The sequence below is a fragment of the Balaenoptera borealis genome (assembly GCF_965194805.1).
Source record: "Balaenoptera borealis genome assembly, chromosome: 1".
Classification (NCBI taxonomy): domain Eukaryota; kingdom Metazoa; phylum Chordata; class Mammalia; order Artiodactyla; family Balaenopteridae; genus Balaenoptera; species Balaenoptera borealis.
Window position 1 is genome coordinate 186,981,510 of NC_138860.1, and position 70,669 is coordinate 187,052,178.

Below are 70,669 nucleotides of genomic sequence, written 5' to 3' on the forward strand. Positions count from 1 at the left end.
TGGGTGCTGGGCCCGAAAGAGGCCCTCTGCTTCGTGTGGTGCTTTAATTATCCCCAGCTCAACCCTGGATGGTGGGCTTGTTACTTCACAGCGTCAAAATGAAGCCCATGAAAATGCAGACTCTGCAGTCACCAGGCAGCCTGGGCCCAGAACTTGTGCTGGGACGCTTAGGACGCCAGCCCGCTGGTTGGGACGGGATCTCGCAAAGAGACGGCTAAGTCCCTGCTCACGCTGTTTGCCCAGAACACCCCCCCCCCCCCCAACCCCCGTCTCTGCTCAGGAGAATCCGGTTCACCCTCCCGCCACCCAGGCCCGTCCAGGCAGATAACGTCCTGTTCAAATCCTTCAGTCTTTCTGGGGACACTGCCACTCGGCACCCATCACCCCGGGCTCTGTATCCAAGAAACAAGCGAGTGAAATCACTTCCACGGCAGCCCGGGCTCCCCCGCCGCCGCCCCGGCCCCCAGTCCAAGGCCTGGGCTGCCCAAGCAAAGAGAATAAAGACGAGACAGACTGAGGTATAGTTCAAAGGTTGGTATCTTTTTTGGTTTCCTTTTTTTTTGCTTTTATAAAGAAAAATAAGGTTGTATTTTTTGTTTGAAAGAAAACATAAGTCAGCCCCCTCCCCTGCCCCTGGGGGGCGCTAGGACCACCGGCCCTGGGCAGGAGGGGCCAGGCTGGCCCAGGCGCGAGAGGAGGGGGCTGGGCACTCGGTCAGGGCTTCCTCAGAGCCAGAGAGGAAGGGCATTCGGGAATGGAATTTGGCTTGGTTAGGCAAAAAGTAAAATTAAAAAACTCGACACACATGCCCACGGTACGAGTGGGGGCCAAGAGGCACCACCTCCGAGTTGGAACCATCTCTGGCAGCTGGAGTCTGGGACGTGGCGTGGCCCCTGGCCCCCAATCCCCCTCGTTCTGGGGTGAGGGGCAGGGCAGGAAACAGTAGCTCTCAGGAGTGGGGGGATGTCAGAGCAACCTCCTCCCCCACATGGTAAAAAAAAAATTACTAAAAAAGCACCCAAAGCTTAATAAAACTAAACCTCCCCGGCAGGGAGAATGGGGGCATCCTGCTTACCAGCAGAATGCCTTACCTGGCAAAAATGTGTAGAAAAATAAAATTAAACTTTATCCCTGAATGACAGAGTGAAGACCCTTCCCCTGCCCTCATGACCCTCCCCCCAATGAGTCTCAGAATTCACAGAGGCTGCCGCTTCCCCCTGAAGTGGCACGAACGCGTGCACTGACACGCGCACGAGTGTGCACGCACACACGCACACACACACACAGCCCCACACCTGTGTCCAGGGCCCAGGGCAGCGGGACGGGGATTCTGACACCCACAGGCAGTCTCTCCTTCCTCGCGGCATCGTGAGGGTCCCTGTGCCAGACTGAGACCCATCCTTCCTCTTCTTGGGGGCAGGATGGGACCCCAGCACAAGGGCAGGCGTAGGGGGCAGACCGGAAGGGCAGTGGCAGGACCAAGGGGCATGGGGTAGGAAGCAGGCTAGCCACAGTGGCCTGGAGACAGAGGTCACGCTGAGCCCACCGTGACAGCAGAATGCTGAGGGTGGGCGTGAGGGCCCAGTCTCATCAGAGACCTGCAGGCTGAGGGGTCAAACAAGGCCCCTGTGGACAGCGCATGAGGGAGGCGGCTGGAAACGGGGCAGGGCAGGCCCTGGGTAGTGCTCTCATGGTTGGCAGGGCTGCTGCCTGGGAAGGTCACCAGAGGTAATAAAATGGGGGCGCAAGCAGGGAGAAATGAGTCTGGGGGGTGGTGCTTACACTAGTCCGGCTGGGCCCCTGAGACCCAGGAACTCTGAGGAGCCCTGGGCAGGAAACTCACCTGCCCACCCAGGAGAGCCAGAGGGAAGGCCTAGCCTACAGCCCACAGGAAGGGGCAGGACAACGGCAAAGGATGCCGGTCCTCAACGGGGCCTGCCAGGGGAGGTTTACCCTCCACCCGACTGGAGACCACCCCTCCCTCCTCCCCCAGGGAGCCTGAGGCGGCCCACGGGACAGAGGAGTACAGTACGAAGATGTAATCACAGCCCGCGGGTGCGGGGTCAGGGCCAGCTCCTGATCCCGTCACAGTAGTCGTGGCATTCCTGCCAGGCAGGGCTGGATGGTGGGGAGGGACCCCAGGGTCACGCAGCCCCTCGGGGACCCCTGGCTTCAGGATCAGAGTGTCAGCACCAAACACACAACTGATGTCAGCCAAGGAGGTGGGCGGGGAGGGCTGTGATCCCCAAGACCATGCCCAGCCCCGCAGTCTGTTAGGTGGGGAGAAGGCTTCCGGGAACAGGACTCCCTCTGGCGAGGTCAAGGGTCCTGGAGAAAAGGGCGGAGGCGGCAGCCCCTCGAGGAGGGCTGAGGCCGGCAGTGGTGGAAGCGGCATGCACCTGGGCGCACCCTCCGAGACTCTCTGGGTGCCGGGAGGCTGCGGACCGCGGGTCAGCGCAGGCTCTGGTACAGGTAGGCCGAGGTGAAGAGGGCGTTGACAGTCAAGCTCACGGCCAGGAGGCCCCGGATCAGGGAGGGGCCTAAACGACCTTCCAGAGAGAAAACGAGAGACCTGTGAGCGCTGTGGGGCTGAGGCCCCGCCCCCAGGGAGGCTCTCCTGGGCTGAGACCCCGCCCCCAGGGAGGCTTGCCTGGGCTGAGACCCCACCCCCAGGGGAGGTGCTCCTGGGCTGAGGCCCCGCCCCAGTTCTTTCCGGGCACCCAGAGGCCTCCCCATCTGAAAAGACACGGGGGAACGTGGGGTCACTTGGTTAAATTCTGACTCCTTTCTTTTTTCGGCTGTGCCCTGCAGCTTGTGGGATCTTACTTCTCTGACCAGGTATCGAACCCGGGCCCTCAGCAGTGAAAGCGGAGTGCTAACCACTGGACCACCGGCGAATTCCCAAGTCCTGACTCCTTGGAGATGCCTCTCTTCCTGACCCTGTGCCACCAGGCAGGTACGGGCCAGGGCGGTACACACCTGCACCTTGCCATGGGGTACGCCAGCTTTACAGACACGACAGGATGAGTACCCTGCCCAGGCCTCAAAGGCGATAAGCTGCTGACTGGGGTCCCCCACCCCAAGTTGATGCTGCTGGGTCACATCCCAGACCCCACCTGATGTGGGAGCAGCACCCATTTCCAGTCAGCTCAAGATGATCATTCCAGGAGAATCCTCTGTCAACATACATGTCTCCCACACGTCTGGCGGCAGTACCAGGAGCTGACTGCTGGGCTTCACACTGAACTGGGATTTGACCTCACAGCCCGCCCCCAGCCCGCAAGCAGAGGAGCCAGGATTTGAACCCAGGCCACTCAGTGCCCTGCGCAGCCTGCAGCCTCTGCACTGGCCCCCAGGGCGCCCACGCTGACGCCCTCCTGGGGAACTTTCTCCAAAGGTGAAAGTGTTCTGTATCTGTTCTGTCCAATCAAGCGGCCACAGGCCACACGCGGCAATGGAGCACCTGCAACGTGGCTGGTGCAGCTAAGCAAGTAGATTTTTATTGTTATTACATTTTAATTGTTAAACGTAAAGAGCCACCTGTGGCCAGAGGCTCCTGTAAGAGCGCAGATGCAGACCCTAATCTGAGCGGGGATGCTGTCGCAGACGGGGTCCAGGAGGCCTCGGGTGGGCCACCTCACCCTCTCCTGTCACCCAAGAGCCCTCGAGGGGCTGTTCTCGGACAGCTCTCAGGAGGTGGCTGCGGACCCGCAGACCCCGCGCCACCCTGCCCTCCCCCCGCGCATCGCACGGGGTGCAGACCTCGCCAGGTGGTGGCCTCCTCCGCGCACCCTCTGGTGGTGGTGTCCACCACACAGGAGGATGACTGCGACGAGTCGTCCTCTTTCTTGATGGAGCGGCTGCTGCAGGTGCTGCCCCTTTCCGGCGCTGACTTCACGTCTGCAGGGAGAAGGGGCGTTTCAGCGGGAGCTCACGGCTCACCCCAGGGACAGACGCGGGGCAGCTCCCCCTCCAATCCCAGGATGGTCCTCGGACGTGGCCGGCCAGCCAGCCCTGCCGGTCCCAACTCGCTCGGCCCGCCCCGGGCAGTGGGCAGTGGGCAGTGGGCAGTGGGAGGCCAGGTCCTCATTCAGGTCCTGTCTGCGTAGCTGCCGTGAAGGGAGCTGGTTTTAGATCAGGAGCAGCAAACTCAAACACCGCCAGGCGGTGGAAGACGACGGCCACAAGCGAGGCTGCAGAGGGGGCAGGTCGGTGGGGCAGGGAGTGGCAGAGGCTGGGCCGTGGGACCTCAGCCTGCCCTTCCACCTGTCTGGCCCAGCGTGGCCAGATCTTCTGATATGATACGAGACACAGGAAATCCACACATTCATGTGAAAGTTCTAGATTTTAAAGGTTGAGGCCTAATTTAAAAAATTCTAAAATGCTTTGCAGAAAAACTTCATTTGAGCAAAACAAAAACATCTGCAACCAGATGCAGCCTGATGCATTTTTGATCCATCCCAAGGAACAGAGGATCCTCAAAGTCAATTGCAAAAGAAGAAAATAAAATCAGCCAACAAAGGGCAACGTCCTGGAGGGTTCAAGGTCACCAGAAGCCAGGCCAGGGATGTCTGGACTTGGAAGAGTGGCCACACAGTCAGATAAGAGCCAGGACAGGCCCCGTGTGACCTCTTGACGGTGTTCCCACCGCTGCACACTGACCAGAGGCCTCCCACGGCCCGCTGGGCTCTCCTGCCTCCGAGAGGGCGGTCAGAGGGCCGTACCCACGGTGTGCTTCGTGTCCCGCGCCGGCTGCCTCTGTGGGATGGGGGGCGGCTCGACGGTGAAGAGGCTGCCATTGCGGGGCGAGTGTTCGTCGGAGCTGCTGGGGGTGTTAGGGGCCTCCCCAGGGGGCGACGGGAACAGCAGCAGCTTCTGCCCCTTCAGGTTGAGCCGGGCAGGGCTGATGAGGGGCCTGCGGTGGCGCAGAGAGCCAGAGCTGGAGGCCACTGAGCCGGCCACGGAGGGCGCTGGGGAAGGGACCGGGGAGGAGGGGCAGCTCCCCGACAGCAGAGAGAAGTAATCTGGAGGGCGGGAGGATGACAGAAACAAAGACGACAATATCGTGTCAATGTCTGCTCTGGTTAGAGGAGCGGCTTTGATCCTGGTGCTTTTTCCTGTATTGACCCAGGGAGAAAGGCAAGGCTGGGCCTAGACTGGGGGGCAGAGGGGAGCCCTGCTGGGAACTGAGGGAGGAGGGGCCTGTACTCCACCAGGCACCCGAGAGAGGGGAGAGGATCACGGAGCCTCAGCCATGCCTCCTCTGCCCCCTTCCCCCCGACTTCTATCCAAAGCCCCTGGTTCCTCCCTCAGCTGAGAGCAAGGCCCGGGGAGAAATAAACCCTGGAGACCTGAGGTCAGCGACCCTGAGCCCTGCTGACGCCAGCACCCCAAGTGCCGCCTCCATCCGTCACCACTGTAAGGACGACAGCATTGTAGCTGATCCTAGAAACTCTCACGCCCATTTCACAGAAGAGGAAACTGAGGCACAAGGGCGTGAAGCACTTGCCCAGGGCTGCACAGCTGGGAGGCACAGGGCTGGGGTTTGAACACGATCCCCTCTGGGGGCCTGTCTGACCCCAAAGCTCACGCTTAATGCGGCTGCTGTCCCGCCCTGCACACGCTCTGGAAACGCCCGGCCCACACGCTGCCCCACCTGAGGCGTCTTCCCGGTCACTCCCCTTGGCATTCTGCCCTCCTCACCTGAAACCGGAACCTCTCTGGATCGGGACACCTGAGACGGTGGGCGGCTCCCACTGAACAGATACCCTGAGTCTGGAGAGGAAAGAGAAAGGCAACACAGGTCCCTGCGGAGACAGGGCCCCGGCTCCAGCCCCCTCCCCGCCTCGCACGGCTGCTCTGCCAAGACCCTGCCAAGACCGTCACCCAAGACCGTCACCCGTGTGGAGCTTTCACGAGGGCACGTTCCCACCTCGCAGATGAGGAGACCGAAACCCACAGCAGGCCGCACGGGAGGTCGCGTCCCGGTACCTGACCTGTGCCTTCTTCGCTTCAGCCGTTTGGAGCCCTGCCCTGCTCCACTAACCTGTCGCCTGACCACCTGCGCTGGGCCTTGGTGCACAGAGCCCGCTGCCCCTTCCTCAGCCAAGTGCACCCCAAGGGCAGGGGCTCCATCTCATGAGCCCCTTGGTCCCCCAAGTGCCCCGCTGACAGCCGAGCGTGGAAAGATCCGGCGGCCTCCACGTGCCCGCATGGGGGCTGCTACTCCACTGCCCGAAGGGCTCCGAGGGGTCCGTCGGCCACAGAGCCCCGCCTGCCCCTGCCACCCACCGGTCCGGGGACACAGACCCAGGTCAACCCCCAAGTGACTGTGTGAGAATGGCCACGTGGCCCAAGCACAGCCGGAGTCCTGTCAAGAACTGGGGAGGGGCCTTCTTGCTGGGTGTGAGCTGGAGGGACGCAGGGGTGAGGCCTGCAGCGAGAGGTGCAGAGACAAGTAGAGCAGAGAGAGAGAGAGACGGGAAGATGGACCCTGGCACTGCACCTGCGCCCCGGACCACCAGGGCCTCCTGACACCTGAGCCGAGGACCCGCCCCAGCAATGGAGACTCTGGGATCCCACTCTGAGACCAGAACTGCTCTGCCACCCTCGGGGCAGGGGGCCTCCTGAGCCCTCGCCTCGGGCCTCCCAGGGCAACCGGGAGGCTGCCTGCTGACACAGTGTGCAGGGCCCACACCCACGCTGTCCTGCAGAGGCTCGGGAGCTTGGGCCCCTGCCCCACCCTGGAGGCCTGCAAGCGTGGCGGGCTCCTGGGGGGGCTCCAGAGAACACTCTTCTGGGGAAGGGCCCAGCTTCTGGGCCCCCCAGGTCCCTGGGCCCAGGGCATTCCATGTCCACCCTGCTCCCCTGCCCCGCTCCAGCTGCTGCTCACGGAGGGCCCGCAGAGGCCCTGTCTATCAGCCTCGGGGCCTGAGCTCAGGAGCTCTGCTGAAAAGCCATTTCCAGAGGAGGGCAGGCAGCAGCTACCCTCCGCCAGCAACGTGGCTCACGTTTGGTGACACAGAAGTCCCTGGAGTCCAGGTCTCCGTACCACTCGGGGCTCTCACCCCTTCAATCCCAGCCTGAAGGCCTCAAACACTACCCACCGCTCAGCTCACGCGCTGCGTCCAGCGAGCCGTGTCTCCTGCAGTGTGGCCCACCCCCTACCTACGGGGACGCTGGACTCGAGTCCCGGAGGGAAACAGGTCCAGAGGGGTGTCGGCCTGGAGGGGGAGCCCCTGCTTGGGGGAGCTGCTCAGGGGCTTGAGACACTGCACGTCAGCAAGCCCGGCTTAACCAAGATGCCGCCCACCTTCCTAGAGGCTGGATCCTGCCGCCCAGCCCCGCAGCCCAGGCCGCACCCCGAGGGTGAAGCAAACCCCGTGGGCACCGGGTGGCTTCCCAAAGTGAGGAGGGTCGTCACGGAAGCCCCCGCAGGGCTCCTGGGAAGACCCTGCTGGGGAAGGGGAGGGATGAGACGAAGCCTCCCGTGACAGGGGCCAGGTGCTGGTCACACCGGGGCTCCCTAAACGCAGCGGACCTGCACCGAATCCCTGCCCTCTGGACCACACAGAAAGGCCGGGGGCAAATTTTGCAGCCCCCAGTGTCTCAGAACAACGGCAGTTAATAATAACGGTGAGAACGGTGATAAAAGACAAAACCCCATGGGCGGGGACGTGGACCCACCGGATGCCTAAGCGCTTTAAATACACCACCCGGTTTAACCCTCACGACCACCCACAGGGTGGGTTCCACTACTGGCCTCAATTTTTTTTGAGGGCAACTGAGGCTCAGCATGGTTAAGCCCCTTGGCTAAGGCAGCCAGCGAGTGGACACAGCAGGGTCTGAACCCAGTTCCGCCCGTCTCTACAGCAGAAGCACCACAACCCACCTCGGGCTCAGCCAGAGTCTCCGAGCCCAGCTGCCCCCAGCCCCGCGCTGCCCACCGCTGCCCGAGCGCCACTTACCTGCTCGCGTCAGAGAGGGGATGGTTCCCAGCGAGAGGGCCCGGCTGAGGCGGCCGGGCAGCGAGGAGGGCGAGGCCCGGCGGGGAGACCGGAACAGCTGCTGGTTGGCAAGTGGCAGGAAGCCGGGCGGGGCAGGGATGAACAGAGCCGGCGAGGGGCCTGCGATGCTTGGGCAGGGGACGGCCAGGCTGGGGCCGGCAGGGAAGAGGCCGGCAGAGTCTCCCGGGAAGTACCTGCGAGAGAGAGCCCGGCGGGCATGGGAGAGGGGAGTGGGTCAGCCCCGGGGGCCCTGGAGCGGCCTCCGCACGGCGGGCCCCCTCCCCTCCCACGGTGCGAGGTGGGGCACGAGTCGGGGTCCCAGAGGAGGCGTGTGTTAGTTGCAGCAGAAAAGCAGTCCGACCACATTCACGCCATTAGGAGCGGGTGGCTGGGAGGTGCCAGCGTGACCCACCCCTCCCGGCATGCCCCCTCCGATCCCCCTCAGCCTCACAGCAAACTAGGTCCACTACGAGTCTCGGTATTAAAGTGACACTGTCGCCCTCACCAGCCTCACACCAACCCTTCACCTCGAAGCAAAAACGCCCAGCCCTGCGCTGGCCGCTCAATCGGGCCGACGGCCTTGGGCTCCTCCGCGCCGCTTCCTGCTCAGTGCCCAGAGCCCCCTGGCAGCGGCCGAGCTCGAGGGGCCCCTGCTCCCCAGGGCCCGACCCTGGGAGTCCTGCCGCTGCCCTCTGGTCTCAGACACTCCTCAAAAGCCCCTGGAAGAGCGGGGCGGAAGGCAGCCAAGCTTGGGAATCTCCGGGAAGAGGCTCTGGCCGGACACCAACTTGAACTTAGAAAGACCCGTAACGATCGCAAGGCTGCCCGAAAGACGGAAGGTGACAGTGTCTCTTTAACTCGAGAATGGTACAGATCACACAACAGGACCCGGTGGCCCCAAGCCAGAATGTCAACCATGCTTCTGATTAAGGCAACCGATTACAGAGGGGGAGGGACAGAGGCAGTTAATACATGATTAGTCCGCCGTCTGGACGGAGCTGCGGGAGGTCCAGCCTTACCTCGGTCCCCAAGGGACAACTGAGCCCATGGATAATGTGCCGATGGACGGGCAGGCTGGCTCAGTCCCTGCAGCAGAGCCGGGGGGCTGCCTAAGGTACCCACCCCGTGCCCACCACGACCCTGAGCTCAGGGCACCGCTGGCCAAGCTCCACTCCACTGATTTCCCTATCTTTCATCCCTGACCCTCTCTTTAAACAAGTTTTATGAGGAAAGTGTGGGGTCAGCTGATGCCCTCCTGGAGAATCGCGTGACCTCTTTAAAGCCTTCCAAAGCACCAGGAAGCCACCTGGACTTCAGAACCAAAGCTGGGGCCCAGTGTTTGGGGGACACGGGGAAATCAAGGCAGGAGCTCATCAAGCAAATCTACGGCGGAGTCTGGGCAACCTGGCTGGCCCCAGGCTGGACGCGCCTGCATTCCACCCGCTGACCCATCCTGCCTAAGCCCGTCTGACCCCTGCCTCCTTTCCCCCAAAACACCTGCGGAAGGTTCTGCCTCTAAATACAAGATATGATTTTGTGCTGTCATTTTAGAATGACATACCGTTTGGCAGGACAGACAACCTTGAGGAGTGGCCCAAGGTGGGGGGACACTCGGCACTCCAGTGAAGGGCAGTGAAGGTGCGCTGGGACCTTTGGCCAACTTGCTCCAATTATGCACGAAGCCCCGCCCCCTGCTGGGGCCTGCACCTCCCAGAGGACCCCATCTGCCCTGTGCAGCAGCAGCCTGATGAGGGCAGGGCACGTGGGCCATGGGGACGGGCACGCCCGGGCCCTTCCAGCGGGTGGCAGCGCGACTCTGCCCGCACTGGGCTTCCTGTGCCGCCCCACCGGGCAGCCCACAGGCCAGGCCAGGCCGGGAGTCGGCCGAGGGCCACCTGCAGTAATCGGCAAGTAAGAGGAGAGGGTCCAAGTCGGGCTGCAGGTTTCAGAGGTGGCCAGCTGGGCCCAGAAGCTGGGTTTTGTCAGCTCTTTCCTACTCTTCCCAGATTCTGCTCACACCTGGGGCTGCCCCAGAGCTTATAACCTGAGTCTCTCATCCACCTGGCACAGGTGCTTTCCCAATCTCTGATGCTACTACAAATGGTGGCACCGAGGGGGAGACGGTTCTGTGGTCTGACCCTCTCGCTGGGACATGCAGTGGCATCACTCAACTAGCAGATCCTTGTGAAGCACCAAGCGTGACCCCTTGTCCTGGCTCCGCAGAAGACAGGCCCCAGGAGGCCCCCGTCTAAGGAGCCCCATCTCTGCCAGGCTCCCGAGTGCTGCACACGGACTGACACTTCCTCTGGCGACGCCCCCCCAGGCTGCCTGTGCCTTCAAATCCCATCTCAGAGAGGCCCCAGCCTGGATCCAAGTCTGTGTGTCAGCCGGGACACAGGGGCTCCGGGGAGGGGGCGGGCGGCTGGCTGCACTGCCTCCCATCTGACACCGAGGGGGACCTTTGATTTTCCAAGCCAATCCCAGGCCAAGCCGGGAACAACAGGAGAGAGAGGACTACATTTTAAGCAGCAGTTTATGGAGACGAGGAAAAGTATGAGCCAGCAGGGCACCCAAGGATGGTGGGCCCTGAGCCGTTTGGTGCCCACGCTGCCAGCTCCCAAACCTGACTCTGGTGGGCACCCCCGTCCCCCGAAGCCCCCGCCCCCGGCACAGAAGCCTCTGAAGGAACGTGAAAGAAAAAAACCAGAAAAGACGTGGTGCCTGACGCCCACCGGTCAAAGCAGGGCCCCGGAGGCATTTATTGAAAATACAGCATCAAAAACACTACATCTATGGCCGGGGGTTGCGGTTACAGTAATGAGAGGATCACTAGACAATCATCCACGTCTACACAAGAGAGGATGGGACACTCGGTGACAGCTGCAGGCAGAAGGGACACGGGCCCCTCCCGGCGGGCTCCTGGGCAAGCGTTACGAGCGAGCCTGCTCGGCCTGGGGCGGGGACCCCAGAGCCGGAGGGAGAAGACGGCCCCTTGATCCCAGATGGTCTGACTGTCGTCCCCAGCGGAGGGGAGAGAGGCCCCCAGCAGGGCCGACACATTCCCAGGTAATAAGCCACGATCCCAGTGGTGCCCGCACTTCCTCAGCTGTCGCCAGTAATGTCGGAAGGTGCTGGAATATGCTCTATGTAATGAAACTTTAAGGGACAGGTGGGTGATTTTCAAACATCACACCAAACACTAAAGAGGCCAGGAAGCCTTCCTCGATGAGCTCCATCTCGTGACATGAAGGTGTCCTTCCGTCCCCACTAGGGGGCAGGAGCGACATCTGCTCAGCAGGCTCCGGGCCAGCAAGAGAGCTGGTTAGGGTTGTTATAAATAATTTAACTTAAATACACACGTACACACAGATGTCCTGCTTCTACTCAACACCAAGAAAAACAGTAATTAGCATTGCGCCGCCAGTTTCCTTGAGAACAGGGCATTCCAGAGGGCAGGGCGCGCACAGCCAACGGACACGGGCTCCCCCCACCGGCGCCCGGCGCCCCTTCTCCCCGAGGCTGGCCGGCCGGGGCGAGGGACAGGGCAGCCCCCCCACTCCTCCTCCGTCTCGTCAGCGCTCTTCCACCTCACGCTCCTCCCCACCCGGGCGCTCGGCACACGGATGCCGAGGGGTGAGTGGGGAGGGGCGGCCGCCTCGGAGCCCGAGAACATGAGGACGGCGGGGCCTGCTCCCCGGGGGCTCTGCAAGGGGCCTGAGCCGGGCACGCTCCACCTGCCCCTCAGGCTCAGCCAGCTGACGGCCCTTTCCTGAGTTGGACCCGCACACGTGTGTGATCCGCTCTTGCCTTCCCTGGGCTCCCATGTGTACAGCGGAGGGGTTGGCGCACTTGGGGCCACACCTGGAGGGGGCTCATGCCTGCAGCGAGGAGCGGCAGGACCCAGGGCCCTGGAGGGGCGCACGGCCTTGGTCCAGCCTCCTGCCACGGCCCTGGGAGGGCAGCCCCCAGGCTGGGAACTGCCTCCAAAGGTGGACAGCATGTCAGCCTCCAGGGCACATCCACGCCAAGGTCAGCACTCAGGGGCCCTGGAGAGGGGTCCAGCTCTCCCTCCACAGGCGGTAAACAGGCTGGCACAGCAGGGCCTGGCCCAGGGAGAGCGAGGCTGAAGCCCTGTGGGGTCTACGGCTGCCCTACAGGGAAGTGGGAAGCAGGAGCTGTGGTGCCCTCCCTGAGGGGCTCTAGGGACCAGGAGGAGGGCAGTGACAGGCCAGAGAGGAACAAGGTGACAATGACCTGGTGTTATGGGCCTGTGTGTCCCCTGGGCTCCTTACCCCATGCTAACCTTGGGCAGTTGGAACTCTTGCCAGGCATCATATTGGAGGAAGTGGGTGAGAGGAGGAAACTGGGGACACCCCTGGCATGGGGGGAAGGGAACAGGGCCAACGAGAGCAGTTCAGGCCCCGTGCTGCCTGCCAAGCAGGGCCGCCTCGGCCCAGGAAGCCTGAACCCCAGTCCCTGCAGGGAGTGAGTGGAGGGCTTGGCCATAAAGGTTGGGGTCCTGCCTTTCGAGGGCAGAACCAGGGGCTTCCCAGGAGAGTGGGCAGAGTGTGTATGCCCGGGTTCTGCCTATCTATCTGGCTCACAGTGGTGCCCAAACAATAGAGAAGTAAAGGAGAGAGTATTTAGACCTTAGACCTCCCCCCAGCCTGGGCCAGTTCCCACCACGGCCTGGCTGTTAAGAAACCTGCTGAGCACAGGAGAAGCAGGATTTCCTCCTATCCACCTTGAGAAAGGCCTCACCCCACACACTCACGGTCAAGGCCTGTCTGGGCCTAAGAACTGCACTCTCCATTCCTGGGGAAGGAGGCTGAGGGGTAACAGGGTCTCAGAGCAGGGAACCCAGGGGGCAGCCCTGTCTCCTCCTGGTTTCACCAGCTCCACGGGGCTTACGGGGCAACGGGCAGGACCAAAGGGACAGACCAGAGAAGTGACGGTGGGACGAGGTAGGGGGCTCCGCTCTGGCCCCGGCTCAGCAGCACCTGCCCATGCCAAGCAGCCCGAGTGGTCAGGCCATGCGGCTAGGGCCCAGCCTGCAGCCACTGTCACCAACCCATGTCAGGGGGCCCAGAGACGGTGCAAGGTGAGAGGAGAAGCAGGCAGCCGGCCTGCAACCCTCTTCCCGTGGTGTCAGAGCCAGGAAAAGGGCCGTGGCCAGTGTGGGGTGCCTGGAGCTGCCAGCAGGAAGCCACGGGTCAGAGGCAGGCAGCATGGGTGCTGCCCGTGTTCCAGGCTCAGGACAGTGAGGGGGTCTTTGGCCAGAGAGGTGGTGGCAGTGAGCAGCTAGAGAGCACTCGGGGGGGTGGGGGCCTGGGCTGGGGAATGGCTTGGTGGGGCCAGAAAGGAAAGGGGGACAGGCCTGACTCCTCGGGGAAGTGGAGGGGCTGGGCCAGGACCTGGGGCCCTAGGCTGGGCAGGGGGCGGGAGTGAGGCAGGTAAGAAAGATGCAAGACAGAGGGGCCCTGTCTGCGCTGCGGGCAAAGCCCTGGGCCTGTCCGTCCGTCTGTCCTCCCCCCGCAGTCACTGCTGCTTCTCTGACCTTCGGGGCCGGAACCTCCGTGGGCCCGTCGCCTTCCTCGTGGCCACGGCGGCTGTGAAGCCCACCAGGCAGCACAGGGACGTGGTGCTGAACTTGAGCGTGTCCAGCCAGCTGGGCGAGGCAGCCTGCAGGTACTGCTCGGCCAGGTGCAGCGCCAGCAGCAGGGCCCACAGGCCAGTGGAGAAGGCGTCGATCCTCCGGAGCCTGCAGGGAGAGCGGGAGTGAGGGCCCAGCGAGGCGGGATAAGACGACCCCTCCCGCTCCTGCCACCTTCATCCACCCCCAGCCCTGCTCAGAGGACAGAACCCAGGGCCATGAGGAGAGCGTGGGCCTCTGAATGCCGCTTCCAACAGTTACAGGCCGCACGACTCTGAGTCAGTGTTTCTCTGAGCCTCAGTGTTCTAGTCTGTACGATGGGGCTAAGAAACCTCCCTGAGAGTCACTGGGAGATGATGTGGACACCGTTCGGTACAGGGTCTGCAACCGCACAGGGAAGCAGAGCAAAGGCCCAAGGGCGCCCCTCGACCCTCCAACAGCCCGCGAGCTAGGTTATCACCACCCGACTCTGCAGATGAGGAGCCTGAGGTGGAGCAGCGAGGCAACGTGGCCCCAGTGGCCCCTCAGAGCCCCGCCCCTCCAGCCCGGGGCCTTCCTCCCACTGTGCCCCGCCCTGCCTGCCCCCCACGCACCTGACGCGGCCGGCCAGCAGCACGGCCAGCAGGCAGGTGAGCAGGCCCAGCCCCACGACGCCCATCTGGTGGCTCTGCCCGAAGGCCCAGGCCTCGTGCAGCTTCTCTGCCGCGTGCTTGGGCAGCAGGCCCAGCAGCTGCCGCCAGCCCTCGGCCCCAGGGGCTGTGCCGTTGTCAGGCGGGGCCGAGCCGTTGCTACCAGGTGGCAGGGCCGGGGGCAGGGGCGCCCCCGGGGCAAAGGGGTTGCTGGTGCCATACAGCGCGGTGGTCAGCAGGAAGGCGCAGGCCAGGAAGGCGAGGGCTCGCAGCACGATGACCTGGAGCGGGGCCTTCACCATGGACGAGCAGAAGCTCTGAGGGGGGGGAGGGAGAGAGGGAGACACTGGTCAGCAAGAGGGACAGAGCCACCGACATCCGTCCTGGTGCCCACTCTGTGCACGGGGGTCTGGCCAGGGGCCCACTTCCTGAAGAACCCACCAGTTCCTGATGATCAGAGATGCCCTAAATTCTCACACACTCTTGGCTCTGTTTCTGGTTCACCACTGGGTCCCATTAATCTGTCTCATTTCTGGGCCGTCACCCCACTGCGAGCTCCTGTGTGGGGAAGAACTGTGCTGCCACGTTCTCTACAGAAATCCTTTTGATGTGATGATGACCTCTTCTTTCAAGTATGTTTTTTTCAATCGTTTTCAAATTCTCATAAAAATTTCCTACTGCGGCTTTAACTGGAATTGTAATAAGTATACAGATAACTCTGGCCAAAATTAAGTTAAAAAATACAGCAGTAAGTTGTTCAGTCTGGGAACACGATGGAGAGGAGGAAAGCAAGGGTCAGAGCATCCCACTGTGCAAATGGGCGTGTGGCTGGCGCGTGGCTGTGTGGTCGGGGGCCTGGCTGCAGACTGGGAAGCACACACCAACCAGTCAGCGAGATGGTCACAACCAGCAGGGCACCTCTGGGGACCCAGGGGGTGGGTGGGAGTTTCTCTGGGGAGGATGGTTTTTACTTCTAAACCCACTTGCTACTTATATCACATTGTTTTAAGCCAGGACACGCCAGCATCTGAGTACAGTGATAAAAATGAACAATGGTTTTAGCCAGCCAGTCCTGGGCTCAAATCCTGGTGACACCACACACCAGGTACGTGGCCTCTGCGAGTGACTTAACCTCCCCAAGTCCGGTTTCCATGGCGCCTTGGAGAGCACCCACCACGAAGGCACTGGGAGGAACCCACACAGGCGTTGGGAGGTGCCCAGGCTCAGCAGGGCAGCTCAGAAGCCCCCATCACGCACGCAAATAACAAACATTCTCCGTAGGACCCCTGCTCCGCTCCGTCTGGGGACAGGTTGGGACGTGGCCCCACGGGACAGCTGTTGCCCCAGGGAAAAGGGCCTCAGCTCTGCAGAGCTGCCCCTAGTCACTGGCCCAGCCCTCTGGGAAGGGGTTTCCTGCACGGACTCAGGGCTGGGGTGCCCGGAGTGCCCCACGGACGCCCCTCGGACCTGCGTGTGGGTCTGGTCGGCCTCCCGGCGCTTGAACCGGCGGCTGAGCAGCAGGGCGCGGAGCTGGCGGTTCTGGTGCTTGATGTAGTGCTCGACGGCTGCCTGGCACGGCCGGCACAGCTTGTACATCTGCTCCAGGTGGTGCCGGTACGCCTCGATCTCCTCGTCATACCTGCCCTGCGGAGGGGGACGGAGGCTCAGGGTCTCCAGGGGGCGACCGTGTGCAAGTCGTCCCCAATCTGCACCTGCTTCCCCCGCTGCCCAACAGGACAAATGGCTGGGAATAAGGGCCGCCCAGAGGCCGGGACACGGCAGGGCCCTCAGGTGACAGCAGACACTCCAGCCAATTCTGTCGCTCCGAAGGACGCACCTTGAGGCCAGAGCCTGGGACGTGGCCCCTGCTTCAGGCCCTGCTCCCGGACTCCAGAGCTCCAGGAAGGCAGGTGACCCACGGGGTAAGGTAGCTCTGGGCCGACACCACCTGGACGTGGACAGACGGACAACCCAGAGGTGGGCCTGCCTCCCCCCTTAAGCCCAGTGGTCTAGAAGACACTGGAGAGCCCCCGGCCGGGCCAGGGCCCTAGCAGAAACCAAAGGGCCTTTACGCTTCAGGAACAGCCCAGGAGACCCGAGTCCCACCCCTCCTCCCCCGGGAGACGCAGCAACACCCACTCCCCCCGCCCTGCTCCCAGGGGAGGGCGGCAGGGCTATCAGTTTGGTCTCTTGCTGGGACTGAATGTGCCAGAAGACCTGCCCTGGCTGCCTCATCGCACGTGCCTGCCCTTCTCTCTGCAGCCTCCCCGCCTCTCCCCTCCCAGGCCCAGCTCACCTCCATTTCCCTCCCTCCCCCACTCCCAGGCTGGGCCTTGGGAAAGTCAGTGTCTCTGGGCTTCAGCTGGGATTTTCTCCTGAGCTCACGGAACCCCCAGACTGGGCGAGGCGACATCAGCTAGATGACGAGGCTGCTGGGCTCCACGGTGGACCCGGCGGAGGCAAAGCCCTAACACCAAGCCTCTGGGCAGCGCCTGTCTCCCCTCCTCTCCCGCAAGCCGGGGCATCGTCCACCAACTCCAGGGCAAACTGCCCGCCAGCCAGTGGCTGAGACTGGCTCAGAGGGACACGGACAGGATGGTCCAACAGGGCCCCGAGCTGGAGCCCGAGGACCCTCCCTCCCCCTGCCCAGGGACAAAGCCCTCTGGACCGGCACGAGCTGGGCCTTCCACGACGCTCCCAGGCTTGGGGCCCCCAGAGCAGTGACACGAGACAGGAAGAGCGAGAAGCGAGTGGCAGCTGAGATGACTAGATCACACACGCGGAACACAGGGCCAGCACGGGCCGGGGTGAGGAGGGGCCTCCCCTCCACTGCTCTAGCGCCCAGCCCCTCCCACGCCCCGCTCACCTCATCACGTGGCGAGAAGGCAGCCAGCTGCTTGATCTTGGTGGTCTGGTGGTGACTGCACCGCCGGCACAGCAGCACCTGGCTGCTCACCCACTGCGGGGGCTGCACGGGGGCCCGGGGGCCGGGCGTGCCGCTCACCACGTGGTTCAGGTGCTCCAGGTACTGGGCGGGGATCGGCTTGTTGTAGTCGCCGTTCTGGGGTGGGGAGGAGGACCTGAGTCAGGGGGAGCCCCTCCCCACGGGCAAGAGCCTCCCCACGGGTTCGGGCCAGGCGCCGGACAGAGGCCCCGCGTGCCGACACTCCACGGAAGCGGATCGCTAACGCTCCCTCGCTTTACGTGCAACGCAGAGGCTCTCCTTCCAAAAAGACTTCACGGGAACCCCCAACACAGGCGATACGCTGAGGGTGCAGCCTGGACCCCGCCCCTGCCCACACTCCCACCTGGTGTCCCTCCTCAGGACCCAACAGGGGCTGGCACAGGGGTCGGCAAACTCTGGCGATGGGCTGGCTGCCCACGTCTGTGAATAAAGCTTTCCTGGGCTTTAGTCACAGCCACAGGCGCTACTCATGTCTGTGGAGACTCTGCAGTGCCGGGCAGTCGCAAGAGACCGCGTGGCCTGCAAAGCCTGAACTCCTCATTGCCCGGCCCGCAGAGAGCCTGCTGACCCCGGCCCGGTGCAAGGCAGAGACTGGGCTTCAGAGCCAGAAAGACCTGGGTCTGAACCCAAACCTGCCAGTTTTCAGAGCTGTGACTTTGCACAAGTCACCCTAGCTCCCCGAGCCTGTTTGCTCCTCCTCAAAGGAGGGGCCCAGCGTCAGGGCCCAGGGCCCGCAGGTCCTGGATGGGAGGGCCGCACCTCCTGAAAGCCGTTGTACTGCTCGCAGTGGGGGCAGTCCCAGCAGTTGCGGTTCCCATAGGGCACCACCGTGTCCTGGTTGCAGAACCAGCAGTTGACGACGGTGTGTGTCGGCTTCATCCTGTGGACGAGGAGAGTGGAATCAGCGGGAAGACCTCCGTACCCATGCGACAGGAGACCAGGGAGAGCATGTGGGAAGCGGGATGGGGACCCCGAGCTGGAGATGCAGGCAGGCGGAGGAGGGCAGGACGCTGTGTGTCCAACGGCAGGACCTGGGCTTCTCCTTGGCCTCTGAGGCCAAGCCTCCCCCGAGCTGGAGACGCACCAGGAACCCAGGGCCAGCCAGGCCACGGGGCCGACAGGGACCAGGCTCTAGAGCCACACTCCCTCCCCGCAAGGCCCGCTGACCTGGGCCTGTTCCCAGGATGCGGAAATGGTGCTCCCTGGGGAGTTTCCAGATGGAAGGCACCTCCTGGGCTTCACAGAAGTCCCCAGGAGAGCGAGGGCCAAGGAGGCCAAGGGGTAGGGACTGCAGAAGGCTGCTCAGCCTGGGGCCCCCCTCCCCGGCAGGGGGACAGGACAGGCTGGCCACAGTGGCCCTTGCCAGCCACACGTGTGCTGACAGGTGGGGTGTGCAGGATAATCCCGGCCCAGACACCGAGGGATCTGTGCTCCAGGGCCCTCCATCCATCTCCCTGGCTGTTGGGGGTGTGTGTGTCGAGGGGGTTGGGGAATGGACATGGCAACTACCAAGCAAACCCCTCCAGTCCCAAGAATCTAAAACAATGTGGGCGACAGGTGGCAGCTGCTTGAGCCCTGGGGTCCTGGCCTTGCCACTCCCGTCTCCCTACTCACCCCCAGAGTCCACCTCCAGCTCTGGGGGTGCCACCTGGGCCTTTGCTGGGATGGGCAGCCATACCACACACGGACACCCCTACTGTCCACAGGACAGCACGGCCCCAAGCTTCCACGAGCCAGAGCCCCCGGCCCTGCCACCTTCTCGTCTCCCAGCCTTGGCCCGCATCTGCAAAGTGGGAGCGATCACAGAACCAGGGCATCTGCGTGTTACAAGGACCCAATGACACAAGACACGTAAAGGTGCTTCGCAACGCAGGGCGCTGGCTGTGTCACTACCCTGTCCCCGGGATTGTCAGGGGCCTGGAAGAAAGGCTGGCCCGCCGGGAAGCAGAGCTGCTGCTTCTCACACCACTGATGCTTCCTGGCCTTTCCCTTCCACTGACCATGGGCAGGTTACTAGGGTTCTCCAAGCCTCAGTCTTCTCACCTGTCGACTGGGGACAAGACATGTCAAGTGTGGAAAGCGCTTACGGTGCCCAGCTGAATACCCAATAAATGACAGTTTACATGGGGAGGGCAGGGGAGGGGAGGAGAAAGCCCGGACAGAGACAAGGACATGAAACCAGACCCTGCAGGGAAGGGTCCCAGGGTCCACAGAGGGCACCTGGCTCACCCCAAGCAGCTGCAGCTCCAGTTCAGGCCAAGGCCCTCAGAGTGGACGACAAGGGACCGCACGTCTTCAGCATCACTGAACCAGAGGGCGAGGCCCAGAAACTGCAGCACTGGGCAGCGCGGCTCGTGGTCACGGTGTGGCCTTTGGGGAAAGTCATTTCTTTATCTGGCCAAGGGGGATAATGATAATCCCTGCCCCCAAAAGGCTGCCGAGGGGATCAAATGAGAGAATTTAGGAAAGCGCTGAGCTGGGCAGGTGATCAGCGGAGGCATTTTGACAGCTTCACTGGGCTTCAGGCAAAGAGCAGTGGAAGGAGGCGGCTAGCGGTATGGGAACCTGCTCTGCTGAGAAGCTGGCACTTGCCATTCCTGGGCAGTTAAGCACTTGGCTTTCTCTTTGTTAATTTGTACCTGCTTTACAGGCTTCTTTGTTGGAGTGCACAGTGGTGTGTCCAAAGGGGTGATGAGGCAGGCCGGAAAACCTCTCCCCTCTGCCCCCAGGTCCTGCTGTCCTCATGATGGGCCCCTCTGCCCCCTTCACCCCAGAAGCCCACCGCACCACACCCCGCCTCTGGAGAGAAGCCAGCAGAAGAGCTGGCAGCCCACGAATAAAGAGAGATGGGAAGGGAATAAAGACGACTGGTGGCAGGCGAGCAGGAACTGAGGTTTTGGTCCAGGGGGCCAGGCAAGAAGCCCCTCCCGCCCAGGAAGTCATCATTTCCACCCTGAACCTCCAGCTCTGTTGCTAGGGAAGTGAGCCTGGCCTGGAAGGGGGTGGCAGGAAGGGGAGGCTGGGGATGAGTCCTGGTCCCTGGGCCAGCGGCTCTGGCTTCGTAATCCCTGCCCAGGGCTGGCGGGGTGAGGGTCCTCTCTCGCGGACAGGGCAGCTGCCTGCCACCTTGGCCAGATGGGGTCCCCGTGCCAGGAAGTCACCTCCCACAGCTCCCATGGGGTGAGCCCTGAAAGCGCGTGCAGGCCTGTGAGCGGCAGACGGACCAGCAAAGCTACGGGGAGCTGGGTGTGAATGTCAGCTCCCCAAGCACCAGCGCCGCTGCCGCCCGCCCGAAGCGTCACGCGCCAGACACGTGGATGAAGTGACTCACGTTCGCGGGCTGCACATGACGGCTGACTGCACAGCTCGTACGTACTGTCCCCACAGCCGCTGGGCGGTCCTGGCCTCTGGGCCTGCACCCACCTCTACCAGGCCTGACGCGGAGCCTTTGGGTCAGCCTATCTGAGCCCGCTTAGCCGGGGTCCTGCTCAGGGAAACGCCCCTCCACCCTGCTCCCCTCCTAATCCCTCAACCCGCTTCTCCCGCAAGCCAACAACCTGCGCCCCCAGTGAGGCTCTGGGTCCAACCACTCTTCGTGGTGGACAACATCTGAGGGGACAAGACAGAGTGTCCCTGTGACACAGGCAGGAGCAAGTTAGATGGGTCCAGGCCAGGCCACCTCAGGCGGAAGGTTGGGCCCCAGAGAGCGAGCGGCCAGGAGGGTCTGGAAGGTGCTCACCCAGCTCCTGCTACCTGTGTGCTGAGCTCTCAGCCTCTGCTGGGGTTGGAGGAGGCCTGAGGCAGCCAAGGGCAGGATGGGCCCCTGGGGGGGAGCCAGGGGCAGCTGCATGCTCTGGAACCATCCCTCCACAAGCCCCAAACCCACAATGGGGAAGAAAAGATGAACACAGGCCCCTAACAATGGTATCACCCCCTCAGCCCTAAACACGGGCAGTCAGTTACAACAGAGCTCATGCCCTGGCATCCCGCTGTGCCCTACTGGTCTGGTGGGAGCGGGCGGGTGTGAGTTCTAGCCCACCACTGGCCCACCTCTCTGAGGGCTGCAGCTCCCCTGCCAGGGGGCGGGCACCTGCTGTGAGCCCAGCACTGTGCCACATGGAAGAGACACTGCGTGGGGCTCAGTCCCTGTTGGGGGCGGGGGGTGCTCAGAATCTGGGGGAGGCCCGTGCGTCCACCAGTCTCCGCCAGGCCCTGAGAAGTTCCCCAAGAGGGTTTGGCACACAGCCTGTGACCCTGGGCACCATGTGCTGGCCTGGCGGGGTCTGGAAGATGGTCTCTGAGAGTCAGGCTGGTTCCCTCGGGGGCCGAGAGGTCAGCCTCCAGCAGGGCCCCGAGGGGATCCCAGGACAGGCTCATAGGCGAGGGGTCCTTGCTGGACCCCACACGGCTCCTCACCTGCTCCTCTGTGCCCTGAGTGTTGTCCGATCCACCGGGGAGAATCCAAGGAGCAGCCTCCTGGGCAGCGGGACAGCGGCACCAACGTGCAACACAGTGCCACCAGGACCCAGCGGGCCTCCAGCCGCCCGCGCCGGCCTCGAGGCGAATCACACTTAGGCCCTCAGCAGTCCAGCCAACACCAAGACAGAAAGCCCGGATCCGCCCTCGGTGGACCACGCCGGTTCCTCAGCACAGCCCACGCTGGCTGGGCACACGCTGGATCGCAGGGAGGCAGAGACGAGCGAGGCTCTCCACTCCTGACCCGGACACAAGGACGAGCATGACGACCTCACAGGGCAGCTGGTGACAGGTGCCACAGGAGAGAGCCAGCAAGTGGCGCATTTGCCGTCACCCTCAAGAAGGGGTTTGCCGGCCAGCAAGGCAAACGAGCAGACGGCCCTCAAACAGATGGACTGCGGGCAGGGGGGGCGCCACCCGGCATGCGTGCAGAGAGCGGGGTCCCCCCAGCCAGAGTGCGCAGCACCAGGAGAGCCCGGCGAGAGGTGGGCGGGAACCAGGGACCCTGGACGCCAGGCCGAGGCTCTGCTCCTTTACCCGGGAGGCTGCATCCTCTCTGTCTCCAAACACCAGAAAGTGGACAATCCAATAACCACCTATGGGGGCCTCCAGAGGTCTTGAGTAGGGGTGTGCTGGCAGGAGATGGACACGATGCCAAGCGGCAGAGCCCGGGGGTGGGAGTTTGGGTGGGGGAGGCACAGGAAGCCACCAAGACTGCCTGGGTACAGGGCGCGCCAGCCTGGGGAAGCGTAACTGGGGCTTCCGCCTGGCCTCCTATGGGTGCAGAGCGACAGCCAAGTTGCTCAGTGAGGATCCAGAGCACGAGGCTTGGTTAGGAGCTGAAGGGCCAGAGTGAGGCAGGGCTCTGCCGTTTAGCAACTTGGTGTCGTAGGGCAGGAAGCACAATCTCCCTGGGCCTCTGTTTCCTCATCTGTAGAATGGGGCCAACAGCAGCTCCTGCCCGCCCCCAGGTCACAACACACGGTCCCGTCAAGAGGACTCCGCGGGTGGGAAGCCAGGGTTGGCCCTGCCTGAGGCTCTGGGGACCGCAGCCCTTCAGAGAAGCGGGCTCTTCCTCCTGCTCCCCGGCCGATCCTCCGTCCAGCTCCCTCCATCTCTGTGCTGAGCCCCCAGACACCCAGCCGGCCAAGTCCATTTCCAGAAACAACTCTCCTCAAACGCCCTCCCCAGGGTCATTCAAAACCCACGCTGTGGCCAAAGCCATTCCTCACTGTCACAGTTTCCCCCCCAGAGGGAGAAGGGCTCAGCCTGGTCTTGCTTCTGAATCGTGACAGTGGCTAATTTACGACCCCCAGGCAAAGGCCAGCGCTTTGGTAGAATCTCAGAGCCTCCTGGGAAAGGGCTGGTCCTTCTCAACCAACAGGTCCCAACGCCACACCACAACTCTGGTGTCATGCCACACTGGTACCCTCCTGGCTCCCCTCCAAGCAGCTCGCCCAACACTGCACCAAGGCCTCAGACTCCTGTCTCCGGGAGAGGGAAAGCTGTGGCTGGCAGCCCAGGAGGGGAGACGGGACCCCCAGGAACAGCCACAGCACAAGACGGGAGCTTGAGGCACAGTGAGCAAACCCAGTGCGGATCCAGCCACACCAACACGAGTGAGAGCTGCAAAGCCTGGAGACAAGGCCTGGCCCAGGCTCTGATCCTTGGGCTGATATTCCCTGCCCCCGGTTAACTGGGAGGCAAGCCGGGCTCTGGGCACACCTCTGCTGTCGACACGCTCTGGGAATCTGGGCAAGAGCAAGCGGCATGCACCTCTGCACCTCAGTTCCCTCGCGTATAAGATGACTGGTTTGAACCAGTTGGTCTGGCAAGCCCCTCCAGCTTCCAAATTTTGGGCACAAGCCGGGACACGTAGAGCTGTGCGTTGTCAGGGACCCCTTGAGGCCGCCCCCTCCTCAGCCTGCCGGTCTGGCTCATCCTGCAGACACAGCTGATGTCCCTCCTACCCCTTCCTCCCCCGGGAAGCCTGTGACTCAGTCGCCCTCACTTCTTTTCCCCTTGGGTGAGAAGCAGTACACGGTGGCGGCTAAGGAAGAACAGACATGCCCTCCAGGTTCAAGTCCCAGCTCCCCCGCTTGCTGCTGAGTGACCGTGGGCAAGTTCCTTCGCTTCTCCCACCTAAGAGCTGCGCTTCCACATCCCCTGCTGAAGCTACAAGCCCACCCATTCTGTCTCCAGAATGTTCTCACAACCCCACCTTTTTTCCCTATCCCCTGGGAAGGTGGATCAAGTGGGGAGACAGTGGGGCTGTCCCTGAGGTCCTCCTGAAGCAAGAGGCCATTAAGCTTTTATCCCTGACCATGGAGGCCAGCTCTGCACGGGGGGGGTCAGCATGATCTCTGAGCCGGGGTCGGGGTTGGGGAGCCGCCACTGAACCCGCTCAGCAGCCCAGCCCGGTTTAAACACCTCTGAAGTATGTCAGCCTTGCCTGCTCTTGGAGGCTGTAGAGCCCGGGAGTTAGGGATGCAGGCTCCAGGGTCAGGATGCTTCAGCTCACACCCTGACTCGTCTAATTAATAACAATTTATGTAGCTCTTTTGTCCCTCATCTTCTCTAGACAGAGCAGGGGCTGTGACTCTGAAATGGGCTTATGTGAGATTAGAACAACACCCGAGACAGCGTATACGGGCCAGAAACCACCGGCTGGTGTTCACGCGACCCAACGTGCTCCTGAGGACCAGGGATCGGGGCTCAAGACGGAAAGGAGCAAGGCCCGACTCCCGCTCGACGCTCCCGCAGGGTTTGGGGACCCTGCAGACCCTGCGGCTGGGCCAGCGCAGGTCTCCGCGGGGGAAGAAGTTCGTACCTCACGCGCTGGCTGTCCCCGCCCGCCCCACATTCCTGGGGTCCCCCAACCCACTCCTCAGCCGCTTCCCGACTGGGGATCCCCAGCCCGGTTTTCTTTCCGGGGGCGGGGCGTGCACGGTGGGTCTCAGCGCGGGGACATACGGGCCGGGCCACACCGCCGCGCCGCGGCCTCGCCGCGCACGGACAGCGAGGCGCGGGCGGCCCCGGAGCCGGCGGGCTTGGGAGGACGGCGGGCGGAGGGCGGGGGCGGAGGCGGAGGCGCGGACGTGATACTAGCCGGCCGCGTGGGCCGCGCGCACTCACCTCCGCGCGATCCGGTAGAGCAGCACGCCGGCGGCGGCGCACGCCGTGACCCCCAGGCCACCGGCCAGGCCGGCCGTTGGGTAGCGGGCCAGCAGCGCGCTCATTCCCTCCATGGCTCCTGGCGCGGGCGATGGGCGGTGGACGGCGGCAGGCGGCAGGCGGCAGGCGGTAGGCGGCGGCGTTGGCGCTGGCGCTGGCGCTGGCGGCGGGGCCGAGGGCCGCGGGCGGGACGCGGAGCGGCGGCGCGCGCCTCCTCCCGCCGTGACCTTCGCCGCTTTGTAGCCGGCGCGGGCCCGCCCCCTGACTCGGCGCGCTCCCGCCGCGCAGCCAATCGGAGCTTGGGGCGAGCCCGGTGGGCGGGGCGCCGGCGGAAGTCGCCGTACTGGCCAGAGCGCGCCCTCCCGCGGCCGGAGCGGGGAGGTGGCGCGGGGCCCGGCCCGGCCCGGCCCTTCTCCGCTCCCGCTTTGCTCGCCCGGCGCCCCAACTTCAGCATCCCGGGCTAGTAAGTCTTTCCCCGGCTAGTCCGGTCTTCCCAACGCCTAGCCAAACCGGGCCTATGCGCGCGACGCTGTTTTACGGCAAGTCGGAGCTTCTTAAGCCGCTTCCACTGAAGCCACTCCAATGGTCAAAAAATTAGTTTGTAGAAACATGAACCCCGCCCCCTCCCGCCATAGGGAGGAAGATAACTAGATCATGGGACAGCCATGCTACGGAACGTAATTCAACTATTAGAATGTCAGAGCTATAGGTATTGGCCTAGAGGGACGAAACAGTTAAAAAAAAAAAAGCAACATGCACATTAATTTTGTTAATACCTCAGTTTGAATAAACTCCTACAATATGTGTATGTTTATTGGAATAGACGATGATTAATACTGAACTGCAAACAGCTACCTCGGGGGGTGAAGATTCACTTCATGACAGTGTTTTAGTATTATTGGTTTGTGCTAAATTACTTTTATAACTTAAAAAAAAAAAGCGCAAGTTAGGAATATTTGTATTTAATTCTGCAATATCTATTTCAGTGTTCCACAACTATTCGTGTTTTTTGAGGTCAACACTAGAATCCTTACCGTCCTGGACAGTGACGGGTGATGTAGCAGCAAATGTTACCTGTTTCCTGTTGCTGGTTAATCTGTCCCACATCCTAGCCCTGTGCCTTCACCAGGAACTGCAGACAACGGAGCAGGGCACGAAGCCTGGGCAGTGATGAGAGTCTGCCTGCACGCTCCACTTTCTTGGAAGTAGGTGTCAGAGCAGAGGCTTTCCTGTGCTTCACTTCTGCTTTCACCACAAATGAATGAATAGCAGTGAAGCTTCCCTTCAGAATGTGAGGCGTTGTATTTAAGCACCATTCTCTTTCCAAGGAAGATTAAGTGTCTGTAGAACGTCCCACTCAAAGGAAGGGCTCTGTGATCTATGTGGACAAAGAATGCACCCAACAGTTCTGTCCTGGGCGTGACTAGAAGCTCACCTTGACTGGGGTGGAATCGTAATCCTTAAGTGAATTGAATGGAATGGTTTGCTGGACCTTAGCTTCAGAGTCGGATCATCGCGTAGGCTCGGATGCCCCTTCCACCTTACATTCATCTACTCAGCAAGCAGCACAAACCCACGATTGCTCAGTTTACTACTTACCTCCGGCGAGCCAGGCAAGCCTCAGAGCCTCTCATTTGTAAAATGTGCATGATGGTAAAATGTGCCTCCCAAGTTTGTCAGAATTAATTTAAATGAGAAAGTAACACCTTGCACAGTGCATGGCACACACGGGTAAGCAACGAGGGTTTTAAAAGCCTTATACATACGACTACTGAAAAATGGTGAAATGTCAGTGACTAAGCTTGTGGAAAAGGGAGAAATCAATCATGGGATTTTTCCATTAACAGCTCAGTGATATATGCCACTTTAAAATCCAATAAGCCCCTTTCTAGAGGAAGCATCACTTTCTCCCTGCTTGTTCTCTTCCTACTTCTGGTACTCAACGTTTCTTTCATTTCAATGCCCTGGTGCAGAAGCAGAGAACTAAATTATACCAGCTTAACGTCAAACTTATTACCTCAAGAATGTATAAGTGAAAATTATTTCCAAATAATTCTCATACCCAACTAGTGAATATTAAGCAACCTAACTTTTGACCTTCATATTAGATAAAATCTTGAGGAAAAATTCAGGCTTTCGTATGAACATTAAAATAGGAAGGTGTTGCTAAGTGCCACTATTAAACAGTTAAAATGAGCTTCTGGAATAGAAATATCTTTGCTGTCACGCACTGTAGAATCACTGAAGTTTGACTAAAGTCATGTATTTTGACTTCCATTTAGTGTTGACAGTTGTAGCAAATTATGCTAGAGGGCTCAGAAACACCAACCCACCTCCTTTATGACCAAAGGTGAAGAGAATTAAACTCAATTGCATTTCAATTTGAAAATATCCTCTTCTCATCCCTACCAGAGTATCTGCCACTGAATCTGAAGTTACAGTGCATCAGTGATTAGAATCAAGTATCTTTCTAGATATTCAGATTGAAAAATAACCTTAATGTACAGTATACGCAAATTCCAGTGAAAGAGTTCATGGGAAGACCATCTATCTTACCTGCCTTCTGTCTTATTATCTTTCTGTCCTTTATTAAATTTCCTTTACAAATGAGGGGGGGTTTACAACGCTGGTGATTTCTCGTTTCTAGGATTTTTTTTTTTTAACCTTAAATTCTAGAGTATTTAAACACCACCAATGCCTCCTGTCAGAATAAAAGAGCACTCCCCTAGGGGTGGGCAGTCAACGGTGCTCCCCGCCCCTCTTCTCCAGTGGTGGAGCCCCGAGAACAGGGCTGCAGACGTGCCACGTTCCACACTCACAGCTGACTCAGGAGGCTGCCCTCCGACACTCTCACAATGGACCTGGGCTTGACTAGGCTGAACTGGGGGACGTACATCCAGGGGCAAGTTAGTTGGTAAACCATTCTTTAAAACTCTTGCCTTTGGTTCAAACTGGGGATAGAGGATAACTTCTGGAAAAGGTTTATAGTTTAAAATATTTAGTGTCAGGAAGCTGTACTTATTTTTTTAAACTCAGCAGCCGGAAAGCTTAAATGATCAATCTGTGGAAGGTCTGGAGACTAGCTGGGAAGTCTGTCCTGGTCTGCCCTGTGCCATCAAGATGTGGCACTTCCTACCTGTCCCACAGTGCAGGATCTTACAGTCAGATGAGAAAACAACTGTACCTTGACTTGACAGTTTTTCTCTGCGTTTCTAGGCTTATGCTTCACTGAAGTCCTTAGCTACGGTTTACCCTATGGCGGACATAAAAGAGGACACAAAACAAATTTATACTTAAATACCATGATTTAATTTACTGGCTGCTTAATCCTGAATTCTCTTAAGTTAAAACAAAACAAAACAAAAAAACCAACCAAAAGTTATAATTAACTGTTAACGTTAATGAATTTAAACCTTCCAGAAAGCATGAATCCAAAAGGAAATGTCCAACAGGTGATACAAGCCAGATATTCTACGGCCTTTCCTGTTTCAGTCTCAAACATTCTACACATCAATGGAAAAAAAAAAAATTCTCTAGAGTTTCTCAGTTTTATTCTTCTAGAGCACAATTTTCGGGCCTGTTACTGAGCATGGTCTTCTAACAGGTACACAATTAACTCATAGGTAGACAACACAATGGCAGTATTTGGTATCTGCCGGATGAGCTGGGCAAAGAGTCCTCTATAAAAGGCCAGGTAGCCTTCTTCCCGGAAGACCAGCCGAGCAGTCTGGACAAAAGACTTGTACTTGGTGCCCTCCTCCCGGAGCCGTGTCCTTATGACTTCTGCAGAGAGAAACACACATTTCAGGCTACAGATGAACTGTACTTCCAAGCAATATGTGCAGAGAACGCGAAGCACACAGCTTTATAAACGTTAATGTACAGCTATGGCTCTTTGCCATCTCGGCTCTATTTGGTTGGGGTAGTCACAGAGAGACAATGAAAAGTTCTTTTCAGAACATTTTCTAACTCTGGGAATTGGTCAGTTGTCCCAAGACTGATGTATACATACAAAAGTACCAAATAACTTCTAAGGGTTTAAAAAATAAGCTTAGTTTGAATGGGACTCAATTTTAAGATAGTTTATGGTTTTCTACTCTCAATGAAGTAAACACTGTCATTTCCCTGGAGGTGTATTTGTATTACGTATGGTGACATCTCCAACAAAACTTTCTTCCCATGTACTCCCCAACTTTCTCCCCCCACCAGGATCCTTCTCCACTCCGTCCAGCCTGCTCCTTTTTCAGACCCTTGCCCACCTGGCCCTGCCTCACCCTGGCACGCACAGCATGGCACTTGTGACTGCCTGTCGAGCGGACTTCAGGGCACATGACCCGGGAAGCATCCAACTCCCTCTCTGCAAGCCCGTGGGGCTGCTCGGTGCCCCAGCACATGACGGGGACTCAATGACCTGTGAGAAGTTGACCGTGTGCATTTGTCACAGCTGACAGTGCAGCGGGTGTTTGAAAACAAAACCTGTTTTTCATGGCACAATAAAATAAGCTGTTTTTTTTTTTCTTTTTAAAGTAGTTCAGTAGAACATTAGGTCTATTATTAATTCCTTAAAAAGTACACTTACCCAAAGTAGTTTTCCTCAGCACTCCATTCAAAATGGAAGCTGAAATTTTTTTTAAAGCTTGGCTCCTACATAATTTTTTTAAATTGAGGAATTTTAAATAAAATCCAGATTTTTGGCTTCTTTGGAAACATCAGAAGTTCCACAACCCAGGGCCCACATTCCACACAGCCAAGTTTTGGCCACAATCTGCTGGAGCCAAGTAAAGCGGAGTTCCCACTGCCCGCGTGAGCTGCACACGTGAGCTGCAGCCAGCTGAGCTGGGCTCAGCTCCCCTGTCACCTGCAGGGGCTTGCACGTCCACCTGAGCTACGGAGGTCTGGATATACTGACACAAACTGATGGCTATTTTCCTGCTCCGGAAGGAAAAGCAAAACCTACCATGGGGGTAAGCGACACAGGAAGCACACCCCTTGGAAAGAGCAGCAGCTGCCATAAGTCCAAAAAAATTTGTGGAATTTTTCTCAGTCCCATTTGTAGAAGAGGCCAAGGGAGCTTCTTTCAGATACTTCTTTAAACTTTCATAAATAGCAAAACAGATGATGGTTTCTGAAATTCCAGCGTACGAGGCAGTTAGTCCCCTGTAGAAACCACGAATGCCTTCCGTCTGGTAAACATAGCGAGCACACTGGAGCGTGTTCATCTGCTTGGAGCCTCTCACTCTGCACAAAGGAGACCAACGAGAGGCCGTTACGACAACACGCTAAGGAGCCCGCCTGCTGCACCGAGTCACAAAGATTAGCTAAAGAGAAATCGCATGGTGGGCGCCACAGTCTTCCCTGGTCTGTGGTTGGCTGAGCCCGGCCTGCTGTGAAGCCAGGCCCATCAGCCCGGACACCCGACAGGCCCACAGGGTGGGACGTGCACCTGTACTGAGTCACAGACTCGTGCTCAGGGTCTTCGATCTACTTTTGGAAAGAGCTATATGGAAGGTGTGCATCACAGAGGAAAATACGACTGCAACAGAATCAAAACAATCCCAATGTCTACACCTGGGGATAGATACGTAAACCGTGGTACATATACTAGATTAAAACAGTTGTGAAGGCAGTCAGATACGGGGAAGTGCTTAAAGTGGAGAGCCGGACAAAATTACACGTAAAGGATAATTGCGATTACTGTACAAATATGCTTTAAGAAAATACTGAAGGAAAACTCCCCAACGTTCCGACAGGGTGGTGAGTGTGAGTATTCTTTCTTACCGTTCTAGTCTCCAAATGGTGTATTTTGATTCCATTATTTCTACATTTGTGAAATTATAAGCACAGAATGGACTACACAGTAACTAAAAAGCCTTGGGCTTGGATGCTCCTACCCCACGACAGGGAGTTTTCATAAACCGCCGGGATGCAAACAGAGTCCCAGGACTGGATAGCGTTCACCCGACGCACGTGGGAGACCCTCCCGTGGGGCAGCAGACCAGGGTTCTGGGTCGCCCCAGCCCCACTCCCTACCTGGAGTGACCTTTGTAACACAAACGCCAAGCACGTCACTCCCCTGCTTAACATCCTCTCATGCAGGGCTTCTCAACCTCGGCACCATCGATATTTGGGGCCAGATCATTCTCCGCTGGGGGCGGTCCTATGCGTTGTAAGATATCTAGCAGCAGCCCTGGCCTCCACCCACTAGATGCCACCTAAGTCGTGAGAGATAAAGACATCTCCAGACATTGCCAAATATCCTCTGATGGAGGACAGACAGGCCCCCTGAACCACTGCTCTAACGGCTCTCTGCTGCCTCAAAATAAAGCCGAGTCCAAACGCCCATTCCTCCCCAGGGCTTTTAAGGATGTGGCCCTCTCTTTTGGCTTCTCCCATCTTATCTCCCTGCACCTCCCTCCTTCTCCAGCACATCTGCATGCAGGACACACCCCTTCTTTCTGCTGCTCGGAATGAACAACGCTTTCTTGCCTCCAGATTTTCTGCACAGCAGATTCCCTGACTGAGGCACCTTCGCACCTGCCGCTGCCCATCGGCTATTCTGTAGATGGGAGGGTGGATGCCACAAGAGTCCCTCCCTGGCTGCACGTCCTGCCCAGACTGCATTAGGGACCCTCCAGGGTCTTGGAGCACCTCAGGCCTCTTATCCCACCAGCCTAGAATTCTCTTTATTTATTTTCTGAAGCTGTGAGCTTCTGGAAGGCAGGGCCCATGTCTTATTCCCTGCTGTTTCTGCTGTGACTAGTTGCACAGGAAGCATGCAACAAATACTCATTGTTGAGGGCTATGTTAACACAGCCCACACAAACACAGCTTTCAAATGTCCTAAGCACGGGTCATTACCAGCCAGATTTAAAAGAATGCATATAAAGGAAGGCTCTCAGCTGACTCGTGCATTTATCCGCTGCTAAACAGAAGTGACGTTAGGACACTGTGTGCACACCTGGAATTGGGAGTGATTGCCAGAGGTTTCCAGGAGAGGACGCTGGTCTGGAGCTTGCAGGACAAGAAGGGGAAATGGGATTCCTGGCGAGGGGACGGCAGATTCAGGGAGACGGAAGCACGAGAGCACAGGACATTTTTAGAAAATCGCAAAGGACCTTGAACGTTAAGCCGAGGAGTGAGGATTTGACCCTGAGAGTAACTGACATTCATCGAAGGATTCTGAGCAAGCAATCTATTCAGAATGATTAGACCGGATGCATTTTAGAAGGTTCTTTCAGACAGAACGGACTAGGGGGAACACAGAATCAAACACCAATTCAGAGGCTATGGGGGTCATTCAAGAGAAAAACAAGCTAAGGCTGACCCCACCTCCACTTCCAGGGGGCGCTCTTGCTCGCTCTCTCCCGTGCTTTCTTTACTGGGTAGCTTAAGGTTAGACTGGACTAGCTGGAAGTTTCCAGCGCCCCACACAACACTTCTAGGCAACCTAGTAACAGAAGGGTTCTTAGAATCCTATCACAAGGCATCGTTTACCATCTTCACTAACTTGAAATTACAGTAGTTACCAGGATGCTCTTTGATCTTATTTAATGTGTTAAAGAATTATATTACTATATTGCAATTAAAAAAAAAAACCCACTGATAATTGTATTTCAATAATCGGTTTTCACTGCTTTTAAAAATATTGTTCTAAAAAGCACCTGTAGGCTTCACCAGAGACTGCCAAGAGAACCCACAGCATGAAAAATCTCAAGAATCCCTGGCTAGTTTCAGCACAGGAATCTCAGATATCTGCGGGCCTTGGAGATTAGAATGCCCCTTCTGAGACTAGGGGCATTTGCTATTCTGCCCTTCCTGGCATCTTCCCACTTGAAAGAGAGGCCACCTGGAGGAGAGCCCGCAGCACTCTAACTTGGGGGCGGTGGGGTCATCCAGGAGCAGAGACCCACCGACCACCCTGTAGATCAGGGGCCACAACTGAGCGAACTTCCGACACCCCCTTGTGTGTTATTTCTGTTGGCCTTTGTCTCCCCACAAGGCTTGGCAGTATCACCCTCAAGACAATAGGAGTTTCTACATATGCTTATATTCAGGCAAAACAAGGATGGGGATGGCTAAGGACGCGCTACACATCTCACTCCACAGCTGGAACTGGTGGAAGAAAAAAAGCCCTAAGAATTCTGATATTAAGGAAGGAACAATTAACAACTTACTTCCGTTCTAGCTGCATCCGGGTTTTAACCATCCATATAGGATTCATTAAGGAATTTGTGACAAAAGCTGGAAGAAAAAAAGAATAGAAAATGTTATCAGTGAACAGAGTCAATGCTTATTAAAGTTGTCTATTCCATGTGATAAACTTTGAAATCAGGCTTTCAATGGCTTAATAATAAAAACGGACGGTAGGAAGCAGTTATATTTCCATACTACAGATGGAAGCTATAGTCCCCTAAAATGTAACATCTACTGGTATGTAGGACCTAACATATATCTCTCAATTTTCTAGAGCCCTGTCTAGTCCATTCAGCCGCTAGGTGGTGCTGTTGACATTCCTGTCAATGTGATTCCATTGGTAACTATTCTAAAACTCAATGGAAAGGTTCAGGTTCAGAAATAATTTGTTTTAAAAAGTTGCTGATCTAATCCAAAAGGGTACCTGATATATAACTTAAAATAGAAGAAACTAAATCTCCATTTACCTGAATCCAAACTTTGACATTTTAATACCCGACCATTTTAGGAAATCAAAGTTTTAAGACTGATCTGCCTATAGTAACCATTTTTAAAGTAAGTCTTCTCCATCTTAATATTGTTAATCATTCCAGACCAACCAAAAAAGCAGTACTGACCTGACACACAGTGAGTCCTCTGGAATACCTCATCCACAGTCTAAGTAGATTGATTAGATAATAGGACCCTAGATAATGGTTTAAAAATCTCCCTCCACAGATGAACAACAAGGACCTACTGTACAGCACAGGGAACTATATTCAATATCTTATAATGAACCATAATGGAAAAGAAGCTGAAAAAGAATATATATGTGTGTGTGTATATACATAAGAAAGTGAATCACTCTGCTGTACACCTGAAAGTAACAAAACTTTGTAAATCAGCTATACTAGAATTACAAAAAACCCAAAAAGCTGAATGTTACCAGGAAGGAGGAAAAAAAACAAAACAAAAAACAATGACAGAAACATTAGCTCCTTAAAACAGCAAATTAAAGACTTCACTAAAAAAAAAAAAAAATCTCCCTCCAGGTCTGTTTTATCTACCAAGGTTCCTCTAAGTTAATTTTGCAAAAGTTACAAAACTGGGGCACAGCTTTTCGCGTATCGCTAACGCCCTATCGGCCTCGGCAGTGAAGCCTGACCTCCTCTGAACCCCACGCACTCCTCTCAGAGCTCCATATTCTGTAAAACACCTTTCTTGTTGTGAAGCAGCTCTGCTAATGTCATTTCCCATTTGGGGTCCAGAAATTATTATCTGTAACTATTCAGATGGATTACTAGTACTTTCATTTGGAGTAACAGGGACAAAACTGATATGTACAACCTGGAGGGTAGAAAGTTTTCATAAAATGCCAATTTAATTCTCTAAAATACCCTTCTATTTAAATAGACATAAAAGTTGCATCGAAAAAGACATAGCCTTCTCTCAGAAATCTACATGTCCATGTTTTTGCCAAGTATTTCCTGGGGAAAAAATCCTTTTGTGAATTTTCTATGGTAGGTGGAATGATTCCCTCAAAAAAGAACAGAAGCTACCTAATCTATCACTGATCCTACTCCAAGAATCCCGCTACAAGCCCTGAGCCCTCATCATACAATCCAACTGTTAAGGACAGAAGTGCCAACTGTACTCAGGGTAGGCTGGACACCGTCGGGAGCCACAGAAAAAGCAGCTCGAATTTTAGAAAATAATGTAATAAAAAGGCATGAAAATACATTAATATTCCTTTAAAAGATACATCACACTAACCAGTAGCATGCATGAGAACATGTCAATTTTGAGGGAGAATAAAAAGCTTCAGGGGTAAAAGAAAACGGAAGCAAGTTATAAACCGCTCTCAAACACTCATGTTTTATCACTTCTAACATAAAGCTTTAGGAAAATGATTTTAGATGCAAACGAAGCAGAGACCTAATTTCTAATTCCTGGAGAAAGCTGTTTGGTACAACACATGCTTTAGGAAAGTGAGCAACTCATCTCCACTCACTACGGTAACATACCTGCAGAGCCAGCTGAGAAAATGTGCACAGTATTGCTATTAGGCACGAAAATGCCATTGAACTGCTCTTTGGCTTTGGAGTAGCATGCAAAGTACACAGCCCTGTTAGAACAAAGAGAGAATGCTATCAAGACGCTGGTTCGACGCTATACAATACGTATGTCCTTCCACAACCCCTGACAAATTTAGCAATGTGGGAAAGAAGTTAACATGTAACCGAAAGCTTGACCTTATCTGTGCTAAAACCAAAACCTGCTGCAGGCATCTTCCGGAAGCTCCTGATTGTCCCTCCAGAAAGTACTCAATGATGATGGACATGCCCAAAATAACTGAGGAAAATGAGGTTTTGGTAATATACATACAAAGTCCATTTACAGTCTTCATCCTGGATGAATGCCAATCCTTTTAAGCACCAACATATACTATAACTGTTAAAATTTATAATACATTTCTAAAACATACCACACTTGTCCTGCCTTACACCAAAATGAGTATGTCAGATGTACTGTGAACGTTTTTCCTGATGACGCAGGATCACGTAGGAACACGTACGGTGGCACATGCGTTTTCATCACGTGCGCCCTCCACTGACGTGCTCCCAGCCCCAGAAAGGGACTGCTGGGGGTGGCGGGACCCCCACCTTGGCTCTCCGGTCTTCTCTTCTCCGCCTCTGCCTGCTTCCCCACTTCTGTCTCCTCTCCTGTTGGGGCTGGAGAGCAGAGCCTGGCTGTGATTTTCCCTGCTTCTTCACCAGCAATGTCAGGGAAAATGCTTTTTTTCAGCTGGCCCGTGGATCAATTACAGAATGTATTTTTCAACTTAGGATCCTGACTACGTATCATGAATGTGTTATAAAACAGTCTTTCGTTTTTTTCTAGGTCCCAACTGTTCTAAATGGGTGTGGTGGCCAGGACTCTATATCAGATTGACAGAAATTAGCACTGTCCACAAGTAGATCTGACTCCATTTTAAAAATTTACTACATATATGCAGTATGTTTGCCTTCTCTTAATAATGCATACCTCATATAACCTCACAGACTAGTACTTTCTATATCTTCAATAGATTATACACATAAGCTACAGAATTCCAAAGGAACAAAAGGATTTAGTAAGAATCTGCATTTTTTTTTATTGGCGTATAATTGCTTTACAATGTTGTGTTAGTTTCTGCTGTACAATGAAGTAAATCAGCTATATGTATACCTATATCCCCTCCCTCTTGGACCTCTGCATTTTTACAACATCCTCAGGAAATCTGTGTATAAACTGGGGCACTGATATGCAAGTATTCTAGAAGCTTTTAGTCTTCAGTTTGTATAAAACAAAATTCTCATTTTTGTTATAAAGATTAATTTTGCTTAAAGTCTATTCAAGTACTATGTGGATTCACGTAAGTGACCCTTGTCACTGAGCTCCCCCTCCCAGGAGGCAATTTCTAGAAGCAGTTTCTTACCTACTTTTCAGAGATACGCTGCTATGCGCGCGCGCACACACACACACACACACACACACATGCAGACGTTCACTTTCATATCCGCACACGCCTATCCTCTGTATCAGCACTGTCGAAAAAAACTTTCTGCAGAGATGGAAATGTACTATACCTATGATCTCCAACACAGGAGCCACTAGCTACATATGAATGCTAAGTAACTTGAAATGTGGCTGGTGAGACCAAGGAACTGAATTTTTAATTTTAATTGATTTAAGTAGCCCCACATGACCAGGGGCTACTGCACTGGGACAATGCAGCTTGATATATTCAAATAAGCTTTAAAGAGAATTAAACCTTGTAACACAAATAAGAATTTTTTAAATAAAGTAAGCTTGGAAGCCTTTAAAATTGCTTTAGATCAGTGCTTCCAAGTGCATATGAATCACCTGTGGGTCTTGGCAGAATGCAAATTCTGATGTAGGTCTGGGGTGTGGTCTGAGATCGCGTAGTGTTAACAAGCTCCTAGGTGATGCCAATGCTGCTGACCGCACGCCATACTGAGAGCAGCAAACACCCAGAGAGGACACCACGTGACGGGAGCAGAATCATTCTCAACTTAAGAACAAAATAACTAAGAATCTCTTTCTCACGCACACACTGAAAGACATGCCAACAGTTATCACCATTTCTATATGTCAGATGCACTCTGGCAAATCCTCCACAGAAAAAGAAACTAGACATCTAGCGGCATTGCCCCTCGAGTAAGAAAGGACTCAGTGTATTAGATACTGTATGCAGTGAGCTAGCCGAAAGGTTAATGCTTACCTTGATGGTGCAACTCCAACCAAATTTGGACCCAAGCCTCTAAAAAGTGACTTTGGTCCCTCCTTCTCCAAGATCGACCTGAATAACGAGAAAAGATGTAGCTTTAAAATCCTTAGGCAAGGCCTGTGCAAAATGATAAGGGGTCAGCCTTCACATTAGCTCCCTGAATAAAGAACAGAATGTTTACAAAACCCCAGGGTCTTATCTGATTATATTACAATACAAAATCAGAAAACTGATGAATACTGCTTTCATTACTACAGTGAAAAAACATGCTTCAAAATCTCCCTTGTTCAGGCAGGAGCAAGGTGTTCAGGGTTTGCACTACCCACCGACATCCTAGGAAGGCAGAGAGCAGCAAAGGGTCTGAAACAGGAAATGATGTCCTTGTTATGACAAGATTCACTGAGAAACAGGTTGAGAAATTTCCTCGGATGGTATTTCTTTTGGATTTATTCCTTATTTCTAATAATCCTATCTTCTAGATCTTTACCTATTATAGGAGAGCCCTAAACAGGGAAATGAGGGATAGAAAAATCCAGTAATTTTCATGGGACGGATGATTGCTCTTTAAAGCCAAAGCTTAGTATATCAAGTTCAAAGAGAATACTCTGCCTGCTTTTTCTTTAAAAACTTTTAGCTGTGGTAACATATACATAAATTTTCACCATTTTCCATTTTTAAGTGTATAGTTCAGTGGCAAAAAGTACATTCACACTGTTGTACAACCATCACCAGCATCCATCTCCAGAACTTTTTCATCTTCTCAAATAGATTCCAGAGATAGCCTCATCCACTAGAGGGCAGACAGCAGAAGCAAGAACTAAAATCCTGCAGCCTGTGGAACAAAAACCACATTCACAGAAAGATAGACAAGATGAAAAGGCAGAGGGCTATGTACCAGATGAAGGAACAAGATAAAACCCCAGATAAACAACTAAATGAAGTGGAGATAGGCACCCTTCCAGAAAAAGAATTCAGAATAATGATAGTGAAGATGATCCAGGACCTTGGAAAAAGAATGGAGGCGAAGATCGAGAAGATGCAAGAAATGTTTAACAGAGACCTAAAAGAATTAAAGAACAAACAAACAGAGATGAACAGTACAATAACTGAAATGAAAAATACACTAGAAGGAATCAATAGCAGAATAACTGAGGCAGAAGAACGGATAAGTGACCTGGAAGACAGAATGGTGGAATTCGCTGCTGCGGAATAGGATAAAGAAAAAAGAATGAAAAGAAATGAAGACAGCCTAAGAGACCTCTGGGACATTAAACACAACAACATTCGCATTATAGGGGTCCCAGAAGGAGAAGAGAGAGAGAGAGGGGCCGGAGAAAATACTTGAAGAGATTATAGTGGAAAACTTCCCTAACATGGGAAAGGAAATAGCCACCCAAGTCCAGGAAGTACAGAGTCCTGTACAGGAGAAACCCAAGGAGAAACACACTGAGACACATAGTAATCAAATTGGCAAAAATTAAAGACAAAGAAAAATTATTGAAAGCAGCCAGGGAAAAACGACAAATAACATACAAGGGAACTCCCATAGGTTAACAGCTGATTTCTCAGCAGAAACTCTACAGGCCAGAAGGGAGTGGCATGACATATTTACAGTGATGAAAGGGAAGAACCTACAACCAAGATTACTCTACCCGGCAAGGATCTCATTCAGATTCGATGAGGAAATCAAAAGCTTTACAGACAAGCAAAAGCTAAAAGAATTCAGCACCACCAAACCAGCTCTACAACAAATGCTAAAGGAACTTCTCTAAGTGGGAAACACAAGAGAAGAAAAGGACCTACAAAAACAAACCCAAAACAATTAAGAAAATGGTAATAGGAACATACATATTGATAATTACCTTAAACGTGAATGGATTAAATGCTCCAACCAAAAGACACAGGCTTGCTGAATGGATACAAAAACAAGACCCATCTATATGCTGAAAAGACAGTCTCTTCAGTAAGTGGTGCTGGGAGAACTGGACAGCCACATGTGAAAGAATGAAATTAGAACACTCCCTAACACCATACACAAAAATAAACTCAAAATGGATTAGAGACCTAAATGTAAGACCAGACACTATAAAACTCTTAGAGGAAAACAGGAAGAACACTCTTTGACATAAATCACAGCAAGATCTTTTTTGATCCACCTCCTAGAGTAATGGAAATAAAAACTAAAATAAACAAGTGGGACCTAATGAAACATAAAAGTTTTGCACAACAAAGGAAACTACAAACAAGACGAAAGGACAACCCTCAGAATGGGAGAAAATATTTGCAAACGAATCAACGGACAAAGGATTAATCTCCAAAATATATAAACAGCTCATGCAGCTCAATATTAAAAAAACAAACAACCCAATCCAAAAATGGGCAGAAGACCTAAATAGACATATCTCCAAAGAAGACATACAGATGGCCAAGAAGCACATGAAAAGCTGCTCAACATCACTAATTATTAGAGAAATGCAAATCAAAACTACAGTGAGGTATCACCTCACACCAGTTAGAATGGGCATCATCAGAAAATCTACAAACAGCAAATGCTGGAGAGGGTGTAGAGAAAAGGGAACCCTCTTGCACTGTTGGTGGGAATGTAAATTGATACAGCCACTATGGAGAACAGTACGGAGGTTCCTTTAAAAACTAAAAATAGAATTACCATATGACCCAGCAATCCCACTACTGGGCATATACCCAGAGAAAACCATAATTGAAAAAGACACCTGCACCCCAATGTTCACTGCAGCACTATTTACAATAGCCAGGTCATGGAAGCAACCTAAATGTCCATCAACAGACGAATGGATAAAGAAGATGTGGCACATATATACAATGGAATATTACTCAGCCATAGAAAGGAACGACACTGGGTCATTTGTATAGACGTGGATGGATCTAGAGACTGTCACACAGAGTGAAGTAAGTCAGAAAGAGAAAAACAAATATCGTATATTAACGCATATATGTGGAACCTAGAAAAATGGTACAGATGAACCGGTTTGCAGGGCAGAAATTGAGACACAGATGTAGAGAACAAACGTATGGACACCAAGGGAGGAAAGTGGCGGGGGTGTGATGAATTGGGAGATTGGGATTGACATGTATACACTAATATGTATAAAATGGATAACTAATGAGAACCTGCTGTATTAAAAAAATAAATAAAATTCAAAAATTCAAACAGATTCCATACCCAGTAACACTAACACTCCATCCCCCCACCCCAGCCCTGGCAACCACCCTTCTACTTTCTGTCTCTACGAATTTGATTGCTCTAGGGATCTCACACAAGTAGAATCCTACAGTATTTGTCCTTTTGTGACTGGCTTCTTTCACTCAGCACAGCGTCATTAAGGTTCATCTATGTTATAGCATGTGTCAGAATTTCCTTCTTTTTAAGGCTAAATTATAAATCCATTATATGGATGCCCCACATGTTGTTCACTCATTTATCCATGGATGGACACTTGGGCTGCTTCTGCCTTTTGGCTACTATGAACGTGAGTGTCCAAATATCTGTTCAGGTCCCAGGGCAACTAAGCCCATGCACCACAACTACTGAGCTGGCGCGCCTCAGCTAGAGAGCCTGTGTGACACAAACTACAGAGCCCACATGCTCTGGAACCTGCGCGCCACAACTAGAGAGGAGAAAACCCACACGCCACAACTAGAGAGAAGCCCGCGCACCACAACGAAGATCCGGCGTGCCGCAATTAAGACCCGACGCAGCCAAAAAATAAATAAAATAAATAATAAATAAATCTTAAAAAAAAAAAAAAGTAGGCTAAGTGAAAGGAGCTGGACACAAAAGGCCATATGCTGTACGATTTCATTTAGATGAAATATCCAGGAGACAATCTATATAGACAGAAGGAAGATTAGTACTTGGTTGTCTAGCGCTGGGGGCCTGGGGATGGGGAGTGACTGCAAACAGGTTAGGGGATTCTTGTAGTGGGGATGAAAACGTTCTAGAATTGTTGTGATGGGAGCACAAAACTCTGAACATACTACAACAGGAGAACTGTGTGCTCTAAGTGGGCAAATTGCATGGCATGTGGATTACATCTTAATAAAGCAGTTAAAGAAACAATAAAAACCCAGAAAGCCTCACTGAAAAAGTTTTTGAAAACAGAAGTCATATTGGTAGGAACAGAGTTTTAAAACAAAATTTAACCCTTGTGCTAAATCAATCGCTTAACAATAGATAAATGATAAAACTGGAATATAGACTGTAGATTAGTTAAAAAGCAGTACATCAATATTAAATTTCCTGAATTTGAAAACTGTACTGTGGTTTTAAGAGAATATCCTTTTCGTAGGAAATAAATGCTAAAGAATTAAGGGTAAAGGGACATAACGCATGTAACCTATTTTCAAATGGTTCAGAAAAAAAAAAAACTGTATGTATATAGAGCAAAAACAAATAAGCAAATGTGGCAAAATATTAAAAACAAGTGACCTGAGGTAGAGTGTATAAGCAAGTTATTTGTACTGTTCCTGTAACTTTTCTGTAAGTTAGAAATTATTAAAAAAAAAAGTTCTTAAAAAAAGGCTATAGGTCATAGGTTATAAAAATACTGAACTCATGTTTGTAGCCCACAAAGTCGCGAAGCAAGGGTTGGGGTAAAGACAATTCGTGGGTTTCTGTAAACCTAACACTCCAAATGAAGGACACGGAGTTCCAGTGCATTTTCACACTGGCCAAAACCAAGCCATCTGGTCCTTAATACAGGCATCAGAGTTTAGTGTTTTCAACTTTAAATACTTTACTGTTACTCTTTCTCAAAACAGGATTGGGCTTTTAAAAAGCCAGGCTCTCTCATCCAAAACTTCTCTCAAATAACACCCTGAAGTGACCTACACCTTATAGTATAGCATGTAAAAGATTTCAAACGGTCAATACATTCAACATTTTTTAAAGTTCAGACTCCATCTTTGGTCCCCATGAATGTCCACCGTGCAGCCGGCCCAGGGGTCACCTACACACAATTAAGGGAATCTCTGGCTCCAGGGAGCTGGGAGCCGCTCATCTATAATGCAGTAGGGAATGCATGTCCTCAAGTGACTCAGGCCTTTTAAGAACTGCAGAAAGGCTGTCTCCATAGTTACGCATATTAACAGTGGGCAAAAAGTCAAATCTGTTACATAATTCAAACTGCTAACCTAGCTGGATGTTTACAAAACTTTTCTGGAACAATCAAGTTCCTACTATAAATGGTACTCCTCAGCTTGTTAGGACCCAGACTAATTTTCCCACAGTCACAGAAACTTTCATTTAGGAAAGAAATGCAGAAAGAAATTAGGGTCCTGTTTGGAGCGCTTCATTCTCTTCACTATTTTAGATCATACTATGCATACCACAGACCAACCCAGGACAAAGCTCTCATCTGAACCCATCAGTTTTTAAAAGAGCAATGACCTCACTAGCATACTACTTTTCAGATTAAAGAGGTACTTCAAAAAACAAAAATAAAGTACCTGAAGTAGTTTAAAGAACAGGAGTTCTGATTAGGAAAAAAAAAAAAAGATTAAGTCATAAGACTTTTTAAGGCAGATACCTGAATAAAAGGATTATTAATTACCCCTTGGTAAATTTAATAGTGAGAGCCTAATTGTTTTAACATCTTGCCTTTTTTCTTTTTAAGTAACTATATTCAAAATATAAAGGTAATTGATGCTCCACTGGAGAATATTTTTGCTCTAATAGGTTAACCTAACACGAGACACAAGCAAACACTGATCTGTACTTTGAAAAATAAACTTCCTGTACTCAAATTCTGTTGTCTGTTAAGTCTTTAAATGCAGTACTTCTTGGGCTTCCCTGGTGGCACAGTGGTTAAGAATCCGTCTGCCAATGCAGGGGACACGGGTTTGAGCCCTGGTCTGGGAAGATCCCACATGCCACAGAGCAACTAAGCCCGTGCACCACAACTGCTGAGCCTGCACTCTAGAACCCGTGAGCCACAGCTACTGAGCTCATGAGCTACAACTACTGAGCCTGCGTGCCACAACTACTGAAGCCCACGTGCCTAGAGCCCATGCTCCACAACAAGAGAAGCCCGCGCACCACAACAAAGAGTAGCCCCCGCTCGCCACAACTGGAGAAAGCCCGCATGCGGCAATGAAGACCCAACGCAGCCAAAAATAAAAATAAATAAAATAAATAAACAAATAAAAACAAGTAAAAAAAAAAAGATAAATGCAGTACTTCTTGGAAGAGTAAGACTAATAATAAGCAGCTTAGTTTTAAATGAATAATCATCTGATAAACCCAATGGCTTCTAAAACTGTGAAGGGACAACCTTGATGGGCTTTGTGGCATAGAGAAAAGGCCTGGATCTCCGTCCTCGGTTTACTATTTCCTGGATAAAGAGCCCGCTCTGAAGACCATCATCACTGCCCTAGCCTAGGGGTGATTAATGGAAGAATCAGAAAGCAGTCCAATGATCCAGATGAGCCAGGAGGGTGGTGGTAAAGTGAAAAGTAGTCAGCTTCCATTAAAGCATCCTAAAAGATATGCTTCTTATGCTGGTACACTGTCTGATGTAAGTACTGGGTAACAGACTACTTTCAGAACTTATTAATAGGAAATGACATACATCTGCCCCGAAGAGCAAGTGTGCTTTCTCCAGAGGAGAATTATGTAGTATGAGCGCCCCTTTTTGCCTTGGCTACCAAGAAACTCAGTTACAATTCTTATGTTTCAAAAGTACAAAAGCATGTATTATGCTAGCAGCTCATATTTATTATTTACATGGTGGGGGGAGCAGTGTGTGTCAAGCTCTTTATATTCAGTGTCTTACTGATGTGCCACATTCTATTTGTCCTGAATTCTTGCTGTGTGACAGGCAGCATTCTCAGTGCTTGGGGATACCTCGGTGGTCAAAACAAACCGAAGTCCCTGCCTCTGACGTACTTCCGTTCTGGTGGGGGCAGGAAGAGAAAAGAAACAATATAAATAAGTAAACTACACTGTGTGTTGGATAGAGATGAGTGCTGTGGATAGAAATAAAGCAGGACGGAGGCACAGGGCATGATGGAAGGGCTCAGTTTTCAACAGCATGGTCACTGCAAGGTCTTCCTGCAAAAGTGACAACTGAGGGCCAGCCATACAGATAATGTCCAGTAGAAAAGCCCTGCTGTGGAATGTTCCAGAGTTCCCGGTCTTTTAAAGGGACAGCAGGAGGCTGGTGTAGCCAAAAGGGTTTGGGAGGGGAAATACGAGGAGAGGAAGTCAGGGAGGTAATGGGAGGGGTGGGTGACAGGGGTGCTGAGACCAGCAGTCCCCGGAGGTAGCTTTGGCTTTTACTGGGGGGTGGGGCATGGGCCTTGGAGGCATCTGGGCAGAAGTTTCTCCGCTGCTCCCGAGGATGGAGCAGGGGGCAAGGTCTCTCGCCAGACCACTTAGGAAAACGGGTTGTCTTGCGTGCGGTGTGGGCACTGTTCATGTGTTTTAAAAGATGGAGAGGCTTTTCTTCCCCTTTGGTTTACGTTTTAGTAAACAATTGTCCTAATTGGGGAAAAACATACATGGAGAGAGATTTACTGGCGATAGAGAGACAGAGTTACTGGGGGCGCAGAACACGCATCCTGAAATACTTGAACTAGAGAAGCAGTCCCATTTACCTTACGGGCTTGGCCCCGGTGACACCCTCAACTTCCGGCCAGGAGTTTCGCAGTTACAGTAAGTAGATGAATCCACTAGTCATGCGTTGTTGGCAAGCATGTAAGAGGAAGTTCACCTTGGATGTTAGCAGAGTTGGCAAACTACCTGTTTCACTAGGTCCAAAGCACTTTAAGTTTCTCAGAAGAAAGGTGTCATTTGAGACACTGCTAGTGACTACACTTATAAAAAGGCGAACTGAGATGGGGTGTCTTCAGAGCCACGTTTTTGGAGGAAACGGGCTTGTCTCTCTCCTTACTGAGAGCAAAGCGTGCCTCCTGTCTCTGTGCTTCCGCCTTCCCTGTGCCTGCCCCTAACTTTCTGCCTTTTGTGCCTCCCCAACCCTTCTCAGCGTTCAATTAAAAAAAAAAAAAAAAAAAAAAGAGATTCTCCTCGAGTCTTGGGTACCAGCCGCCTCTTCCCCTAGTTGGGTTTCTGATTCTCCCACTTGGGACCTTGCCCTCGGCAGCTGGTCCTGCTGCCCAGTTTTGCCCGAGCTTGGATGCACCCTCGTACGTGTGTTTGGCATGGGTGCCTGAGTGACTCAGAAGTCGGCTTTACAAACAAAACGTACCTAAAAATAAGTTAAGTGCTTTCCAATCCATTCTACCTTATCTAAAACGTGACGGAACTCTGCCCAAAGTGCGAAGTGTTGTGGTTATTAAGACAGAGCATTTCCATTTTACTGCATCTTTTTCTAACACTTCCCAATTAAACATGCACACTGATACACAGCTGTGTCTCTTTTGAACCCATGCTCTCCCAATGATCAGTGCTAGAGTTCTGAATATCAGTGTAGTCAAATTCAACTATCATTTACTGAACATCTCTTTTAAAGCACAAGGCCCCAAGCTAAAACGCAGACATTGCCAAGCGCTCTTCTGAATTACTGATTTTGCCTTACGCATAGAGACTGATAAGCCAACTTTGACCTAAGAATATTTAGCTACTTTGTAAACAAATGAGATATTTTAATGCAGTAAAAATAATAAATTAGGCAGACAGCCTAGGTATGAAACAAAAATTTTAAAGACCATTTTACTAAATATATACTTCAACTTTTCTATAAATGTAAAATTATTTCCAAATAAAAAGTAAAAAATTGCAACATTTTATTTCCATATTACTTCCTCTTAAAATAGTCACAACCCTCCTCCTGTGTAATTTAAAACATTTTAATTTCATTCTGCCACCTCAGAGCTTCTCGCTGGCCCTCAGAAGATTTGGGGCAAGAGCAACACTTTGATGCAACAGTTTAAACACGGGTGTTGGGTTTGCTTTGTTAGGTTTACTTTAACTGTCCTTGGACGATGATCACGTGCACACCGGGAGCCCTCAGGCCAAGAGAGCAAGGTCAAAGTTCAAAGGTATTGGTACAGAAACCTAATTCTTAAATTTGGACAAAGCCTGTACAAACAGAACATTCCATCTGATGGGCCTGATGAACATTCTGCATTGACACTGGGGGCGGGGGTGGGGGTGGGGGTGGGGGTGGGGGGGCTGGGGGCAGGAGTTGGAACCGGGACTGAACTTACTTCAGAACCTGTAAGAGTCCAGGCGTCACTGACGTTGGTCTCACCATCCCAGCTCCGCTGATGGTCCCCAGATGAACCTGAGGATAATAGACTGTCCGAAGAGCTAATCTTGAAGACTGCAACCTCGTCTTAATGACTTCTAGTGGACAAGTGAAAATAGCACCAACCGTGCCTCCACACCTGTAAGAGAAGAAATCACAACAGGATCAGAAAAGCTATACTGTTCTGTACACAGATGAAACGGGAAACTGAACTTTTCTCTGTTAAAAAATGAAATTTCTAAAAATCTTATATTTGTATTTGTATGGAAATATGTATGGAAATATGTTAATATAAATGTTTCAGACATTACATGAAATTTCTAAAAATCTTATATGTTCTGGTATAATGTTATAAGTAATAATCCTAGTTATTACTTTAAAATGTATATCTCAGAAATAACTAATTTTCTTGTCAACTGCATTATTATGAACTTTCATCAAATCTTTAACAGTGGTCATTTTTAAGTCTTTTGTCATTTACAGACAGTTCTGGGTGTACTCTGATGCTTTTGCAAATATGTTCCTATAAAAGGCTTTCATCTTCAAGAAATTCATGGAAAAGACTCTGACAAGTACAGGTTTCTGGTAACTGACTGTACTGCTGAACTGAATGAATAAGCATTTTCAGAACTCTAATGAAAAACTGATGAACTCATAAAAGTGCTAACAAAAGATCAAGATAAAAAAAAAATCAATTACATGGGACTGAGTGAACTGATGAGGATGAGTATAATTTTTGTGACTTTCTGTCTGAATTAAAAAAAAAAATCCCGCAAGGACTCAGAGGCAAAGAATATACAAATCAATTTTCACTGCAAAGTAAAGGAGCTGTTACAGTGGAGGATTGCTGGACTGAATGTCAATATTATGACCTAGTATGAGTGTGTTTCATGTTTGGTAATTGCAATCATTGTTGCTTTTGTTGTGGTCATCCATGTACAATGCTTGGTGTCAGTCTATTTATCTCTTGTAAAAATAAAATACAGTGTGTGTGTGTGTGTGAAAAAAAAAAAAAAAAAAAAAAAAAAAAAAAAAAAAAAAAAAAAAGAGCAAAAAAAAAAAATATTCCGGGCTTCCCTGGTGGCGCAGTGGTTGAGAGTCTGCCTGCCAATGCAGGGGACACGGGTTCGAGCCCTGGTCTGGGAAGATCCCACATGCTGCGGAGCAACTAGGCCCGTGAGCCACAAATACTGAGCCTGCGCGTCTGGAGCCTGTGCTCCGCAACGGGAGAGGCTGCGATAGTGAGAGGCCCGCGCACCGCAATGAAGAGTGGCCCCCGCTTGCCACAACTGGAGAAAGCCCTTGCACAGAAACGAAGACCCAACACAGCCATAAATAATAAATAAAAAAAAAATAAAAATAAATAATATTTAAAAAAAAAAAAAAAATATTCCTTTACGTGCTAAGTGGTATCTAGAGAGTGGGATAGGTTTAATAAATACGCTAACCCTAACGTGTACCCTAACCCTAACCCCTACACTAACCCTAACACGTACCCCAATCCTAACCCGTACCATAAACCGAGCCCTAAACCTAAAACTAACCCTAACCCTAACCCATACCCTACGCCGTACCCGAACCCGGACCCGAACCCGGACCCTAAGCCATACCCTAACCCTAACCCTAACCCTAACCCTAAGCTACCCTTGACTGCTTCTGCCTCCCATAGATTTCCTAAGCACTAGTGTTTTAAGGAACAGGTTAAAAAGAGAATCCTAATGTGATTTCTTTATAATGGGTGTGTTCCTTATCTTATCCTAGTGTCTAAACTCTTCTCCATGGCTGGACGCCAAATAATATTCCTTTACGTGCTAAGTGGTATCTAGAGAGTGGGATAGGTTTAATAAATACCCTAACCCTAACGCGTACCCTAATCCTAACCCCTACCCTAACCCTAACACGTACCCTAATCCTAACCCGTACCCTAAACCGAGCCCTAACCCTAAAACTAACCCTAACCCTAACCCATACCCTACGCCGTACCCGAACCCGTACCCTAAGCCGTACCCTAACCCTAACCCTAACCCTAAGCTACCCTTGACTGCTTCTGCCTCCAATAAAAAAAAAAAAAAAGGTACCTATGTTCATCTCATAATTAGAGCATACCAAGAGTTTAAAAAAAAATTAGTTGAAATCCCAGCAGCTTAAAAAGATAACCACTGTTAACACGTTAGTACATCCTTTAGGGTTTTTCATTAGTGGCTTTTCAATCTCACATTTTTTTCTTCTTATCTAGATATCGTGAATGTCTTTCCATGTCAATGTACACCTACACTACCATTTGTAATGGTTGCATACTATTCCTCTCTATCAGTGTATAATATTTTAACCTATTTCCTACCGTTAGACGTTCATGTCATTTCCAATTTCACTCTCATGTTGCAATGAATATTCTAGAGAATGCATCTTTTCACAGTGAAACAAAATAGTTATTCAGGTAATGCTACTGTTTTGAAAATCAGTGTTTATTACAACCCAGATTTTCATTGAAATCTGATTAATTTGGACTCCGCTGAAAATCAAACTAAAGCTTACTTTTTAATCATTAAGTCCTTGTGTTTCCCTCAGTCAGAACTAATCAATTCATCCTCTGGGATTTCATTAGATGCACTGTCTCTGTGGGTCAGCGTTCCCCAAACTACCCTTTACAATTTGTTCATGCTGAAATATTACCTGAACTTAAAATTTAAATATTTTTCACCTATTTATCCTAGAATACCTACTTTCATCTTTTCTTAAACAATAATATCCATGAAACTGCACGTCTGATGGGCTGGTTCTAGGTAACAATGTCCTGTACCATCTAAAGCCACCCCCATACCACCAGCGACACAGGTTCTACTCTTTGGAAAACACTGAAGATCAGGACCTGCGTTGTATTCATCTTTGTATCCCTGGTATTAAAATGCACAGGTTCGGGACTTCTCTAGTGGTTAAGATTCCGCACTCCCGATGCAGAGGGCCTGAGTTCGATCCCTGGCCAGGGAACTAAATCCCACATGCATGCCACAACTAAGAGTTTGCATGCCACAACTAAGAAGCCCACGTGCCGCAACTAAAGAGCCCACCTGCCACAACTAACACCCAGTGCAACCAAATAAATAAATATTTTTAAAAGAGCCATGTGCTTGAAAAACAGTATAACATTTTAAACATTGGAAAACTTACAAGCTCCAGAGTAAGATAAAGAAATATCTGAAGTCAGTAACCTGACTCCATGTCGCTGAAAAAAATAAATAAATAAAATAAATAGAGCTTTCGGTAAATTCTTTCATCAGAAAGTCAACAAGTTCCAATACGACACGGGTCAACCACCTTTGGTGTGCCCCCAGGTCAGCAGTGCTCCTTACCTCGACCAGCTGTCATCCACACCAATGCCACCGATCAGAGGATGGCCTGCCGGACGGTGCCTGCTAACAGAGCGAATGCCCACCGAAGGTGAGCTGGGCACCTCCTGGCGATGGCGGGCCACACTCACTCCACAGCCACCGTTCTACACATTACACACCGTGCCCAGGGCAGGGGTGGGGCGGTGAAAAGGTCCTGGCCTCCTTCAGGGCAAGCTGAGGCTCTCCAGGTGCCTCTCCCACAAGAGGGATGAGGCAGCCTCGCAGCGTCACGGGGAACAACTAAAAACTGGGAAAGCACTGCCAACTGTCAACTCAGTAGCTAAGCCCTTCCTCATCTACCAGGAAAAAAAATCTTTGATGAAAAATACCCAAAGGACTGTTGTTTTTTTTCTTGGCTGCACAGCTTGGCATGCAGGTTGGGATGCGGGATCTTAGTTCCCTGACCAGGGATCGAACCCATGCCCCCTGCAGTGGGAGTGCGGAGTCTTAACCACTGGACTGCCAGGGAAGTCCCCCCAAAGGATATTTTAAATCATTAAGCTGTGTTGGATACAAATTCACTAAAATACTCTTAATTAGAAGACAAGTTCTGACATTAAACTAAATTGTCCAAAGAAGATTCTTCCTGAAATTTAAGACATTTCACAGCAGAATTTTAAAAGTTAATCTTTCAGTTCAACTGCTTTTTCTTTCTTCATGAACCACACGTCCTGGACATTCATCAGTCTGAGGAGATAACATCATATGAATCAAAACACTGCCTTCCCTAGATTGGCTTTCTAAATTTTCTAAAGATATTTAGTCAAGTTGGGTCCAAAGCACTTCAGGGTACAACAAATTATATTCCTTGTAGGAAAAAAAGGTCCTGTCAATTCTCAATTCTTCAATGCAAGGACCTTCAATATTAGCCTGGCTCCTCACCCGGTCAACTAGCTGGGATGAAGCCCCACCCACCGCGACTCTGCAGAAGGCATTCACGGAGCCCTTCAGCAATCTCCATCCAGAGACAGTGCAGACCTCAGCTCTGTCTGCCGGTCCTCCCTGGCACTGCTTTTCAGCTGTGCTCCACCGAATCCTGCCTCTCCTGTCCTTGCAGCTGTTCAAATTCAGTCTCGTGAACACATTGAGGGGACTTGGTCTGCTCTTTCGCCTTTTTTTTCTTCCCTTCCTTTTAGGGCTCTCTGGGCACGAGGACTGGGAGAGAAGCAGTCTTATGTAAATGGTCCAGGTCTAGCTGTGGGTCCACCTGGCCATGTGTTACGTATATTGGTGGCCTCGGCGAATGTTATGAGTCAGTGTAAATGGTGCGCAGGCCTCCCTGGGGTGGTGCTCAATCTCCCCAAGAGCCCCGACACTGAGAACCCCTGTATTTGGCCCACCAGCAGTCCATTCCCCAATCTCCTTTTGGCCTAACTTGGCCTGGGAACCTTGCAGGCAGCACTAGGTGTCCTTCCTTCCTCTGGTCCCCATGCTCCTTGACACCAAGCTGATGGAGCCCACTAGTGTCCTTCCACACCCACCACGAAGCAACAAGACTGGCACTGGGTAGGAAGTCAGCCCTATGTCCTTCCCAAGCACACCACACTGCCCCTTCTCATCCTGCTGGCGTGGGCCGATAATGCAGCAGCCTCCCGCCTTCAGGAAGCCTCTGGACACAGAGCAAGGTGCCCATCTCTCAGCCTCACAACCTCCCTCAACCTACAGACCAGTAGGGGCTGGTGACAGGGAAGGGGACAGTGACGGGAAAAGCCTCTCTCAACACTCCAAACGCCACAATGCTGACAACTATAACCTTTCTGCTCTGCATATACAGCCTGGGGTGCAGCGGTCAATGGCAGTCAGCCAAATTCTGCCACCTCCTTCTAAGTCTTAGAGTAGGTTCAGCTGGGGGCCCTGGTAGCCAATGCTCAGAAGGCAGGAAAAGTCACATTCGACATTGAGTTTCACAGTGACGCAGTCCTGGCATCACACAGTCAAGAAACTGACTAATTCTGATTAGATACCCATATCTTAGACCACTAAAATACGCTGAGTACTCTCCTGAATCACCATCCTGCCACGTTGCTGCTTGTTCAGCAGTTAAATTACACATGTCTCAAAGCAGCCATAAGAGGTAGTTGTTCTCTGAAACCTATTTGCCTAATTTTCTAAAAAAAAAAAACCTATTACCTGTGTTTTTCTGCACCTTTTTCATCTTTTACTACTTGTTCCTTCCCCTTCCCCTCATTCTTCCTGCCCAGAACTGAAGTCTTGTGTTTATGACATAAAGATGTGTTTAACTGTTTACCTTTACCCACACAGGCCTTGCTTGTTTTCTCCACCTGTGGATTAGGCGCCTCCCCTCCACTTTATAGCAGAACAAACAGGACTATTACTACCACAATATATACACTGCATTTATCTACAATCTTTATGTGATCAGAGACAAAATTTTTAAATTATGTACACAAATTTTTACCTTTTAACTCTGAGTTTCAAGCAACAAGGAGGATTTTAAAACCTAGATGTTTTCAACAAGAAGCTGTTTTCTATACACTCCACTCATTTTAGACACTAAAGCCAAGACCAAGATGCTCTTTATTGTAAGTGCTACCCAACTGATAGTAAACTGGTTTCCAGACTCACAGCTTATACATTAACTACAATATGGATTCTACTAACTAATAATACGGCCAGACACCCTGTGATCCCAATCTTCGGAGCTTTTGGTAATTTCCTCCTTTCATCTGCTACCTCTATTGTCACTACTTGAAAAAAAAGAGTGCCTCTTTATACATAATTTTCTGGAATGTTTTATTTGAATCCCTAGCATAGGGCTTAGAAGATTTTGATTATGCAAATTCTGTATTCACTCAGTAAAAGCAAAACGCATATTTTTTGATGCAGCTAACTATCCTTTAGATGCCATTTTCTATATTCTACCTCATTTAGAAAAAAAAATCTGAAACAGCACCCGAATAAAAAAACTCTGCAGGCTTCCCTGGTGGCACAGTGGTTAAGAATCCGCCTGCCAATGCAGGGGACATGGGTTTGAGCCCTGGTCCGGGAAGATCTCACATGCCATGGAGCAACTAAGCCCATGGGCCACAACTACTGAGCCTGTCCTCTAGAGCCTGCAAGCCACAACTACTGAGCCCACGAGCCACAACTACTGAGCCCTGTGCCACAACTACTGAGCCTGCATGCCATAACCACCGAGCCCACGCGCCTAGAGCCCGTGCTCTGCAACAAGAGAAGCCACCGCAATGAGAAGCCCGCACACTGCAATGAAGCGTAGCCCCCGCTCTCCGCAACTAGAGAAAGCCCTCGTGCAGCAATGAAGACCCAACACAGTCAAAAATAAATAAATAAAATAAATAAATTTATTGAAAAAAACCTCTACAGTACCTGCTGAATCTGAAAAGAATCATTATCTTTCACAAATACACAAATCCAAAATAATATTACCTTATGCCAATTCAGTTTCAGCAAATCTTACTACAGAACCATGTTCATAATTCGCAAATAAAGTACTGCTTTTCTTTATTTGGGACAATTTAACAGGCCACATCAGTTAGTTACTCATTAAACAAGTATCAGTGAAGTATCTCTAACATGTGGGGTGGGCAGTGTACTTAGGATGGACCAGTGAAGAAAACAGACATGGGTGCTACCCTCATGAAGCTTAAATTCTAGCAGGAATCTTTCATCCAAACACAATACATTTTTAAAAAATGTCACATATATAAAATACACTGGATGAAATCAAAGTCAATTTATAGCCTTAATACATTTATATAAGCCTTATATAAGATAAATGGGCACACTATATCAAAACTTCTTTCATCATTGCAAATAAATCTTGCATCTTCTCTACATCGTTCCTTAGCAGATATATTAACATGTGCCTAACACTTCAAAACTAACCATTAGCTGATACAGATTAAATCTGTAGGGACAAGGACAGTACAGGAGTACGCCAGGTGACAGCTGTCCGTAATGGGGGGAAATACTGAATTATGAACATTGTCTTAGGTTACATATTTTAAAAACCTTAAAGACATACCATATCCCCATTAAAATACATTTTAAAGGCTATGTAAGTACATTTAATGACAAAACCATGCCATAAAAATAAGACTTAATGCATATTATCGAGGCCATCAACCTCTAATCTAAGGGCAGCTTAGCACAGCTATTTCAGGTGCTGAGTACTCTCCTGAATCGCCACCCTGCCACGTTGTTGCTTGTTCAGCAGGCGAAGGACATCACCAACACTACACGCACAACCAGAATCCCCAAGTCATTTGATAGGGGAAGTTTAAGAAGAGATTTTTCTCAACAGACATAAGGCCTAGACACAGAAGGGCCACTTCGGAGGATTTCAGTGGTTCTCTTAATGGTCTGGTTTAAACAGTAGAAAAGGAATGATAGGTTTACAATAAAATTTGTTTAGGTTTTTGGTCTTGACAACAATACTACCCAGATTTGGGGATAGGAGGAGAGAAAGCAGAAAACAGCAGAATCCCTAAAAATACTAAAAATCGACATCAAATGAATGAGGTTCCCTCACACAGAAGCAAACCACCCTAACAGATGGCTTATGAAGATGCTGGTAGCTATCAAAAGCCTTAAAAATGTGTTTTGACTCAGCAATTGTACTTCTAATGGTTTATCCTAAGGAACTAATCAGACAACTACACAGGTACACATAAGGATGTCCAGTTTATAACGGCAAAAAATTAGCAATGAAAGATCAGAAAGAAATTATGTAATCAGAATAAATTAGGTAGCCCTGTCATAAATCACTATAAGAGCCTCCCTGAATTCCTGTCACTGGGCTTGGAAACTGTGTTTACCTTCTTCACTGCAACCACAGAACAGTAACGACTGATTAGGAGTACATTCAGAGAATTCACTACCATGCTGCCATCAAAACCCAACATATTTCTAAGGAGGAAGCAATGTATAAAGAATGGGAGTCTATTTTAAAATTAACTCTGAAATTACATTTGGTGCACATATACACACAAAGACCTGATTCTAAAGTGCTTATTTCTAGGTGTTGGTTTGTGGGTGTTTCTCCTCCAGTTCTCTTCTTTCTTAAAGGGCAACACTATATTAAAAAGATGACTATTACAGGTTAACTTCGGAGTATTTTTGCCTTGCGAAGAACACACAAAACTGCTTAAAATTTTTTTAAAGAAATTTAAAAGACAGCGAGTTATTTTGGGTGTAGTTTTTACTTTCCAGGATCTAAAATTAATTTTCAACTATTCATAAGCCTGTTATACCTGATAAAAATATTTACTCAGTATCATTAATTAGTTATAGCATTAAACTTGCTTGATGTTAGTTTCCAATGGCTAGTCAATAATCAGGAGAAATGTCACAGAGCCCCCCTTAAAAAGCAGGGGCTCTGACTCCTTTTCAAAGAAAGTACTCAGTTCTTTGGAAAGAGGCCAGCTTAACAGTGGAAACTAGTTACTTGGAGCAAAGCAGCACAGACTTCCACCACACAGGGGGGGGACCACTGCACTGACTGATTTTAACTGCATGATACATCCATTGGATACTTAGCTCCTTTAATGATCTTCCCTAAAAGAAATGGAAGTAGTATATTTTAGGCTAGTGGGAATGAGTAGAAATCCAATTAGTTACTCTGAAAGCATCCTTTTCGAAGATTTATTTTCTTTCTTGCATATCTGCAAGGAATCCCGAGAACTGCTAATGAAGGAAAGGAAACCTATTAAATACAATAGCCCCAGGCACCACTCTAATAAACTCCACGTTTCAATCAGTCCAGAGCTGTGCTGGCTATTGCAGTTTTCCTCCATCACAAGGTAAGAGGCTGGTGCTCCGGGAGGAGAATCAGCAGCCAGAGGGCACTGTGAAGGGCGTGTAGGGAGATTCATGTCGACAGGGGAATCAATTACCAAGCAAGCCTCACAGAGGCTGCTCCAGAGCAAGTAACTCTCCCAGTTCGGAATACAAGAATTTTTTAAAAGACCACCTCACTTAAAAACTGTAAATCAAAATCACTGAGTATAAAATCATTAAAAAAAAAAAAAGATTAGCTATCCTTCTTAGCTTGAGAAATGACTTAAATAACATGGTCAACTTGTTTAAAATTCCCCACAATGACAAATTAATGTACTCTTAATTTAGGAATCCCTCCCCAAACCTTGTGTTACTCTCAAAGTAAGTATCAAGGGGGAGATGAAGCAAAAGGAGGGGGATTGATAGGGAAGAGCTGAATGAGAAATCGTTCCTGTGTATGAAGAACAACCAATTTTCTGACCGGAGAAACAACGTAACTGGGTAATCCACTACGATAAAAAGTACAGAGCGCTCAGGAACACTTTCATCATGGTCATTTTTGCAAATAAATTCTCAACCATTACTTGTTTGTAATAAGGAACATATCTGGGTAGTAACTAAAACACTAAGCTGCAACTAAAATACACAAATCAAGATAATAATCCAGGATAAATTCTACTTTATGCAGAATGTCCTACACTTAAAAATGGCTGTGCCAGGCCTGTGAGGTCCTCAAATAAGACTCCAAACATCTAGAAGACTCCAAAAGGACCCAAAGACTGCATTAAAAGAAAACAAATTACTAATACAAAACATTTTTACTTTTATTTTCTGAAAAAAACAAAAACACCAGCTCCCCTCCTAACCCCCTACCACCCCACCTCCCTAAAAATACGTTGCCTCCATTGAAAAAATACAAGGTGCCATGACGATCAAACTAATGATACTTTCAAAACAGGGCACATCTTAGATTTAATGTTGTTTCTGACGTTGGACGCTTCAACCAGCAGGTGAGAAGCATTTCAGCACACCTTCCCGACTGCTCTCCCACAGGTTGTTGACCGCAGCATCACGGTTCACTAGCACTTTCCAGGCCCCTGCTGATGCCCAATACCGGCAGCCCTCTCGACCATCTGAACTCGCCCCTGCGCTACCCTGAGGGACTCCCGGGCCAAACGGAGCATCCCCAAGACCGCCCAGAGCCTTCGGGAAAAGGCCCAGGAGGAGAATCTAGGCAGAGGGTCGTTAAGCGCAGCGTGGCCAGGCAGGACGGCCCCCGAGTGACACTCGTCAGACCAGCCACTAACTGTTTAAAAGGAGAAAAAGCTGGAGATGCCGTGGGGATGGGGGTGGGCGTGGGCGCGGCGCACGCGGCGTAAAATCACCCTCCGGGGATGCGGCCAGGAGGTGGGACAGGCCCTTCTCCCCCCGACGCTTCCCACCACCCCCACGCCGGGACTTCCTCTTTCGGGAGGCGGAGCTTCAGCCCCGAGAGGGCCGGTAACCGGCCCCGGCGCACCGAGGGCGCGGGGCGGGGGCGCGGAGTCGGGCCGGGACACTCACCCGCCGGCGAAGAGGTGAAGCAACGTGTTCTCCTTCTGCTGACTGCCCGTCGCCATGGCCGCGCCGGCTCCGCGGCCCGCAGCCGCCGGGTGCCGCGGGCTCGAGGCGGCTTGACGGATGCACGAGGTGGCCGCTCCGCTCTCCCGGCAGTCCTCAGGAGGCCGCCGGCACCGCCTCCATGCGCGCGCGCCCCCACGACTGGCTCCCTCGGCCCGCGCCCTCTGCCGCGTGGCCACAGGCGCCTCACCTGCCTCTGCGGCGCGAGCGCGGCAGCCAGCGGGAGCCCAGCAGCCAGCCGGAGCCCGGCGCGCGGCTGTCACGTGCGGGGGCCGGGCTGTGACGTCACTCGGCGGCGCGGGCCCGGGGCGGTGCGCGGCGGGGGTGTGGACCCGGATCCCGCACGCCCATTGGCTGGCGGGCGGACATGGGCGGGGCGACTGCCTGAGCCAATGCGCGTGAAGCGAGAACCGGCCAAGGCTGCCTGGTCCCTGATGAGGGAGGTACAGAAACGGGGCTTCGTTGAGCTTAGTGAGACGCTGCGCCTGTCCTTTTTTCCTTTTTTTAGTCCAGTTTACTTTGTGATACGCTGTGTAAAAAAGTATTTAAATTACATATGACATCTCACACCTCTGTACTCATCACCCAGTTTAGGGGAAAAACAAGATCCAAATAGCCTTAACCCCCAGTGTACCCGTGGTATCATTTTGTGTATCTTTGATTTTTCTAGAAATAGCATTATATGCTGCGATACGGTTTTTGGCCTTTTTTCTGATCATCTCCAGCCCAGATTTCTGAGCTTCTCTATCCGAGCTGCTTCTCTGCTTGTATGTCCTTGGGTCACCGTCAGACTCAGCCTGGCAACTTCTTAACTCCAAGTCTGGACACACAGGCCTTCCTTGGCCCCCCTTGTAGCACACTCAACCACACGACTCTGCTTAATTTCCTCACACAGGCTTCTGCAGTTACTTTGTTCTTTTATTTGTGTAAAAACTGTCCTTCCGCCCCTGAAGTGTAAGCTTCAGGAGTGCAGGGACTTTGTTTCTTTTGTTCACGGTGTTTCCTGACAAGGTATCTGCCACTAGTAATGCCCAAGAAACGAATGAATAAATGTCCTGAACAGAACTCGAGACATAATTCTTCCCCTCCCCCAAACCTGTCTGCTTCTTGTATTTCCTGTCTTGGAAGATGGTGACACCACCATCTGCACAGTCACCAACGCCAGAAACTTTCCTGTTACTTTGGACTCCTCTCTCTATCTCTCCCCTACCTCCCCCCACAAGTCCACCTGGCACTTCTGTTTCCTGGAATTCTCCCAAAGTATCCCCCTCTCTGTGCTCCTTTCACTGCTGCTGCTGGTTTCAAGTCTTCGTCTCTTGTAACAAAAGTCTTCTACCTGCTCTCACAGGCCACCCCTTCAACCCTTTAGTCTGTCGTCCTCCACTCTCACCCCTCTCCAGAGGCACCAGGTACAGAATATACCAACACTTTGTTTTCAGTCTCCCAGAGCTGCTAAAAGCAGTACCTTGATCAGACCAAGCTGCTGGATGTCCTGTGTGTAAACACAACAAGAGCTTGAGCAGAAGGGAAATTGTGTGCAAACACAGGAGCTAGGTATTTGATTGCTGGGAGGACTCTTTAAAAACAACTCTTAGGAGCAGTCATCCAAAACGCAAATACAGTGAATGCTGTATATTAAAGCCATTACTCCCCCGGGAAGGGGGAAAGCCATACTAGTGCTCCATATTTGGGGAAAAAGAAGGAAGGAAGGAAATGAGGGAGGCAGGGAAAAAAGAAAGGTTTTTCTTCATGCTTCCTGGATCTCCCAAATCCCTTGATTCAATTGCTCAGAAAGTCAGTGCTGGTTTTAGCTGAAGACGATTTATGAGGCATGAGTAGAAACAGGAGAGAGTAATGCAACCCTATTAACCAGGAGGGAGCTGTTCCCATCTGGGTGGGATTCTAAACCCAAGGAGATTCCATCCTTGGATCACAGCCCTCCATCTTGGCTGCTCTCCCATAGAGGTGTCTGAGACTGGGACCCAGGCTTCTCACACCACAGCAGCACCCTGCCCCCTCCTTCTTTCCCTAAGGACTGTCAGTCTAGGCTGTGCTGGACACATAAACAGGCTTCCCCATCCCCTTGTTAATAGTAATGCTGCCTTCATGTTAAGAGTTTTTGCAAGGTCTTTCATGTAGTTATCTCATTGGATACTCACACTCTTTGGCAGCCCTGTTGTTTTCCTTCCCTTTTTAAGGATAAGCAGAATAGATTTGCCCAAGGCCACACATCTAGTTAGTGGCTGATGCAACAATCTTTCATGCCTCCCTGGCTTGGAACATGCTGTTGCTTAGGATGTCCCCTTCCTCCATTGGCCAGACTCCTCTGGACCTTTTCTGAGACCAGCTCAGAAGTCACCTTCTCTGTGAAGCTGCCCCCTGCTTGCCTGGGGGAAATGGAGTGCTTTTTTCTCCTGTCCCTCATGGCTCAGCCAAGGGACTGTGGCTGTGGTTACCAGGCCATGTTGCTGTGCCATGTGGCAATGAGCTGGACCAGCATTCATTCCCTGATGTATGTGTTGGTGGGAGAGAAGACTGGGACATTTTCAGAGACAAGTCTGGACATTTCTGACAAAATGTTGAAAAGCATACATTGTTTGAGCCCCATATCAAGGAAGCTATCTGATTCATTCATTCAAGACATTTTTATTGAGTATCGACTCTATTCAGAAAAAGCATTTGACAACACAGGATACCCATTCCTGAAAAGAGTTCTTAGCAAACTGGAGCAAGGAATTCCTCTACCTGCTGAAGGGTGTCACAATAAACCTACAGCTGACATCATAATTAATGGCATAAGACTGCATGCTTGCCCCCCTAAGATTGGCAACAAGGAAAGATGTCTGCTCTTGCCATTTATTCAACATGGTACTAGAGGTCGTAGTCAGTGCAATGAGGCAAGAAAAAGAAATAAAAGGCATAAAGATTGGAAAGGAAGAAGTATAACTGTCTTTAGTCATAGATGATGTAATAGTTTACCAGGAAATCCTAAGGAATCTATATAACAACTGCTAGAACTAATTAGTAAATTTAGCAAGCTCAAAGGAGACAAGGTCAATATACAAAAAAAGAAATACTTCTTTTGCTAGCTGCAAACAGTGTGAATATGAAGTTTAAAAAATTTTTATTTACAATAGCATCAGAAAACCCCAACAATAACAACAAAGAAGCCAGATATAAAGGAGTACATGATTCTATATATGAAATTCTAGAAAAGGCAAAACTAGTCTACAGTGACAGAGAACATATCAGTAGATGCCTGGGGCTGGGGCTGAGCCTGGGGCTGGGAAGGGGATTAACTACGAAGAGACCAGAGGAACTTCTTGGGGTGATGAAAGTGTTCTGTATTCTGGTCAGGGTATACACACTTGTCAAAACTCATTAAAACTTACTCTTAAAATGGGTGCATTTTATTGTATGTAAATTATATCTCAATAATACTCATTAAAAAGAAAAAAGTAAGGCAGACTACATAAATGCATATGTGTACATCATATCAAGTTTAGAAACGTGGAAGGGCACAGACAGATAGTTACACCCGGAGATCCACTTAGGCATTGCTTAGTTTCAGACGTGGACTGCTCCCAGACTTGGTGGGGTCTGGAGGAGAGACTTGCTTGGGTTTTTGGTAACCAAACCTGAGGTTTTGGTTTTGAAGGTCCTGAGGCTTCCTGCTGACCTGTTACCAGTTTCTTTTTGCTTTCTTCTTCTGACAGTTGGCTGTCAAACCTTTAATTGCTTCTTTAATCCTTGTTTTTCTGCAAAAGGGACACTCTGGGGAAAACATCCCACCACCCATCCCACCCCCAGGACCTGGGATTTCATTTCTTTGCAGAGATTCGTAAGGAGCATTTCAGTTTTGCAGAGTCTAAGGCTGGGGCAGGGACAAGTCTCTCCTGAGGGGTCCCACATCTCAGGAGATGCTGAAAGGCCTGTGCCCGCCTGGGGGCTGGAGGGAAGCAGGGGCAGGTGGTGTGACTGGGGGCAAAGGACACAGGCCAGCAGCCTCTCTCCCTCCTTTCCTTTCTCTTTACCAGACCCAGCCTGAGCCGGGTTTCTGGTTACAATGCTAATGAGGCTCCGCAAGCCAAGCCTTCTCACTAATGAAAGGCCGTGTTGTTCTGGCTCCTGCAAGGATAAGCCACTGCCAGTGGGTCTCCCTCTCCTTGTCCACAGGCTGGAACCTGTTTTTCCAAATGATTTGTGAGCTCATTATTCCCGACCCCACGTTTTCCTGACCGTTTCTTAAAAGGAAAGCGCCTTCAGTAAAATGTAAATTCTAGGAGGCCCAGACTTGTGCTTCTGATACATTTTGAATAAAGCTTGGGACTTGACTGGACAGTCTGTCCGGCTGGGCAGGCACTGCCGGGGTGGATAATGCCCTTTTTCTTCCCTCCTCCCTCCCTCCCTCCCGCTCTTCCCTTTGTCCTGAACTTCTGAGAGGCAGTAGAATATAGCACTGTGTCGCCCAACTGCCAAGTTACTTAGTCTCCCCATGCCTCAGTCACCCCACTTGTTCAACCAGGCTAGTTATGGTATGTACTTCAAAGTGAAGATTAATAATAATAATTCTGCTAACACTGAGTATGTGCTACATGCTGTTCTTAGTCCTTCTAGGACACTTTCAGTTGGAACTATGACTGTATCCCCATTTACTATGTCATGGGGTGGGGGGGAGGTCATCACACAGCAGGCCTTGCTAATAAGTGACAGAGCTGGGATTTGAACAAAGGGAATACACTTCTTAACCACCCAGCTGCGTGGTCTGAGGTAGGACACATGAAGAGCTTAGAGCCCTACCCATGATCAATACTGAATACACAGTAGTTATGACCAGGATTCTCACCAAGTATCTATTTGCATCCATTGAAATGCACAAGAACTCTCATTTCCAATTTAAAAGAGCAGAGCAGGCTGGAGAGAGGGGCTAAGGACATGTATAACCCTAAAAGAAGAGAGAACGGTTATTTACTGATCACCTGCTATATGCCAGCCTTGTGCAGAGGATGCTGTAAACACAGCCCCTTATCCAAAACCCTGGGGTGTGTGTCACAAGTCAGAGCTATTCTGATGATTTTAGAAACACTGGACAGTGCATATACTGCATGCTAGATGACACCCCAGGCCCGGGGCAGCACTCCATCAGCAAGCACAGAACAGTTCTGGATAGTCACACCGTGTGGGATTAAAATACACCATGTAAATAGCCTCATGATCCAGCAAGGTCAGAGTTTGCCGCCGCGTGAGGTGGCTCCAGGTCAGGTTCTGCTGCCGAGGGAGTTAGCCTCCAATTTTCGGGGCTTTCTGGATTTTAGGATGGTGGATGAGGGATTGTGGAGCAGTGGTTCACTTCATCCTCCCATCAAGCCTGGGAGGTGGGTATTATCCCACCCGAGCGGCCAGGCTGAGGACTTTGCCTGAGGTCACAGAGCCCTGAGAGAGACAATGGCAAGAGCATTCACGCTAGCCAGGTCCAGTGCTATCTCATTTAATCCTTCCAACAAACCACGACCTCTTATTATACCCATTTTGCAGCTGGGCAAACTGAGCTTAGGTGAGGTTAAGCAAGCTACCCTGCCTGCAGAATGGGAGTGCTTTACCACCAAGTGGCCACAAAGGTTAACCATACCCACCTAGAGTCAGGCCGTGTGGGTTCAAGTTCCAGAACTTTGGGCAAGTCACTTAACCTCTCTGAGCATCTGTTCCCCTACTATAAAGAGGAGATAGATACTAATAGTGCTTGCCTCTCGGGGTTGTGGAGAGGATTACATAAGCTAATTGTGCCTTGGCCAGAGAAACTGCCAGTAAACATAAGCCTCATTATTATCATGCTTTTGGCTCCCCAGCCCCTTGATGTGGGTTTAAGCTACATTGACTGGGGAGGGGGCTGCTGCTGGCAGTTGGCAAGGCTGTTGGGTGAGAGACTTTGAGAAGCGGGGTCTGGGTTCTTGTCCACAGGGTGGGGCCTTGAACTGGGGAGACGCCCCTTGTTCTCCTCAACCTGGTACCCAGTGCCGACTGTGCTGACCTCTGAGGGATGCTGGGTCAGGAGCATCAGGTGGATGCAACCATCCCACAGAGGGAGGCAACGGTGTCTAGACCCAAAGCAGCTTCCAACCACTGAGGCGGACGGGGCTGAGCAGGAGAGAGAAACAGGGCAGACACTTCTCATTCATTCGTCCATGCATTCATGCAACAAATACTGATTTGCCCGCTTCTCTGTTGCAAACCTGAGCCTGGCACAGGGCATCCTTAGTGGATGAATTTTATAGGGTCCTGCATGCCTGGGGCTTCAGTCTCTTGGAGACCTGAAGATTGACCTGGAATGAACCAGGCTAAAAGGAGGGGGGAGAATGGCCCATGGAGGAAGAGCAGCAGGGGCAAAGGGCCTGAGGCCTGGAGAGAGAACAAGTCCCATGGGGCCGGAGAATGGCAGGGAGAGAGGGCAGCCAGGTCAGACCAATAAGGCCCAGGATTTTGCACTTTATCCCGGGGGGAATGGGAAGCCACTGAAGGGTGGTGGTTTCAAAAGGGCACTGGTACGACCTGAGAAGACTTCTGAAGAAGATGCTTCTGGCTGCTGTGTGGTCAAAGAATTGGTTGGTGGAAGATTAGAATCAGAGAGATGTTTGAATGGTGCAGACAAGAAAAGAGTGGTAGCCTAGAGCAGGGTCAGGACATAGGGGGCAGAGGAAAGGGCTGTGCATTTATTTAGATGACAGACTGTGTGAGGGATGGGTGAGAGGTGGGGATACAGACCGCGGTCCCTGTGGCAGACAGCTGGTTTTCTGAGCCCACGTATAATGGATTGGGGGGCACTCCTGTTACAGCCTTCGGCTGGCGGGGGCATGGCTTCCTCTACCTTCTTCCCCCAAATTGCTGACTGTCACGCTGGGCTCTCCTGGCCTAGCCTGGACCAGTTATGATTTTAAAGCGTGGGCCCAGGGACTTCCCTGGTGGTCCAGTGGTTAGGACTCAGCACTTTCATTGCTGTGGCCCCGGGGTTCTATCCCTGGTCGGGGAACTAAGATCCTGCAAGCCGCGCGGCAGGGCCAAAAAAAAAAAATGTGTGGGCCCAACATAGATGACCTAGAGCCAGGGTGCTCGTCCCAACTCCAACGCTGATGACGGTGGATGTCAGAGCCCAGTGACGACCCCAGTGTTCCCTTTCACCCTGCTCCGAAAACCACCCACCCGTGTAAGCAAAACAGGAGAAATGCACTGAGGATCTGCCTTGGGGAAGCTGGGTGGAGAAGGGCTCTTTTTCTTGGGGCAGCTTCAGCTCAGCTGTACGTGACAGAACTGGGGGAAATTACAGCTCTCTCTGGCTTCCTGTAGGACCACAGGGGAGTTGGTAGACAGGGGACATGAGAGTAGGGCTGGAGTCCCAGTGGGTCCCTGCAGACGTGCAGGAGGGCACAGGTGCCTGTGTATCCTGGGACTGTCCTTCAGGCTCCGACGGCTGACTTCTCAATGGGCTTTTTTCCTGGGCTGCCTGGCCCAGGGAGGGGGAACCAGGGCACCAGGGTTTGAAGGCTTCATTAGCTCCTGGAAATTATCCCGCATTTGCTGTCCTCCCATGGGGAGCTGGCTCTGGTTGCAGGCCTGGCAGCCCCACAGTCTAAGTGGGGCAGAGCGGGGCTGCTGTTACCCTGGGCCCAGGTCAAGGGAGGGGGCAGGTGTACAAAAGGGAGCCAGAATCCTAGTAGCCTTTATAGAGCACCTGTGCCTGTATTAACTCACTCAACTGTCCCAACAACCCCGTGAGGTGGAGAATGTTATTCTTGTCCCCATTTTACAGATGAGGAGACTGAGGCACAGAGGCTTTGAACCAGTGTGGTTGGGCTGCAGACTCTATGTTCCAACCTCCCAGGACTGGATTAGGGGCTCTCAGCAGAATGCATAGTTATTCTTTCTCCCTGATCTGTAAGCCACCTTGCCATCGATCACCACTCTTTGTGCTGATTCGTAAATCTATTACCAGTGAAGGGAGAAGAAGGCAGGGGTAGGGAAAGAAGACAAGCTGGGTTCTCATTACCAGAGGGCTTTGGCTACCATGGCCATGGCCATGAGCATCAAAGCTAATGATAGCCGAGCATGTCACTGTGTGCTCTGCCACTTATGGGCTGTGTGACCTGGAGTGAACCTGACTTTCCTCTTTTATAAAAAGATGCTTAAAATGCTTACTTCACCTGGGTGTTCAGAATCTCCCCAACACACACCCTCTCTCAGAGTTAGAAGTGACCCCTCCTGCTTCCTTGGGACTCAGCCCACTCCTTCCTTGTAGCTCTCCCACTAAACTGTGGGGTCCAGGACAGGGACAGGTCGTTCCCAACACCAGCATGTGCGGGCACTGGGGGAGTGTAGTTGGATTATTGATAAATAAAGTAAGTTATGTGTCCCACAGTAATTTTACAGATGGGGAAACTGAGGCTTGGAGACGGTGCATCTCGGTAGCTCTACAGATCATAAGGGACAAAAATAACAGGAGACCTGAGTCTTATCATTCCCGATTCCATGGGATCCCGATGCCCATCACCGAAGGCTACGTGCTGGGTGGTTGACAAAGTGTTTTAAATGTGGTCCCTACCGCTCAAAGACAGCCAAGCCACCCAATGCTGTGATTGGGGGCCAAACCCTCTCTCTAGGTGATGTCATCAAGTCCCAAGACTTAAAAAACCATCCATATGGTTCCAAGACTTAAAAAACAACATCCATTTGTGTTGACTCCCAATTTCTATCTGCAGCTCCACCCTTTCCCTGGATTTGTTCTGGAATATCCACCGACTTGACACTTCCAGATGGGGATTGAATAGGCAGGTGGGGACGAACATTGACAAAGCCCGTCTACTGATTCCTCAGCCCATCCTCCCCAGCCCACCTCATCTGCCCCATTGGGTGGTCACCATCAGAAGGACATCGCCACCCACGTGTTGCTTTCTAGGCCTGGAACCAGTTCAGGACTTAATGGAGTCACTGAATCATGAAAAGTCTGATTTTTTTTTTTTCTTTTTTCACAGCTTCTAGCTGAATTCCTTCTGATCTGGGCACTAGGGACTCAGGTAAGAACAAGAAGTGGTCCCCACCCGTCACGGAGCTCAAATTCCATTAGGCAAGACTGTCAATAAACAAAGGAACAAATGGTACAATAAACTATTACCTCGTGTCCAATGCCACGAAGGAAGTAAGTGGGGCACTGTGATGGTAAATGCTTTAAGTATCTAACATTCCCTTTGGAGAGGGTGGTCAGGGAAGGCCTGTCTGCAGAAGTGGCATTAGGCTAGATGTGGAGCATGCAAAGGAGCTAGACATGTAAGGACCTGGAGTGAGTGTCCCCACCAGAGACATAGCAGGTGCAAAGGCCCTGAGGTGGGAGTGAGCTTGGATTGTGTGAGAAACTGGAAGAAGGAGGCCTATGTGGCTGGGGGCTGGTGAGCAGGGGAGGGGAGATGCCAGGGGACGGAGAGGTAGGTCCTCACCAGGCCAGGCAGGCTGTGTGCACAGACACGGACTCCAAACTTCAGGAGCTGTTTTTACCCCACCCCCACCCCCTCCCCCTGAATCTGGGGATTGTCTTGCAGCAACTTACATTCTGAATACATCCTAGTTCATATGCCGAAACTTCACCGATTCGAGCCCCGTGAGTCTGTAGCAGTACAGACATGGCTGAATCACACGGTCAGGGAGAAACAGGCTCGCAAAGCAGACCAACCGTGTTTACAAGTTTGTGAAGGGGATGGTGACAGGGGTGCTGAGGGACCTTCAAGGCCCTTCACTCCTTCGTCCCAGAGCCTCTGTTTCTGGAAATACGGCTGATTTGAGGTCCCGAAAACACCCTTTGCTACAAAACTCCTCCAAATCTAAGATGAGACACAAAGAACGTTTAAAACACAAAACCAAGTTATTCTCTGATTTATTTATTTATTTTTAATCGTAGTAATATAGACATCACATGATTTACCATTTTAACCTTTTTCAAGAATACGGTTCAGTGGCGTTAAATACATTCACCTTGTTGTACAACCACCGCCCTCATCCATATCTAGAACTATTTCATCCTCCCAAACAGAAATTCTGTCCTCACTAAACATTATCTTTCCATTCCCCCCCAGAGCCCCTGGCAACCACCCTTCTACTTTCTGTCTATGGATTTGCCTGCTCTAAGTACTTCCTATACGTGGAATCCTACACTATTTGTCTTTTTGTGACTGGCTTATTTCACTCAGCATCATGTCCTCAGGGTTTGTCCATGTTGTTTTTGTTGGTCCTTCCTTTTTTTTTTTTTTAAAGATTTATTTATTGTTTATTTATTTATTTTAGGCTGCGTCGGGTCTTAGTTGTGGCACGCAGGATCTTTCATTGTGGCGCGTGGGCTTCTCTCTAGTTGTGGCGTGAGGGTTTTCTCTCTCTAGTTTTAGCGCGGGCTCCAGAGCGCGTGGGCTCTGTAGTTTGAGGCACGCAGGCTCTAGTTGTGACGCGAGCTCAGTAGTTGTGGTGTGCGGGCTTAGTTGCCCCGTGGCATGTGGGATCTTAGTTCCCTGACCAGGGATCGAACCCGTGTCCCCTGCATCGGAAGGTGGATTCTTTACCACTGGACCACCAGGGCAGTCCCAGTCCTTCCTTTTTAAGGCTGAACAATATGGTACCATATTTTGTTTACCCATTTATGCGTTGATGGTCACCTGGGTTGCTTCCACCCTTTGGCTTTTGTGAATAAGACTGTTCTGAATGTGGTGTATAAATAAATGTCTGTTTAGGATTGCAGACAGCTTTCAGTTCTTTTGGGTATTCCACAGAAGTGGAGTTGCTGGATCACGTGGTTGTTCTATTTTTAATTATTTGAGGAACTGCCATATTGTCTTCCATAAAACTTCAAGAAATTACTCCAGGGGGTCTATGGAGAGGGAATCACGACTACCCTTCAGTTGTTGGCTGAACTTTGTAGCCAGGATGTTTGGCATGAGGAGACTGAAGGAATAATGGTGCAGGGGACCCTCCAGGGCCCAGAGCCTCTGTGAAGGTGGATTTTAACATAACTGCCAGCAAAGACAGGTGAAGAAACGTGTCTGTCCATCTGGACTCAGGAGGAAAGAAAAAAAAAGCTCCTCTGAAAATTTGTGGACTTCCCTGGTGGCGCAGTGGTTAAGAATCCACCTGCCAATGCAGGCGACACGGGTTCGAGCCCTGGTCAGGGAACTAAGATGCTGAGGAGCAACTAAGCCCGTGAGCCACAACTACTGAGCCTGCGCTCTAGAGCCCGTGCGCCACAACTACTGAGCCTGCGCTCTAGAGCCCGTGCGCCACAACTACTGAGCCTGCGCTCTAGAGCCTGTGCGCCACAACTACTGAGCCTGCGTTCTAGAGCCCGTGCGCCACAACTACTGAAGCCCGCGAGCCACAACTACTGAGCCTGCGCTCTAGAGCCCATGAGCCACAACTACTGAAGCCCGCACTCCTAGAGCCCATGCTCTGCAACAAGAGAAGCCACCGCAATGAGAAGCCCGCGCACCACAATGAAGAGTAGCCCCCGCTCACCGCAACTAGAGAAAAGCCCGCGAGCAGCAACAAAGACCCAATGTAGCTAAAAATAAATAAATAAATAAACTTATTTAAGAAAAAGAAAAAAAAAAAAAGACAATTTGTGCCCACAGGCCCGCCTTCATGTGGGTCTGGGCTTTGAAGTTATACCGCCTTGGTGACCCAGAAAGACCCCAGGACCTGTGAGAAAGCCTGGCTGTGGGCAGCTGGTGGGGGACATGGTCCCAGGCTGGGCAGGGAGGTGAGCGGAGGGAGGGAGGGTAAGCGGGTGCCAACGAGCTGTTACCACCGCGGGGATGTGGAGCCAGACCCCACGGGGCCCCAGGGAGGCTGAGTGGCACGCAGCTCAGGACGTCCCCGAGGGGGCTGGGGGCTGGACGTCTCTCCCTCAGATTTGCTGCTGGGCGACCAGCTCCTGGTTCCCTCCGACCGTGTGTGTCCCCGGCCCGGGCATGTCCTCCTGGAGGATTCGGGAAGCCGCTGGGGCTTGCGTGGGAAGTGTCCACCATGACTCTGGGGCTGGCTGAGGGGATGCAGGTGGATGCCTGAAACCATTTAATCCATTAAGTTAAATAGTCCGGGGAGCGGGGTTGGGGGTGTCTAGCAGAAGGCCTACACCCTCAACCATGGCTCTGCAGGATTCCCATCCTAAGGCGCAAGCTGAGTGTGAACTCAAAACCACCGTTTCAAAGCACAATCAGGACTTCCCTGGCCGTCCAGTGGTTAAGACTCCGTGCTTCCACCGCAGGGGGCGCGGGTTCGATCCCTGCTGGGGGAACTAAGATCCTGCGTGCCCTGCATTGCGGCCAAAAAAAAAAGCACAATTTACCCCGGCAGTGTTCCCAGATTCTTCTGCCACGTGACACTCTTCCATGCCCCCATGCCTTTGTATATGCTGTACCCTCAGCCTGGGACTCTTTCCCCTTTCCCCGCTGTAGGTTTACCTTCTCCCTGACCCAAGCGTTCTTCCTTCTGCACCCCTAGGACACCTCAGCCAGATGTCCCATTTGTTTACACTTGTCTTTCCTGCCTTAGTGTTTACCGCCCAGCTGGTGGCCAGCCCAGGAAGTACACACGAAGTGAGTAGATAACAGAGTGGTGAAAGGTACTGCCCTGCCCAGACCTCCCTCTCATCCCCTTGTCAAGGGTGAGCCTTGCTATGGAAAAGTTGGTCAACTTAGTTTCAATAACCCTGTGTCCGTGAAAATAATAACACTTAATTCTTTAAAACAGTCTGTGAATTTTAGACCAGGTCTCCCTTTAAAGTGTGGGTATCTATGTTTTTGTCTTTGTTTTAAATTGAGGTGAGATTCACCTCCCGTTCAGTGTAGAGTGAGGTTTGTTTTGTTTTTTTAAATTTATCTTATTGAAGTATAGTTGGTTTACAATGTTGTGTTAATTTCTGCTGTACGGCAAAATGATTCAGTTATACATATATATATATATATATACATTCTTTTCCATATTCTTTTCCATTATGGTTTATCACTGGATATTGAATATAGTTCTCTGTACTATACAGTAGGGCCTTGTTGTTTATGCATAGAGTGAGGTTTTAAATGTGTCTCTTGGTTTGGGGCATGCACTGGCCGACTTGGTGCTGCTTCCTTTCCTTCTCTGTTTGTCCATCCCTGGGAGACCAGCTGGTCCTGGCAGTGGTCCCGGGAACTTGCTGTACTGTGAGGCTGGAGATGTTTCCTTCCTCCGGCTCTGCCCTCTCACTCCAAAGGCCTTCCCCTGGGGGAGGA

At 51.4% G+C, this 70,669-nt stretch overlaps 2 protein-coding genes across 3 annotated transcripts; both read right to left on the reverse strand.

Moving 5' to 3' along the window:
- Positions 1-514: 514 nt before the first annotated feature.
- Positions 515-25,151, reverse strand: TMEM201 (transmembrane protein 201). Of its 2 annotated transcripts, XM_082397980.1 has the most exons (12): positions 24,865-25,151; positions 19,483-19,623; positions 18,013-18,133; positions 17,155-17,349; positions 15,756-15,932; positions 14,253-14,605; positions 13,564-13,767; positions 7,968-8,200; positions 5,704-5,775; positions 4,725-5,024; positions 3,763-3,900; positions 515-2,549 (listed from the first exon to the last, which is right to left on the reverse strand). In XM_082397980.1, the coding sequence occupies exons 1-12, from the start codon at positions 24,975-24,977 to the stop codon at positions 2,452-2,454; spliced, it is 2,145 nt and encodes a 714-aa protein (XP_082254106.1). In that variant the 5' UTR covers positions 24,978-25,151; the 3' UTR covers positions 515-2,451. The 2 variants fall into 2 exon arrangements, with proteins under 2 accessions (XP_082254106.1, XP_082254107.1); XM_082397981.1 differs by lacking the exon at positions 19,483-19,623.
- A 3,038-nt stretch (positions 25,152-28,189) lies between these two features.
- Positions 28,190-57,651, reverse strand: SLC25A33 (solute carrier family 25 member 33). The gene is made up of 7 exons (XM_082397999.1): positions 57,327-57,651; positions 46,574-46,753; positions 37,361-37,438; positions 35,100-35,200; positions 33,078-33,144; positions 29,861-30,141; positions 28,190-28,686 (listed from the first exon to the last, which is right to left on the reverse strand). Exons 1-7 carry the CDS (start codon positions 57,380-57,382, stop codon positions 28,484-28,486), a joined length of 966 nt encoding a protein of 321 aa, XP_082254125.1. The 5' UTR covers positions 57,383-57,651; the 3' UTR covers positions 28,190-28,483.
- Between the last annotated feature and the right edge of the window lie 13,018 nt (positions 57,652-70,669).

Coding starts and splice junctions, on each gene's coding strand:
- TMEM201 (XM_082397980.1), bottom strand. CDS start 24,977: ATGGAGGGAATGAGCGCGCTGCTGGCCCGCTACCCAACGGCCGGCCTG. Junction 18,134..19,482: donor TGGAGCTGCAGCTGCTTGGG/GTGAGCCAGGTG, acceptor CCTCGTCCACAG/GATGAAGCCGACACACACCG. Junction 5,776..7,967: donor CCCCTCTCTGACGCGAGCAG/GTAAGTGGCGCT, acceptor TTTCCTCTCCAG/ACTCAGGGTATCTGTTCAGT.
- SLC25A33 (XM_082397999.1), bottom strand. CDS start 57,382: ATGGCGACGGGCAGTCAGCAGAAGGAGAACACGTTGCTTCACCTCTTC. Junction 37,439..46,573: donor GGACTCTTACAGGTTCTGAA/GTAAGTTCAGTC, acceptor CTCGTTATTCAG/GTCGATCTTGGAGAAGGAGG. Junction 28,687..29,860: donor CTGTGTCGCTTACCCCCATG/GTAGGTTTTGCT, acceptor TTCTCTCTGCAG/AAGTCATAAGGACACGGCTC.